Raw genomic sequence first — 71,487 nt, 5'->3', positions numbered from 1 at the left:
TTCAATTTAATTAAATATTTTGTATAAATATTAACTTACTCGCATTGTATAAATTTATTGTGCATAAAGACGCTAGCATGTATTGTTGTCCCTTTTGAAGTTTCTTTTGAGAGTCAGAGGACAAGTTGATTTGGTTTACTATTTAAATGACTATGGTTTTTAATCCATGCTATAAAACTAATAAGTTTTTTTTTAAAAAATATGGGATCTTAACCAAAACCAAAGTAGATAGTTTTGGGATCATACGTAAACAATTCTATTTTGGTCTCATCCTTCTTCACTATCAAAATTACTAATTTCACGGCTGTGATCTCGTTTAGCTAAAGCTAAAGTTAAAAAAATTTTATAAGTTGCTATTTATAGTGAGGATTGCAAATTTTAAAAGTTGCTTTTAATGGTAATATATTTTAATTCATTAGTTTTTTCACTTATGTCAATAATGAAAAATCTTAAGTTGAGTCGTGTCAAACACAAGATTTTTTCACCACTTTATTGTTTGGCTCGCAGTATTATTTTGACTCATTGGACCTTTTAATAAATTGAAAAATTGTGGAAAAAAAGTAGTTAACCAAAAGCATATAAGTTAACATATATGAATTGAAATAAAAAAATTCAATTAAAGTTAAAATTGAAAAAAAAAAACTATAATAATTAGAGCAAGTTCGCAGTTTGATTGATATATAGCAAGAAACATATTTCTCTGATACATATTAGAAAAATATATTGCTTGCATTAATATGATATATGTAGGTTATTAAATATTAATTAATCGAAGTTAATTAATTATCCCTATTTCATTAATCCCTCTCTAACCAATAGAAATTCAATAAGGCTTCTCACCAACATAGTTCCCCGGAGGATAATAGTTGCAACTAATAATCTTCCATCCTTCACCACACCTAACACTAGCACAACCTACTTCCTTGGTGTTTTTCCAAATAACCTGAGTGTAATGCCGGCATTTACCGCCAACACAAGTATTGCTTTGATAATCATAATGAGCCTTCTCATCTACCCATAATTTCACACCATCCACACCGCTGAATTTGCCGAAACCTTGCGCTAAATTCTCCCCATAAGGACAACCTACTGAATGCTCTAAGCTGCAACTTGCAACTAAAGACTTTGTATAGTGTTTGGCATATTTTACCAATGTTGTGTTCCAACAAAGCAGTGCGATCCCTAGCTCTGCGCGGGCGCAATTATGTGCGGCGAGGTAGTCTTTTGGAGAGTCGTGGGCTGCAGAGTGGTGGGCAGAGTGGTGGGCTAGAGACAGGGGAACCATGGTTAATGCCATGAAAATTAGGGCTTTTACTACCAACTTGTTGAACCCCATTTTCTAGTTGTCTATATTAAGCTATGTAGAGGCAGAAAATGAGGCTCCAATTTGCACAAATTGGATGAGTAGGTTCTGAGTATCTATAAGGAAGAAATGTAGGAAAATGTGTTCTTTGAATTAGTTGGCTTTACTCAAAATGGAACTATTTTTGTGGATTGATTAATAATTATTGGAAATAAATTTCTGAATAGAAAAAAATTCGTTAGTTAGAAAAATCAAGAAGTTCGGAAATTATCATGGAATAGTTATTGATAACCGTTTTGTCTCATTTTGTTTTTCTTAATAAAAACAACAAATGGAAAATTTGCACCACAAAAAAAAAAAAAAAAAAAAAAAAAAAAAAAAACAAATGGATAGAAAAGAATTATTTTATTTTCTTGATGCTAGGCGAGAAACTAATTTAACTAATTTAAAATTTAAAAAAAGGACTTCAATTTTTTTTTTATAGAAAAATATATGTTTCCATTAAAGTTCATCTAAGAATGCAATTCATTCCATCTTATCTAACTACCTATAAGTAAAAAGAAATATTCAACTCTCTCTTTATTCATTATATATATTCTATTTTTTCTTTTTTAAAATTTTTGAATTTGTTTTATTATTTTATGTTTTGATTTGACAATTAACTTAAGCTATTTTTAAAATCTAAAAATTAATATCTATTTCTAGTAATAGTTATGACTTAAAAATTTTAATCAACTATGTTTGTATCCATATCTATCATTTATCATATTATATATCTATATTTATATATTTTATTTTATTTATATATTAGAAACATAATTATATAATGTAACGATCATACTATACTATGTTAGCACCATGAGTTGGAATAATAATTTAACAGAAGTAATACATCTATACTGTATATAAAAGTGAAAATGAGGGAAAATAATGAGATTTTCTATTTCACCCTTAATGAAATTTAAAATGTTCTAAAATACCCTTAATGATAGCCAATTAAAAAATTACAGTTTATTAGTTGATTAGATATAATTTATAAAACTTAATTTTAAGCCAATCATGTGTGATTTCATTGTCTTCTCACTTATGTGAAAAGTGAAAGGTCTCGAGTTTGAGTCCCCTCAATTACAAGTGTTTTTACCGATTTGATTATTGTGTAGCTCACAGTATTATCTTGACTCATTAAGCATCCTAATGAATCAAAAAAATATATTTTTTAAATAAATAAATATAAATAATTCAACATTTTAAAATTTTAAGTTTTATCTTTACTAAATTTAATTTTTTTAATGAATATATATGATAATGAGATATTTGAAAATTTTTTATATTTTATTTATTAAATACTTAATTCTTTTTAGGAAATATATAAAAAAAAAGAAAGAAAATAAATTTTTTTCTTTGTATGATATGATTGGATATTTTTTAAAAAATAAATAAATTTTCAAATACTATATATATAATATTTTATTTAGGAGAGCGATAAAAAAAAAAGAAAAAAGTATATTATTTTTATTAGTGTTTTTGTTATTTATGTTCGTAAGATTTGATTGGATGTATTTTTTAAAAAGTAAATTTTCAAATAGAATTTACATAATTGGACCTTAAACAGTTGAAAATTTTAATTTAAAAAAATATATTTTATTGATATATTTATATATCTATATGCATTAAAATGTTTTTTTTTTTTTATTAGGTGAGTTACCAATTTGATTGTTGTGTAACCCACAGTATTATTTCGGCCCATCAGGCTTCCTAATGAATCGAAAAAAATAATTTTTTAAGTAAATACATATATAAAATTAAGCATTTCAAAATTTTGAATTTTATATTTACTAAATTTCATTTTAATGAATATATATAATAATGAAACATTTGAAAATTTTCTATATTTTATTTATTAAATATTTAATTCTTTTAGGATATAGATAAAAAAAGAAAGAAAATATATATTTTTTATTAATATTCTTTATATTTATGTTTGTATGATATGATTGGATATATTTTTTAAAGAATAAATTTTCAAATTGAATATATATAATATTTTATTTAGGAGAGAGATAAAAAAAGAAGAAAAAGTATATTAATATATTTGTTCTTTATAGTTTGTCATATTTGATTGTATATATTTTTGAAATACCCCGAATTTTTATTTTCGAAACTTTCGAATTTTTATTAAATCAAAAATCTCGATTTTCAACTATATGGACTATAAATACCAAACAATCTCATTTGAGCCCAAGTTTGCGAGTTGGGCCTAAGCCCAAATATATCATCGGAATTTTCGATTTGAGAACACTTAAAATTTTTGAGAAATAATACGAAACTCCAACAACTTAATCTATTCTAAATATATATAAATTAATTAAACCAAATATTGTGCTATTAATATTTTTATTATTATTGGGTAAATGGAGAAAAAGTTACGGAATCTAACTAAAGTAATTAAATAAATCGAACCGGACTCGAAAATCAAATTAATTTTTTGAAAACCACACGAATAATCTGAAAATCAAATGAAAAACCTGCAAACCGAGCAAATCGAGCCGAACCATTGAATTAGACCAAATCGGTTCGAATCGAACCGGAATGGTCTATGTGGGTCCCGTTTATATATGACACAATCCAAGAGGGGGGGTGAATTGGGTTTTCTAAAAATTTAACTTTCAAAAACAAAAATCAGAATTCTATTGCAGCGGAATTAGAAAGCATTTGTCAGAGTTAGTTATCAAGTTTAGAACTTCCTCACAAAGCTTATTGTACGATTAGAAAGACTCTGTGAAGAATAATTATTACATTTAGAACTGCTTCACAAAGCTTAAGCAATTTTAGAATAACTCTGTGAAGGACATCTATTGCGATTAGAACAACTTCACAAAGCTTAAGCAATTTTAGAAAGACTCTGTGAAGAACAGCTATTGCGATTAGAACAGCTTCACAAAGTTTATTGCTATTTTAGAAAGACTCCGTGAAGAACAGCTATTGCGATTAGAACAGCTTCACAGAGCTTAAGCAATTTTAGAAAGACTCTGTAAACAACAGTTATTGCATTTTAGAACTGGTTCACAAAGCTTTAAGCAAGATTAGAAAACTGATTATAATTCAAATTGTGAATTACACTGAATATAGAAGGACAGATTAGAACTTGGTAAAATCACAATACAGAAATCCAGAGTTCTAATGTTCCACAGAGATAAAGCTTTAAACAATAGACTCATACTCTTTTGCAAAACCCATTCTTTTTAAAAGAGGAAATGGTTTTTATATGAAAAGATGATATTCTCTTTTGAAGTTAACGTTGAGATTATTTTTGCTTTAATGAGCAATAAAGTTTCTGATGTTTTTAAACTAACGAGGCAATGCATGTGTTGCAATTAAAAGGGCTGTTAGACCACATTTAATATTCACACATGCAAGGTTTGGAGATGAAAGGTTCAGTTTAGAAAACAGTGTAACATTTATATCAGATACAGCCAGCTGTATTAGAAACAGACAGCTGTATTAAATCAGAAACTGTTTTTTAGATCAGAAAATACTTTTTGCAGAATTTCATTTAATAGCTACCAAGAATATTTACTCCAAAGATATTTTAGATAGGAAAATGTGAAGAATAAAGATTTTGGCTATATCCTCTTAATAAATTTATTCAAAAACATTTCAAAACAATTTTGAGAGATATAAAATAGATTTGTGCTTATAATATCATTTACTCTCTATCCTACAATAATTTCCTAAGACTTATTATAATACTAACCAATAGAAAATATCTTCATTAATCTTCATGGTCTTCAAATAAAAATCTTGGGATGTAGGAACTTCATTTCTTCAATAATCATTTCTGCATAAAATAATATTAGCACATACAAGAATATTAAATTTATTTGTTTTGTATAATCATCAAAATCTCAAGATAAAATTGACCCTTGAGCCAACAGTCTAGAAGCTCTAGACTCCTCCTTTCTTTTCTTCTTTTCTCCTTCTTCTTCTTCTCCCTGGGGGCAGTGGCAGACGTTCCTCTCCATCCCTTCTCCTTCCGGCGACGGCTCGACGGGAGCAAGGCGGCGACCGGTCTCCTTTTCGGCGCTGGACACAAATCCAGCTCTTCCTTGTAGCGACCGGAGCTCCAGCGGCATGGGTGCAGCTTCTGCTTACTCTCAACGGCGCAGCAACGGACTCCGGCGAAATCTAGAGATTCCGGCAATGAGAGGCTTGAAGGAGAGTCTCAGACGACTCCATTCCTCCACGTGATCACTTCCCTTCAAACAATTCCGGCGATGGAGCATGTAGGAAAAAACCGCAAGAGCAGCGACGAAAGGGGTGACTGTCGGGCTCATTTCGGCCACCTAGAAGATCGATCTCCCGAAACGAATGCCAAAAACGGACTCCTGGGGAAGAATCGAGCCAGATGGCGTGGAGTGCGTTCGGTTTTGAGCAGCCACGACTTTCCGCCACCGTGCACGGCGGCTGGTGGGTGACCGGCCGGCGACACTCCGGCGAGGCCCTGAGAGACAGAATTCTCTTCTCTCCGCGCTGATTATATAATTGTCGCTCGATTCTCAATTGCTACGCTCTAAGACTAAATTCTCAATTGTTGTATATAAGGAATTAATTAATTAATTAATGAATTTAATTGAGTAATAAAGTAAATTAAATTGAATTTGAATGAATAATCAATCAAATATAATTTTGCTAAGAATCAGTCGGTATAATGTAAATGCAAATTAGTTCTGCACATTGTTATATATATTTCATGAACATTAGTTACAACTAGAAGGTTCGGTATTGAGATAAGAATTCCTAGCTAATATTTATGTAAGCTAATTTAGGAATTTTAATAAATATTGGTAGGGGAGAGTTATAATTTAAGGCTTAGACAAGTAAATAGTTTTAGAGCAATTAATAATATCATTTAATCATGCTTGGAGGTTAGTATAATTTGTTAATTAGTTAATTTGGAACTATTAAGTGTATATATGTGAGTTTGATGGATGATACATGTAGTTTGAAGCGGATGGGTTGGTTGAATTGATTGCCCGATGGATGAGCTGTGTGAATTGATTGATCGAATAATTGATAAATAAGGTTATAGCGGACGGGATGAGTTGATTTGAGTTGCCCGACAGATGGGCTTTGATATTATATTGTTGAATTGTGGCTTAGTCAAATTTTAGGGGAGGTGCTACCGAAATTTCGATAGAACCTGGACTAGTTTTAATTAATAACATAATTAATAAGTTTATTTAGATTAATTCTATAACTTAATACATAATAAATAGAGTGCTCTATTTATTTATTTATTTTCATGGTTATTGTTTATTACTATCATTTATTTTATTGTTGTTGTTTATTGTTAATATTATTTATTTATTTATTTATTTGCATTTGAGTATGGATGTCTAATTGTGCATTGCATTACGATGTTTGACTGATCGATATGTCTGCAATTAATTGCAATGTTTGATTAATTGTGATGTGACAATGTTTTGCCATGTTTATGCGGGATTGGGATGAAGTGGGTCACCATAGATTTGTGAGGACGGACTACCGTCGGCCATGTATGGGGAGATTAGCGCCCCCGTGTGGATCTGATGATATGATATGAATGATATGAAAAACCACAGGGTGGCCTCTTGTTGTTATGGAAAAGAAAAGAGAGAATGAAAAAACAATGAGAGGACTGGTCAAGTGAGGATTAGACCGGTCGGCCAGAATGGGGGATTGGCTTCCTAGTGCACACGTCTGAGAGGATGGGCCATGTGAGAGTACGGCTCGTCGGGGGTTTCGGTGATGCCACTGACTAATTTCTACGTGATATGATTATATGAAGATGTTAATGATTGTGAGTGCTGGTGATATGCCATTTGTGTGACTGAATGCGTAAGCATATGACTAGTCGGATGACTAGATTGATATATTTACACATTTGTGTGAATGCGTGTGTTATGCAATAATTATTACTCCTTAGAAAACTCATATGTCCTGTTTGATTTTTCAAGAAGTAAGTTTTTCTTTGATTCGATTTAGGCTATGTTTCTTTGGCGCAGGGCAATAGAGAAATTTTTCTAGTTCCATAATTATTTTACTATGTAATTATATGTATAAAAAGCTATGTATACAAAACAGTTAGTGACTCTGCAGTTGTAGGATTTACATACATTTAGTCGTGTATTAACATAAACGAAATAATTCTGTGAGCCCATATAAAAAATGTGATGTATTGTAAATTGGGCCAGAGATATGGAATGTTGTAGAAGATAAACTTGAGCTGAGAAATAATAAAATCTTGAGGTTTATTTTTCATAATCATATGGGCTGAATGTTGAAATTTATACTGAGACAATAGATTCAAGTGTTTCAGGCTTACTACGGGCCTCGAGGGCCTTAAGCTTACCTGGGCCCTAGTGCCAGTCCGACCCATGGAAACGGGTCGTGACAATTTTGTAACAAATAAATTTTCGAATAGAATTTACATAATTAAACATGGGATGTTAAACAATTGAAATTTTAATTTAAAAAAAATGTAATATTTTATTGATATATTTACATATTTACATATATTGAAACTTTTTTTTTTGTTAGGTGAGTTTTGAAAGAGTTTTATTCTTAATAATAATTTTTTATTTTATTTTTTGTTACTGAATAATTTGTAACTATTATCATTTTAATTTAGTAAGAGTTTTATATATCCTTTATAATAAATAGATAGACTATTGATGGTTAAGCATTTTTAAATTTCTTAATATTTTTTCTCTTATATCTTAAATGTAACGTCCCATTTTTCTATTGAATCGAGTCGTTGCTTAGAGTCGAGTCGGGCTGATTCAAAACCCGGTTCGAGCCATTAGAGTCCAGAGTGGGGTAGAATAGGATGTAATTGAAATAAGGAAAAGAAGTGGACTTACTTGAAGGAAACAAAAAGATCAAAGTATAAGGATTAGGACTTGCTTGCACTAAAGTATAAAGTTGAGGTATTGAGTTGTACCTCTTATGAAGCATAGTTTATGTTGCTTATGAACAAATGATGTTGCTATGAAAATTCTTCTTCTCTGAACACTTTGAAAAATAACTTTTCAAGTGTGGTTTTCTAAAGTTGATTGTTTTATACATGACAATGAAGTCACCTGTATAAATTCATGAGCTATGAAGTATATTGGTTTATGACTTAAACATGAAAATAAGTTATGCATGATTAAGAGTATAAAGGTGAAATGATGTGAATGTGAAATGCATGCATAAAATGCATGAATGTGTGTACATGTGCCTATGGAAGGAGTATGTTGAGGATGAGTTGCTAGTCTTATCTAATAAGAAAACGAACTGATTCGGATTTAAGGACATTAGAATCTATTTAAGAAGAGTATTGATGTGTACATGATTGTGGTTAATGGAATCTAATATGACTATTGAGATAAGCATTTTGCTGGATAGAATACATATATACATATATTCATTGGTGTATTTACGTAAATGATCTTAATGATGAATGATTCGATGTGATTTGCTATAAGAATGAGTGATGAGTAGTTTTCATAAGAACTAATGTCATTATTTCAAGTCATTTATGAGAAGTGATTTCTATTTATGAGAACTACTTACTATTTGGTGGAGTCAAGTCTATTGTGGTGTTCATCAGCTATTTTGCAAATGTATGACTATCAGGAATAATATAAAGTACTATGGTTATAAGAAAAATATGGTGATTCTTAGGATGAAGTCAATTATTTAACTCTTGATGAGCCTAGTAGTGAAGCTGTATGAATTGTGGCACCTTGTGGGTTAATATGGTATAAGTATGAATTATATTCAACAAGATTTAGTTTTTGAGGTTCAAAGTATTTGGTGAATTCTAGATGTTATGTAAGTTTAATGAGAAATTCTATGATTCCAAGAACAAAAAAAAAAAAAAAAAAAAAAAAAAAAAGTAAACGGTTCTTAAACACCAAACGAAGATAATGATGTTATATAAATATTGGACCATGATGATTAAGTGAAATGATGAATGACATTGGACATGGAGAGATAGTTGTCCAACTATTGAATTGATGTTATACCAAGAAATTAGGTGAGTAAGAATGGATCTAGTCATGTGAGTGAATTAAGATTAAGAAAAGCATCAATTAAAGAGGTGAAGGAATATGAATTAGGATGATTTAACTGAGATGATAGTCATTCAGAGTTTTGTGACAAATTAGGAATCATGGTTATTAAGATTCGACGGAAATAAAGTAATGATGCATCAGAGTATATACAAGATCGGACTTACTATACTTTGAGCGTTCAGGAATATGTACAAATTGTGGTTCGTGTTGATCTCACTATGTTTATATAAGAATCAATTCTAAGCCAAAATGATCAAGATTTTATAAGTGATCATTTTTCAGACAGAAAAGATTGGTTAAATGCTAATAGAAGTATTTATAAGTCATGGATGCTTTATGGCTTTATGTGAGCTATCTATGATTTAAAAAAAACAAAAAGGTGGAATTGCTATCACTTTGTGAATTCTATTTGGATGGAACTACCAAATCATTATGGATAAATGGTCAAGTTGAGATAATCTATATGGCACATTGCATGATTTGCATAACTTTGTGATTGTGTATAATTACTTTCATGTATTGACATTTGGAACTTTGGTTTCATTTTGTTTTGTTCTTGAGTGGAACTTGCAAGTATGCATGTATGACTATATGTATATATGCATGACAGTGGATGAGAAGAAGTACCATGATAAAAGTAAGTACCATGACGACATAAAGTTATTCATACAGTTATGAACATAAACTATGTGATCTCAGGATATGTTTCTATAATCTCATCATGCTTTATGAGAATTTACTTTATGCAAATCTTTGAATAGGCTATTGCAATGAAATGCCTTGATATGTATATGAGATGATGATATGATATGTATATGATATGTCTATGATATGCTGATATGTTTAGAATGGGCAGTATATAGGTCTTTGGATTGAGTGCTGATATGGACTAGATATATTAGCTAGTATGGATGTTCATTTGGGAGAATCATGTGGAGAACATAAGGCTAGTAAGTGCTAGCCGATGAACGAAGAATCAAATTGAGTTGGAAACTATTATGAGAGTTGTAAGTGTTTAATGTAAGTGAATTCCGAGGACGAAATTCTTTAAGGGGGGTAGAACTGTAACGTCCCATTTTTCTATTGAATCGAGTCGTTGCTTAGAGTCGAGTCGGGCTGATTCAAAACCCGGTTCGAGCCATTAGAGTCCAGAGTGGGGTAGAATGGGATGTAATTGAAATAAGGAAAAGAAGTGGACTTACTTGAAGGAAACAAAAAGATCAAAGTATAAGGATTAGGACTTGCTTGCACTAAAGTATAAAGTTGAGGTATTGAGTTGTACCATTTTGACACTTGAGGTACCATTTGGTAATTTTCACATAAAAATCATTGATATTCTAAAGACTACCTGTGAGTTCCATTTCATTGTCATTTCTTCATCCTTATCTTCCTCTTCTTCCTCTACTTTCCTCTTCCACTTTCCTTTCTCCATCACTTTTAATGGTAGTGAAGATTTTAATGGGATTCAAACATTAATTCAACTTCTATTCTATCCAAGTAAGTAAACCTTCTTGAATTTCATACTTGAATCATTTGGTGATATTTTTAGATGATTCATAAGAATTCTCATGTATAGGAGAGGTGAGCTCAAAGGTAAAAAGGAAGCTAAGAAGAAGATTCCAAGCTTGTTAAGTGAAGGTGTGCTATCTCTTTTAGTTTAATTCATTTCCTTGCATGAGAATTTGTGTGTTGTGTTGATAATGAGAAGATATGTTGCTTAATGTTGAGTGAGATGACTGAAAATGGTGAAAAAGCATGAGATGAAATGAAGAAATGAAGTAGATATTGAGTTCATGCTGAAACAAGTTTTGCTGGAAAAGTTACCAGTAACTTCACCTTGATTTTTACCCCATTTAATGATGGAATTAGGAAGTGTCATAGAAGAGTTATTTGTTCCTCTATGTGTTAGCTTTACATGGGTTTTTTGAATCACCCAAATCGGAGTTATATATTGAGAGATATGGCCAAAAGAGTACAGACTGCGCAGGCTGGAAAACACGTCGCGCGCTCGCGAATTTCATTTGCGCGCTCGCGACTTGGCCTGTAAACTCACTGACTCTTTTTTGGTGCTTTGCGCGCTCGTGACTTTCGTTTGCGCGCTCGCGACTTATGTTTTTATGCTCTTTTGACTTCATTTTCAATGCAATTGTATTCCTTTGCTCAACTTATATGCCTCCAATCATTTTAAAACAAAAAGACAACATTAGAACATGCATCAAAACAACATGCAAGCATGCAAATGATGTGAAATGAGGTAAACACAACTTGTAATTGTATTCTATGCAATTGTGAAATGATGTGAAATGGTGTATGAAGTTATGAATTCTATGCAATTGTATTCCTTTTCTCAACTTGTATGTCTTCAACCATTTTAAAGCAAAAAGACAACATGAACACATGTATAAACACAAAATGCAAGCATGCAAATTACGACACAGTTACTATGCTTTTGTTTTATCTATTGTCATTCCATTAATATGCTCCATTGAGGTTAGGTAGAAACCATGTAGATAAGGCTATGTCGCGACATAGAATAGCAGATCTGCGCCCCATACAGTTTGGTACTCCGGCTACAGGCCGTTGAGTGGATATGATTATATAGGCCATAGCAGCCAAGCATACAGTTTCATCCAGTTTCATACAGTTTTTCTTATCACTTCGGTTTCACTATAACCTTATGGAGCCATACAGATATCTTGACATAACATTGCATGAATCATACAGTATACTAAACAGCAAGAAAGATCATCAAGGTAAAATGAAAGTATCATGATATGTGTGCTTACATTCCATATGTGAGTACATGTTTATTTCTACATATGTGTGTGCTTATATGTTTCTTTCTTCATTGTGATATTCACTGAGTTTAATCAAAGTTACAGAATTCATACAGCATAAAGAACATCAGGTAAGATCATGAAAGTATAATGCTATATATGCGTACAAGTTTAGTTATTGAATCTTTAAGGAGCCATACAGTCATGAGATGTTATTAATCATAACTTATATGATGTGACTAAAAGTGCATAAGTCATACAGCATAAGGAATAGCAAGTAAGACAATGAACATATACTGTTATGTATTCTTACATGTTTATTGATCTCATCCATACAACACAATGAACAGCAGGTAAGATCATGCTAGTATCATAATGTGTGATTACAGGTTCATGTAAAGGAGTTATGAGATAATTAGAACTAAATTATTGATGTTTATGAATTAGAAGTTTATTCGTGGCTATAAAGAGACATTTATGTTGTAATTTACTGATTCTATGATGATCAATGCTTTATGAAATTTGTATTTTAAGTTAGTTGCCATCACACTTTGTTAAGTATGTGAATTATGAGCACCACTGAGTTTTATACTCAGCGCGTCGATTTTTATCACGCGTAGGTTGAAGATCGTGGTTGTTACTTGAAGACGTGAAGAGTACTATCAAAGCAGAAGTGACTAATTTGGTCATAGTAGATTGAGAGTTGTATAATTAAGAATTATGGCATGTATTAAGATTTATGGCATGTATAATTATTACATTTGTTAGAGCTTATGTGATTGGAAATATAATTGAAGCATGTAATTATTATGGTGTAAGTATTTGGAGGAAATGATTGAATATGAAATATTTTACTATAGTTGGTATGATTAGGTCCTGAAGACTTGATATAGATCCTGAATGCAATTAACTGCTGGGTATGAAATGCTATTTCGGATTTATACAATTATGAAAAGATATATAAAGTGTTATTATGTTCTGATGATTATTTGGAGATATTGAGAGTGTTTTGTATTCATGTTTAGCATATAGGATGACATAAGCATGACAGGACATAAGTTCAACCAAATTGTAGCGTCTCGGCTCGGTTCATTCGGGTTAACGCGTGAACCGGGAAGGGATGTTACATTAAATCTGTTTGACTTAAAAGAAAATAGTGTTTAGGAAACTAGAAAAAAAAAAAAAAAAAAAAAAAAAAAAACTAGAACTATATATTTCTGTTTGGGTCACTTTTCGGGGTTTCAAGAATTTGTATGTATGTGCATATATTCTTTTCTATAATACACTGAGTAAGTAATACAGCCACTATAGTAAAAGTGATTTCCATTATCAATTCAGATCATCTTCTCCTTTATTTTCTTTTACCTAGCAGTAAAAATAATTTATTACTATTCTTCATTATAGTTGTATATATATATATATTAATTAGGAGTTAAAAGCAGGGGATTACTATTTTCTTTTTGAGCACCTATTAGGGTTCTAAAAATCTACATTTTATAAATTATGGCCTAAAGAATTAGGTTTAAGGATTGAATTGAATTTTATTCTAAGATCACTTCATTATATAAAAATAGAATTAAGTACATAATATATAGCATTGCAAGTAGTTTGTACGATAAAGTATAATACAAATTGACCACTTGTATTTATTTTACTTTAAACAAAACTTATGATTTAATATTATATAGATAAAAAATGAGTATACTATGAGCATAGTCAACATGCAACGCACGTCATCAAAATTAGTATTATTAAAAGGAATTCTGGTAAAACAGATCGGGTTAAAAAAATCGGGTTTTTTTTGTATTGACTACCAATATGATCACAAGACTTGCCATGTTCTAATAGCTAAAGCATCACTTTCTTTCATTGCATTAGTGATTCTTTCATAAAAAGTAACTCCTTCACCAAAAGGCCGCGATACAAATAACAAAGACAAATAATTGACTTCATGTCTCCGTAGCACAACCGTTGATGATGGATATCCACTAGGTGGCACCGCAGTGATCAGCTATAATGGGTTTTTCTAAAGTGACTTGTCATGCCAGATTTAATACTATAGCAAGAGATGCAACGGAAACATTACAACAGTGTAATTTATAGCTTTAATACCAACAAGTTTGGGTATTTCTAGTATCCACTGGGCAACATCATAAGGACCAATTGTATTTCTTTTCATGTATAACCTTTTCAACGTGCTAACAGGTGTGATTCAAGGCTATGGTTAGAGAATGAGTTCAGTGGATAGGGAAATCGGAGGCAGTCTCCATACTAGCGAGGAGGCAGTCAACCGGAGGAATGGTAGGAGAATGGAAAGAAATGAATTGAAATGTTTTAGTTGTTGTATTGCTTTGTCAGGGAGCAAAAAGTGGTAGAGCAACCTTTTTCGGCTAGTCTATTAGAGAGATGGAGAAATGGAGTCACGAGGTCAATGACAAAACATTCTTACACTTATCATAATCAATCACATTATAATTAATCACTTCTCAGATTTTCTTAATGCATATAAATAAATACCCAAAAAAAACCCCATAAAACCATAATGTACTGATCAGACGCTCCTCAAAACATCAATCAATAATGCCACAGCATAATCAGCGACATCTCCAGAAAAGGTCGAATTTGTATGCGATTCCTCAGCGGCTACACTCAGTGAGGTCAATGTAATCTACTCCGGCAACTACAATCTCAAGCGAAGGTAGAAGAGTGAGAATGTCGAAGGTAACTGGGCTAGGACCAACAATGTCAGAGGCAACAAGGCTGGGACCAACAGCGAGAATGCTGGGACCAACAATGTCAGAGGTAGCAAGGCTGGGACCAACAAGGAAAATATCGGAGGTGACAGGGGTACGATGCAGAATGCCGATGAGAGCATGGCAAAGTAGTTGGCTAGTCGAAGTGAGTGCACAAGCCGGAACTGAAACTGAAGGCCAAGTTATTGAGGACTGATGAGATCGTATTGTTTTTGCTCCAAAATAAACGGTTCAATTGCTTTACTAGCATTATATTGGTTTTTGAGAGTCACACGTTTTCACCTTTAAGAACATGGAGCGATTTGGGTTGAATAGAGATAGTTATTATATAATTTGGATACAAAGGTCACATTTGACATTTTAATTGCCAAGGGACAAGTCTAGAGACTAAATTAGACTTTATTCTAAAATTGAACAACAAACAAAACAGTATCAATAGTACTAAAGAGAGTTATTAAAAATGGAAAAAATAAATTAATTTGTAATTTATTTCATAAGTTAGCATTTTTGTCATTAAAAGAAAAAAAAAGGAACAAGAAAATGATGGGAATTAACTAAATGCTACATTTCAATGTTCTTTAAATGCAAGTATTAATTTTACTCCAATATCTCAATTATAGCTTTGCAACTGGATAATATATTTGTCACGATCAGTTGGACAAAAGAAATGGATCTCATGAAGCTCATAGTTAATAAAAACATTTTATTGATGAATTATACCTTGTACTATACCTTGTACAGATGCAGACTACCACATTAAACTGAAACTTCTTGTCCCAATTTCAGACTTTAAGTTTCAGTTTTATTGAATATGTTGTGCAAGGAAGAAATGAGTTAATCATTTCTTGAGTAAACTTGATCTGATTGTGTTTATATTACTGCCAAGAAAAGGTTGGACAAGAATTTTGCAACTTCAATTAGTATTTAAGTTTTCAGATTATAAATCCTGTTCCTCTCACTTTTAGTACTTATAACAAAGAACTGTTGTAGTATTTGTTTTTTTTAGTACTAGTTTATTATCTTGTCCTCATGGAAAAATTTTGGCTCTCTTGTAGAAACAACTGTTAAACAAATTGAAGATGCATTTAAGGATTTCACAGCCAGGGAGGATATTGCCATAGTGTTGATTAGTCAATATGTAAGTTATTCTCACCTCACTCAATTCAAGCGGCATCTTTTAACGTGTTTTTCTGTTGTTTTTAGCTGCTGGTATCACATGTAAACGAACGTTTTGAAACCTTGCATTTATAGTCAGCTGCTACATGATATCTCATGTATTTGTCATGATAAATAAAATTAATTAGTAGTTGCCATTGTCCTTCAAAATGTCTGTGGTGTGTTGTAGTTATGATGCTTGGAGAGAATATTGTTTCTAGTGCTTGTTCAGTTCGAAGTGTATGCTTTGAAGACTTAGCAATTTATGTGTTCTCATGTGTTTGACTGTCTGATGCTCATTGGTCTTGGACACACTGAACAGCCGTCCACCCATGCTGTGGAATACACAATACAATAGGATATGCAATACAGTATTGGTGGTTTGCACGTAAATGAGCTTGGTTGAACAACTGTTTATCTTGGTTCCTAGGATCCTTGTCTCTCTATTAGTTGGTTTGGGTTGCTTATTTCTGATAACTTTTGCTACTGCTAAACTCTCTAATTAAAAACCATTTATAGCATGAGACTTTCTATTTGGTTAATCATTGGACTTGCATTATTTTGAGTTAGACTGCTCTTCCCTTCACTAGATAGATTTTGGTCTTTGATATGCACCATACATGTAAAATTTCATTTCGACTGTATTTCAAATCAAGTAGATCCTCCAAAGATTTTCTCTCAAGCTGTCTCTGAATGTTGATAAGTATACTAGAAATAAGCTTAGGGTTGGTTTTTAAAGATGATATATGAATTGCTTGTGGCAATAGCCTTGGAAAGCATTCATTTCCCATTTATGATGCATGAAAGTTTATGTCCAAGACCATGTCAGGAGTGTTGGATTTAGATCTGTTCTGTTCACAGCAGTTCAGATCAACTATATTATAAGATCAAGTTGATCAATCCAAACAATTTTATTTCCTAAATCATGTCTTTTCTTTCCGTTATACGAGTAAAGGATACTAGAAATGAATGCAGAGTTTAAGTTTCATCATTGTCCTTTTATTGTAGTTTGCTCTCTGGTATTAGTTAGTGATTAACTGCCTTCTGATTATCAGGTTGCGAATATGATAAGGTTTTTGGTAGATAGCCACAACAAGCCAATTGCAGCAATTCTGGAAATACCTTCAAAAGATCATCCTTACGATCCTGCACAAGATTCAGTTCTTTCACGAGTGAAGCACCTCTTTTCAGCTGAATCAGTATCTACTAGGTACTAAGAAAGTATGGAAGTTTGATGGTTATTTATATGTACTATGGCGAGCTAACTGCAGAAGAAGCTGTGAAGCTATGATTGAGGAGAAATCTTTTTATGATTATAATTCTAACACGTGCTACAGGCAAAATGTGTTGAAATCGAAACCATTCAATCAAAAACTAAAAACTAAATCCAAACCGTAAACCATTCAATTAAAAACTGAATTGAAATCGAATCCTTAAAAATCGAATCAGCTCATTGATTTGTAGAAAGAGAAATGAAACAATAGTAATCTGTTGATGGAAAATTAGGTTGAACTAACCTGCTAATGAGTGAGGAACATCAAATAGTACAGTAATAGCAGACCTAGATGAGGAAGAAGAGTCAGGAGGCAGAGCATAAGTAGTAGGAGCAAGTACTGAAGGTGGTGTTGGAGTTGATGTTATAATTGTGAGCTTAATTGTAGGCTTAGGAAATGGATCAAGATAGTGAGCTGTTGACTAGAGTTATCAAAACGAAGAGATTTGGGTGAACAATTTGTCATCAAACAAAGAGTGCATTGATGCAAAGTAAAAGAAAAATGGCCCGCATTTTTTTTATCAGGTGTCCCAAATTCAATGGCCCAACTAATTCTGATTCACACCGAGCATGTACAATAAGGAGAGGAAAGTACTCCCTTCCGAATATTTAAATAGATTTCATACCTAAAACTCAAACTTGAAACCTCTAATTAAGGAAAAAATTATCATTGTCATTCTATCTCACCGTTCGAAGGTTAAGATGGTCAATCCTTTTTTTTTCTATACCAGTATCTAAGAGCCAGGACATTTATGAGAATTAAAAAAATAAATTAAATTATATAAATCGCCATTAACAATGGAGTGTGCAAACACGCCATTCGATTTTGAATCGAACTGAACCACATGCCCAAGGCTCACCCCAAGACGACGTTAACGCCCATAACAGAGCTCGTGCAGCCGTTGGGCTTGGTCCTGTGACTTGGGATAATAAAGTGGCAACTTATGCAAAAAATTATACAAATCAACGCATCAGTGACTGTAGCCTCGTGCATTCGAACGGGCCTTATAGAGAGAACATAGCGTGGGGTAGCGGTGATCTTTCAGTCACCGAAGCTATAAAACTATGGGTTGATGAAAAGCCATTATACAATTATAACTCTAATAGTTGTGCTGCTGGGAAGATGTGTGGGCATTACACTCAGGTGGTTTGGCGTAAGTCAGTTCGCATAGGATGTGAGGAGGTGAGGTGCAATAATGGAGGAACCTTCATTACTTGCAACTATGATCCTCCTGGCAACTACATTGGGGAGCATCCTTATTAAGTTGAAGTATTACCTCAAAATTTAACTTTTTATGTATAAGCTATATATTATATATAATGAAATAAGAAAAGTATAAAGGGTTGAGATTTCCGCTGGAACGTCTTAGTTAAGTTTCAATATTGGGAATTAATTTGATAAGTTTAAAAAAAAAAATACTTGACTAATGTTCGTCTATGTATGTAAAGGGGGCAAAAAAAAAAGTTGTCTTACAATTTGCTACATTACCATTAACTCATCTAATTATAATAATTAATTAGATGGTTTACTAAATTATCTTTCAAAACCACCAAAAAAGCTCTTTTTGCTTCTTACACGTGTGGCGACCGATGAGCAATGATCGATTATTTCTTCTTTTCCTTTTCTATATTGTTTTTTTTTTTCAACACATATTTTGGGATTTTATTCACATATTTACTTTTGAGTTATTATTGTCACTATTATAATGATTTTATCTATGCCATTTTGTTATTTGGACAATTATACAAAAAAAAAAAAAAAAGAAAAAATTTTGAAGGTGATTAGATTGGACTTGTAAAAGTCATGGAGTCAAACAATAGTCATAAATAGTCACCAAATAGAGCAAGCGATCACCTATAACATTTATATTATGGTTTAAAACCAAATATATATAATATAATATTAAATAAGATATATAATGTGTATATTAACTATGATAATATATACATATAATATAATAGGCAATACTATGTGATGGATACTAAATAAGGTATATATTAAATATGTTAACTATCTTTAAAGATTTTAATTTTATCGGATGAAATTTTAGAAGATGAATAATTCGATTGCAAGATATGGATTTTTCGGTTAGAGGAAAGGGAAACAGTGAGTTTTTGGTTCATTGGGCTAAGCTAACATAAGGTAAATCAGTTGGTTCTATACCAAATCACTTCACTCCTTCTTACTGTTTAATTTTTAAACTAAGGTGCCAATATATTTAATTTTTTTTAAAATGGGATATATAAAGGTCGTTTTAAGATGATTTTACAACAAATCGCATAATTGGGGGTATTTTTGTAATTTAAGTCCTACCCAATAGGGTATTTGGTAGAATATGAGGATTGGGGATGCGATAGGGTTTAGGTTGGTATCGCACTATTCGACCCAAACCCTACAATTGACATCCCTATTTGGATTTTTTTTTTTTCTAAACCTTTATACCTTCCATTTTTTTTTTATTTCAAACACCCATATATCTCTCTCCTTTCCAAACAATTCAAAAATAATTTTTTTTTTTCCCATTTTGTTTGGATTCCAAAAAGAAATTCCTAGTCAACTCGCAAGCCTGTTCATTATAGTAAACAAGTCTATGACCTTGAACTCAAATTCAAATGTAATCAAACACGCCACAGGACTACATTATTTTCCACAATGAAGCTCGAATGGCTGTCGGTTCAGGAAATTTAACTTGGAACAGTACATTATTAGCAATCCATTCACTAAACCATGCTTGTCAACGCATTAGTGATTGCAGTGCGATAAAGTCTGGCATGGAGATGCGGTGAGCTAACCGCAGATGAAGCTGTTAAACTATGGATTGATGAGAAATCTTTTCATAATTATAATTCTAACACGTACCACAGGAAAATATGTAGTCACTATACTCAAGTGGTTTGGCGAAATTCAGCTCGTGTAGGATGTGCTAGGGTTAGGTGTAACTTCGGAGGAACTTTGGTTACTTGCATGTATGATCCAGTTATGTTCTTCGGGGAGCGACCTTATTAAATTAAATTCTATTAATGGTTATTATACTAAGTTTGTTTTGTTGTATGCAGTAATTTTGATGATGGAATAAAATCAAGGTTGAATATTTAATTTTAAAATTGACCAATTTTAAGACGCAAAAATAATGAGTTGAATATTAATTTAAATTATGGTGTAATTGTAACTAGTTGATAAGTTCAAAGTGTCCAGAGTATAAATTTCAACTATTCAAAAAGTTCGGGGTGAAATTACAAGTTTGGCCTTTGATTTGATATCCTAATAGACATCTTTTTGGTAACTTAATTGAGATTATCAATTGAAGAGTAATGGCTAATTGGCTATAGCAAATCTTCTAATGAAGATTTTTAGGGTTACTTCTCAATAGTTAAAGTATTGTACTAATGGCTTAACCCAAAAAATTGTATTAATGTTTTGGCTTGTGGCTTGCACTACCAAAGCTTAATTAGTCTATTTAAAGACCAATAGGGTTACTTGCATTAATTAATTCACTTTTGCTATATAAGTATTCACGGTGTGGTTAACTTTTTATCAATGATATTAGAACCAAAGTACACATATTTGAAGGAAACATTAGTGGTAAATTCTTAAAAAAAAGAGAGAGAAGATATTAAAATTTAACTCATAAATAAAATTATAAGAATATAATTAAATCAATTATTTGTGTAGCAAATATAATATATTTATAAAAATAATAATTATTTAAATAAAATAGATATTTTCAAAAATTATCCAACTATGTTTATCCTGCTTTTTTTTTTAATTCATTAGAGGCTTTCTATAAGTTGAAATAATATTCTTAACCCAAATTTAAATTTAAAATTTAAAATTTTAAAATTTAAAATTTTATAGGCGAATTTTATAATTTAAAATTTAAAATCGCTAAAAACTCTATCTAAATATCATTCTTAACCCAAATTTAAATTAACCTCACCTTCATAAATGGGCAATAAAAATATCACATCTTGATGGAAACTAAACAAAAAGAAAAAGACAACACCAATGAAGCAGACATTAGCGGTAAACACTCCGTAAAGAAATATCTAGTTTGTGATGGATAGGTTGCCGTGAGCGGTGATTGTAGATAGAGACCAAACAGTAGGCAACTTTCTAGATGCATTACATGTTTCCACAAAGAAATATATTTGCGTCGGGTGTTGACTACAAACGAATTATTTTTTCTAGTTTTGCTTAAATCTTTTTCTACACTGCGCTTCCCATAATTCTTCTTGCTTAATTTTGTTAATAACCAATGTCACTCCATTTGCAGATGTTGATAGAAAGCCACCATACTTACACGTGAAATTCGAAAAAGACTTATTTACATCGCGTATATGATATACCAAAACTAATTAAAATTTTTTTTTTTTTTTAGTTGAAACGAGGGTGTTTATGACCAAAGACTTATCTATACCGAGAAATACTTACCTACACCGGATATAGTCATGTCTTATCTATAATTCAATACTATTAATTTCTTTTCCGTGCATTTCCCTAGCTATTTCGCCACCTATTTATTCTAATTTGATCAAAGGTAGATTAATTATTTATAGACCTGTTAGATACTTCGTGCCCATAATTCACTTAAATTAATACACATGTAGTTTACACACCATATCGGTAATTTTTTTTATCTTTTAAATTAATCGAGAGGGAAATTCGAGACTCAATCTATGTTTCAAGAATAAACCAAACCAATGAAAAAAAATGACATTATTATTATCTAAGTTTTTAATTCCAAAAAGACAAACATCTCCTTTTCCACTAATATCCGCTCTTATCTACATTGGTGTGTAAGGATTTAAAGTAAGGTTAATAAATTGTAGTAGAACAATAATGAAAGCAATAAAGAAAACAAAGATAATGCAACAAAAATGGCAAACCATGTTCGATTATGGTCTGTAAAAAATTTTTAATTTCTCAAAATAAAACTTTTGAATCATCAAAATGCGTTGCACTCTCATCCACTGAGGTGCAATATATAGCCATTACAGAAGCTAGCAAAGAACTCTTGTAGATGAAGAAATTCCTACAAGAATTGGGTATAGAACAAGAGAAGTACATTCTGCTATGTGATAGTCAAAGCGCGATACATCTCACCAAGAATTCGACCTTTCATTCAAGGTCAAAGCATATTGATGTGAGGTATCATTAGATACGTGATGTGCTAGAGATGAAGTTATTTCAGATTGAAAAGATTCACACTCATAATAATGGCGCTGATATGATGACTAAAGCTTTACCTACGGAGAAGCTTGTCACTTGCAGAAAGATAGCCGATATGGTTAACGTCCCCACTTGAGTGCGCAGGAGGAGATTTGTTGTGGCAGTGCCCACTCAGTGGGACCCACATTTGAAAATAAATAAAAAAAAAGGAAGAGAAGAAGAAAACATGGTGGGTCCCTCCAACGTGTGGGACCCACACAGCTTGAAAATAAAAGAAGAGAAGAAAAATTTTTCGGTGGATGCGATTTGTTTTTCGGTGGACGCGTGATTAATGCGTCCACCTCTCCTATAAATAGGAGATGATTCAGTTCATGGGCCCTAACAAATGGTATCAGAGCTGAAGGTTCCAATAAATCCAGCCAGGCAGATAACGGTACCGGATCCGTGGATATATTGTGAAAATAAATATACCACGACGACGAGAAAATTACGACAAGTCCATTGGTGCAGTCCGTTAGAAATGACGTTGCAGAATCGAACTAGAGATGAATAGTAAAATAGTAACTCAAATTTGGTGGTCAACAGTACTATTGCTGAGCTCGTCACTGTAAACCGTTACAGTACTATTCACGTATACAGTTACTATTTACGTATACAGTACTATTTTACGTATACTGTTACTATTCACGTATACGATCACTATTCACATATATTACTATTTACGTATACGGTTTCTATTGGTGATAATATTCTGCACAAGTAAAAAATGGACGATAGAACAATAGGCACAATGGTTAGACTCAACTCATCAAACTATGCAGTATGGAAGATATTAATGGAAGATCTTCTATGCTGCAAAGATCTCTTTGAAACGATTGAGTTGAAAGGGGTCAGGCCAACTTCAATAAATGAGACCGATTGAAAGTCAACTAACAGAAAAGCAGTCGCAACTATCAAGCAGTCTATTGAAATGAGCGCATAAATCATATCGCTCATGAGAAAGATACCTATTCAATTTGGAAGAAGTTAGAGGACATGTACGAAAGGAAGAATGCCCAGAACAAAGCTTTTTTAATCAGAAAGCTTGTAAATCTAAAGTACAGAGATGGTGAAAGTGCTTCAGATCACTTGGGAAAATTTCAAGAAATTTTGAACCAACTGACGACGTCGAAAATAGTGTTAGACGACCAGTGCAGTCACTATTCTTATTGAGTTCCTTGCCAGACAGTTGGGAGATGCTAATTGTCACGCTCAGTAATGTGTCAGAGGGGAATCTAACCTTAACCACAGTTAAGGAAAGTATTCTAAATGAAGAAACCAGACGTAAGGAGAATGGTACGAGTAGCAACTCAGATGCACTTGTTACAGTTACAGAAAGGAGGGGGAGAAGCAAAACCAGATACCCCCAAAATTCAAACAAATGTGACAATTCGCAAAGAAGATCCAAGTCAAGAAAAGGTGTCACTTGCTATCATTGTGGCAAGCCCGATCACATACAAAGGCACTGCAGAAAGTGGAAGAAGGAACGAGCCAAAGAAAATGATGAGGAAAAGAAAGACGATACGGAGGTAGCTTCAGTAGCTATTGATGTTGACGCAATTGGTGATGGTGGTGTGCTGATTTCTCATGCTGGTCTCAGTGAGTGTTCCACAAGTCAACAATATCTTTGGATTATTGACTCTGCTTGTTCATATCATATTTCTTCAAAGAAGGAATATTTTTCATCACTTACCCTCAGAGATTACGGCCATGTCAAGACTTTGAATGGCACATATATGAAAAATTGCGACATTGGAATAGTATGCATCAAAACCAATGCTAGTTATGATCCCTGGTTGGAAGATGTGAGATACACTCCTACGACAAACTTCAATCTTATCTCAGTTCATTGTCTTGATGAATTGGGTTATGCAAATCTGTTTGTCAACAGAACTTGGAAGCTTTCCAAAGGTAACTTGATGTTCGGTAAAGGAAGAAAATTCAACACCCTCTACTACACCGAGGCCAAAGTTTACACAGGAGTGGTGAATGCAGTTGAAGATTCATATGCTGAGTTGTGGCACAAACGACTTGGTCATTTGAGTGAGAAAGGAATGGAGAGTCTCACTAAGAAGAAAATGCTATCTTTGAAAGGTTTGCCTCTGAAAATATGCATTGATTCTTTGTCTGGTAAACAACATAGAGTTTCCTGTCAAAGATCCCCTTCTCCTTCTAGAAAGCCTGGTATTCTAGAATTGATACACACTGATGTTTGCTCAATGGGTGACAAATATTTGAGTGGTTGCTCATATTATGTTAGCTTTATTGATGACCATTCTAGAAAGGTGTGGGCTTTACAAGAAAGTCAAAAGACCAAGTGCTGGATATGTTTAAAGTCTTTCATGTCAGTGTTGAAAGACGAACGGGAAGAAAGTTGAAATATGTTAGAGTTGATAATGGTGGTGAGTACAGAGGACCATTTGAGAAGTATTGCTCAGAACACGACATCAGACTTCAGAAGACAGTTCCCAAAACTCTACAACAGAAGGGAGTTGCAGAGAGAATGAACAGAACCATTGTTGAAAGGGTTAGATGTATGCTCTCTCATGCCAAACTTCCGAAAACCTTTTAAGCTGAAGCAATGAGTACTGCAGTTTACTTGACCAACCTTTCACCTTCAACCTCCCTCAACAGAGATGTACCAGAAAAGGTGTGGTCCGGAAAAAATATTTCTTACGATCATCTTAGAATATTTGGCTGCAGGGCTTTTGTTCATATTCCAAAAGATGAAAGATCCAAGCTTGATTTAAAGTCAAAACAGTGTATCTTCTTGGGTTATGGAAATGATGATTTTGGGTACAGATTATGGGATCCAGTTGAAAAGAAGCTCATCAGAAGTAGAGATGTAGTATTCCTGGAAGACCAAACCATTGAAGACTTTGAGAAAAATGAAAAGCCAAAGTCTGTCAACGAGTTTCCTGTTAGTCTTGATGCAGAACCTCGTGTAGAACCATCAAATGATGAAGAAGACGATGGTGAACCTATTTAGAATGATGCTAAACCAGGTCCTACAGAAGAACTGCCTCAATTAAGAAGATCTGCGAGAGGTAGGATACCTTCCCAGAGATATTCTCCTAATGAGTATGACTTATTGACTCAAGGGGGAGAACCAGAGAACTACTAGGAGGCAATGGAAGATTATAAAAAGAATGAGTGGTGGAAAGTCATGCAAGATGAGATGGAGTCCTTGCATGAGAACCGGACTTATGTGTTGGTGAAACTGCCTCAAGGTAAGAAGGCACTGAAAAACAAATGGGTGTTCAGGTTGAAGACTGAACAGAACAACTCACAGCCAAGGTACAAGGCGAGACTGGTTGTGAAGGGATTCGGTCAGAAGAAATGAGTTGACTTTGAAGAAATTTTCTCACCCGTAGTCAAGATGTCTTCTATCAGAGTTGTGCTCGGTTTAGCAGCTAGCTTGAATTTGGAGATCGAGAAACTTGATGTAAAGATCGCTTTCCTCCATGATGACTTAGAGGAGGAAATTTATATGGAGCAGCCAGAAGGGTTCAGAGTCAAAGGCAAAGAACACTTGGTGTGTAAATTGTAGAAGAGCTTGTATGGCCTCAAACAAGCTCCCAGACAGTGGTACAAAAAGTTTGACTCTTTCATGGTAAATCACGGGTATGAGAAAACGACTTTTGATCATTGTGTATTTGTGAAAAAGGCCGTAGAAGGCTACTTTATTATTCTCTTGTTATATGTGGATGATATGCTTATTGTGGGCCAAGATGCTAAGAAAATTGAGAGCTTGAAAAAGAAGCTTGGAAAATCCTTTGCCATGAAGGATTTGGGATCGACAAAACAGATTCTCGGAATGAAGATCTCCAGAGACAGGAAAAAGAGAAAGTTGTGGCTATCTCAAGAGAAGTACATCGAGAAAGTTCTCAGCAGATTCAATATGAGCAATGCGAAACCAGTTTGTACTCCACTTGCAGGTCATTTCAAATTAAGTCTTAGTCAATGTCCTTCAAGTGAGAAAGAAAAAGAAGAACTGAAGAAGATTCCTTATGCATCTGCCGTTGGCAGCTTGATGTACGCTATGGTATGCACAAGACCGGATATTGCTCATGCTGTTGGTGTTGTTAGCCGATTTCTTTCAAATCCAGGTAAAGAACACTGGAATGTAGGTATCTTAAGGGCACTTTCAAAATCTGCTTATGTTTTGGTGATAATAGACCTGTGTTAGATGGTTACACAGATGCAGATATGGGTGGTGATGTTGATTCGCACAAATCAACTTTTGGATATCTGATGACCTTTGCAGGAGCAGCAGTTTCTTAGCAATCGAAATTGCAAAAATGCGTTACACTCTCATCCACTGAGGCCGAATATATCGCCATTACAGAAGCTAGCAAAGAACTCTTGTAGATGAAGAAATTCCTACAAGAATTGGGGATAGAACAAGAGAAGTACATTCTACTATGTGATAGTCAAAGCGCGATACATCTCAGCAAGAATTCGACCTTTCATTCAAGGTCAAAGCACATTGATGTGAGGTATCATTGGATACGTGATGCGCTGGAGATGAAGTTATTTCAGATTGAAAAGATTCACACTGATAATAATGGCGCTGATATGATGACTAAAGCTTTACCTACGAAGAAGCTTGTCACTTGCAGAAAGATAGCCGGTATGGTTAACGTCCCCACTTGAGTGTGCAGGAGGAGATTTTTAGAGAGTTCTTCAAGTTTTAGAAATTGTTCTAAAACTGTGTAGAGGAAAATAGTGAGGATAATTGGGGTGTTTTTGAAAAATACTTTTGAGCGCCACTATTTTGTATTACTCTGTTTGTGTACCTACTATTTTTAGTGGAAGAAATATTGAAAATTGGTCCCGTGGATGTAACTCTAAACAGTTCAGGATGAACCATGTAAATTCTGTATCGCAATTCTATTTTTCGCTGTCGTAATTATTCTCATAATTTTGTTGTTGGGCCCTAACACTTTTTATCAATGATATGAGAACCAAAGTACACATCTATGAAGGAAATATTAGTGGTAAATTCTTAAAGCACCCTTAGATGTCTAGATTTAATTAATCTCACTCAATAGGATGGGAGTGTTATATAAAAAAAAGAAAAAAAAAAGAGAGAGAGAGAGAGAGAGAAGATATTAAAATTTAACTCATAAATAATATTGTAAGAATATAATTAAATCAATTATTTGAGTAGAAAATATAATATATTTATAAAAATAATAATTATTTAAATAAAATAGATATTTTCAAAAATTATCAAACTATCTTTATCCTGCTTTTTTTTTTTAATTCATTAGAGGCTTTCTATAGACTGAAATAACACTGCATGCTATACAACATAAGATGCTTGACTCACCAAATTGGTGAAAACAATTGTAATTGAGAGAACTCAAACTCGAAATCTCCCACTCTTCACATAAGTGAAAAGACCAACCAGACCACCACCTGATTGGTGTTTATCCTATTTATTTATCTCATAACCTTAGTGAATAGTTAATTGTTACTGAGAAATTGACTTCCTTTATTACTATTTGTTACTTAATTTTCTTTTCAATGAAAAGACAACCATAATCTTCATTAAATACTGTAACTCTATGCAGATAATTGTCACTATTATACTTATTGAGTGTTTAAGTTTAATGTAAATAAATCTTTCCCTTTTATCTTATATGCTTAATGGTTTGGCTAGTGGTTAATACACTAGCAAAGCTTAGTCTAGTTATAGATCAATGGGGTTAGTATTTTTTTTTTCTTTTGATCAGCAACAAAAAAATTTTTTTTTATTAAAATTAAAAATAAAATGAAAAGTTTAGCATTTTCAAAAATCTACTCCAAACCGGTGGGGGTATCATGTTTTATACAAGTAACTGGATTCAAAGTCTAGAGTGCTAACCACTACACCGTAGAACCTTTCAATGGGATTACTATTTACCACCCAAAAAGTTGATAATTCTAATTTTGTAACCTATGTAGCACAGAAACGAGAATGCAAAAATATAAAAAAAAAAGAGGAAAAAACATTTAAAATATAAGTTTACAGTAATAAAAAAAGAGATTTTATACAAGAAAATAAAAGGCAGGAATGTCATGTAGCGGAAAGTTTCTCTACATCATAGCTTGGGACAATAGGAGTATTAATATTCAAACCACATTGGATTAATTAATTCACTTTGTCATACACATTATATAAATCTTTAAAGTTTAATTTAAATATTTTATCCAAATTAATGTGGAAGAAAAAGAGAACTATCATATCAATTGAAATGAATTATATTTTTAGGCGAATTTTATGGTTTAAAATTTAAAATCACTAAAGACTCTACCTAAATATCATTCTTAATCTAAATTTAAATTAACCTCACCTACGTAAATGGACAATAAAAATATCACATCTTGATGGAAACTAAACAAAAAGAAAAAGAAAACACCAATGAAGCAGACATTAGCGGTAAATACTCCGTAAAGAAATATCTAGTTTGTGATGGATAGGCTGCCGTGACTGGTGATTGATAGAGACCATACAGTAGGCAACTTTCTAGATGCATTAAATGTTTCCACGAAGAAATATATTTGCGTCGGGTGTTGACTACAAACGAATTATTTTTTCTAGTTTTGCTTAAATCTTTTTCTACACTGCGCTTCCCATAATTCTTCTTGCTTAATTTTGTTAATAACCAATGTCACTCCATTTTCAGATGTTGATAGAAAGCCACCATACTTACACGTGAAATTCGGAAAAGACTTATTTACATTGTGTATATAATACACCAAAACTAGTTAATTTTTTTTTTTTTTTTGTGAAAACGAGTGTATTTATGATTAAAGACTTACCTATACTGAGAAATACTACTCTATAATTCAATATTATTAATTTCTTTTCCGTGCATTTCCCTGGCTATTTCACCACCTATTTATTCTAATTTGATCAAAGGTAGATTAATTATTTATACTTGGACTAAAGGTAGATAAAAAATTTTCATTTGTTATCTAGAAGCCATAATTGAATTTTAATCAATTGGATAAAAATCAAATCCATTTATCAATCGGTCTAATCTTTAAAAATTAGATACAACTAGTGAATTACTCAACTGACTCTTACCGATTGGACTAGTTCAATCAAATTGACTAGGAAAAAAAAAACAGTCAAGTATAGTTTTCAGTCTAATTGAAAATCAAAATATTGAGTTAGATTAGGGTTTCAAACTAATAACCTTTTAATATGTTTGATATATATGAAAAGAGAGCATTGATATATATAGGTCTTAACAATAAAAAAAACATTTAGATTCTTATTCATTTTTTCCTGCAAAGTGAATAGATAAACTTTCCTTCTCCCTACATTCAGTTTGTTGTTTTTATTGACTGGGAAAAAAACTTAGGTTTAGATTAGTGATCAAATGTATGACTTCTTTCAATTCAATTACGTGAAAACGTGAAGGAATGCTAGCTATCAGGGTCAAGGATAAGCTAGCTATCAAGGTCAAGGATAAGCCTAGTTGCCAGATGGATAAGGCAAGGATATCAGAAATTATAAATGTATTTGGTTTATACATGGGTGTCCCTAACTCATCGGACTAAACCTAATCATGCTCATGCCTCGTCAAGCCCCATAAAAGTGAAGCAATATTCACCTCTTGCTTTCTACTGACGCCGCCTCAGGCCCCATAAAAGTGAAGCAATACCCGACATCTTGCTTAAAAAATCTTAGTCATTTTCATTCAAACCAATCCATATTGATAATTTCTTTTATCTTTTTAATTAATCGAGAGGGAAATTCGAGACTCAATCTTTTTTTCAAAAATAGATCAAATCAATGAAAAAAATGATATTATTATTATTTAAATTTTTAACTCCAAAAAGACAAACATCTCCTTTTCCACTAATATCCGCTCTTATCTACATTTTGAGAATTACTAAGATGTGATCTTAAAATAAATCACTCGGAAAAAAATCAACATGCAGAAGCTGAGGTAAGAGGATGAGGATAGAAGATATTTTTTTGGATTATTAATTTTTCTTATTTTTTGGAATTAAAAAATTAATTAATGACATTTATTCCTCTGGTCTATGTAGGGCCATAGATGGAATGTAGATAAGTATTTTTCTTTTTTAATTAATTGAAAGCAAAATGGAATATATATAATAATGTAATGCACAACAATTGCACTACTTGTCGATCATTGGTGAATTGGAAATATCTTTACTCATTTGTTTGACTTTGCATTTCTTTCTTTTTGGAAGTTTCTATATTTTACTATTTCACATTCCAGATTATGTGATATCATCCATTTATAAAATATAATTTGAACCATAATTAATTTTAATTGCTTTACGATTAAGAACAAGTAATTTTAGCCACATCACAAACACAACTTTGTTAATTAATTTTTAAATTTTGATTTAATTTTCATGTCAAACCTAAGTGGGTTATTTTTATTTATGCATTTTCAGAAAATATAGATGATTTTTCTTTAAAAGAAAATCAAACATCTAATTGTAATTAATAAATTTAATGTATTAAATTTGGATCTAATTTTGAAGTCAAAACTCATATGGGTTATTTCTATTTATGAATTTTCAGATAATATACATGATTTTTCTTTAAAAAAATAAAAATTAAATAGATAGTTGTCAATCCGGTATGATTTTGTTAGTCTTCTCGATTACATGAGGAGTGGAGGTTTTGAGTTCGAGTATTCTCCACCACGAGTTTTTACTAAATTTGATTAGTCAATAGAAGAGCTACTTCTATTGTATAGACTGCAATGTTATTTCGGTCATTTTGGCCTCCCAGTGAATAAATAAAAAAAAAAAAAATCAAACATCTAATTGTAATTACAAGAAAATTACCCTCTTACCTTTCAACCCTTCATTGATTAGATACAATTTCTTCTTGCTTATGCCACTAATTTTAGTTCCGTGTCCATGCTAAGCAAAGTGACATCATAAGCACTGACTTTTCAATTAATTCCTCTACCCATTACAAGTTTTTTCCAATTTGAAGTCATCATCCATATCTAATTTTCCAATACCATATGCCTATAAATTCCAATCTAACATGTTAACAATTTTCATCAATTGCCTAAACTCTTATTTTCCATCACAAACCAAAAACGATGTTGTCCAAAATTTTATTGCCCCTCATTTGTCTAATGAGTGTAACCTTAATTATTCCCTTACATGCCCAAGACTCACCTCAAGACTACGTTAATGCCCATAACACAGCTCGAGCGGCCGTGGGAGTTGGTCCGGTGACTTGGGATAACACGGTGGCGGCCTATGCACGAAATTACGCTAATCGACACATTGGCGACTGTAGACTTGTACATTCAGGCGGACCTTATGGCGAGAACCTAGCGGGGAGCAGCGGTTACCTTTCAGGAACCGCGGCTGTGAAATTGTGGGTTGATGAAAAGGCATTTTACAACTATAACTCTAATACTTGTGCTGCCGGAAAGGTGTGTGGGCATTACACTCAGGTGGTTTGGCGTAAGTCAGTTCGCATAGGATGTGCTAAGGTGAAGTGCAACAATGGAGGAACTTTCATTACCTGCAACTATGACCCTCCTGGCAACTACGTTGGACAGCGTCCTTATTAGATTGAAGTATTACCTCAAAGTTTTAACTTTTTATGAATAAATTATATATCATATAATGAAATAAGAAACATTGTAAAGGGTTGAGATTTCCTATGGAATGTCTCAATTAAGTTGCAATGTAGAGAATTAATATTGCAAGTTGAAAAACTACTTGTAGTTCATCTATCTATCTATATATATATATATATATATATATATATATATATATATATATATAAAAGGAAAACAAAATGTTATCTTTACTCTTCTTTTTTTTTTTTTTTTTTTTGGCTATTAGATATTATGCTAACAAAAAATTAACGAACAAATTCATTAAGTGTTTAATTTGTGGGATTAGCAACGGTTGAGTAGGATATTTTAACATATTAAATAGGAATTATTGCAAATAAATCAAATAAAATTCAGTGCTTCTATAGTCAAATTTTAAAATTTAGTACCATGTAATATATAGTGTTGCACATGCGTGTTCCTCATTATAGGAATTATGTTTCTCATTAAAAAATTTTAAAGAAAGAGCTTGAACTCAAGATCTCTCACTCCTCACATAAATAAAAAAACTAACCAAACCACCGCCTGGTTGGTATAATCTTATTTTCTTTATTCAATTTAATTGGATATTTTGTATAAATAGTAACTTACATGCATTGTATAAATTTATTGTGCATAAAGACACTATCTTGTACTGTTGTCCCTTTTGAAATTTCTTTTGAGTTTCAGAGGACAAGTTAATTTGGTTTAATATTTAAATGACTATGTTTTTTATTCCATGCTATAAAACTAAAAAGTTTATATATATATATATATATATATATATATATATATATATATATATTTGGGATCTTAACCAAAACCATAGTAGATAGTTTTGGGACCAAACATAAACAATTCTATTTTGGTGTCATCCTTCTTTACAATCAAAATTAGCAGTTTCACAGCTGTGATCTCGTTTAGCTAAAGCTAAAGTTAGAAAAATTTTATAAGTTGCTATTAACAGTGAGGATTGCAAATTTTAAAAGTTACTTTTAATGGTAATATATTTTGACTCATTAGTTTTCTTACTTATGTCATAAATGAAATATTTCAAATTGAGTCATGTCAACCACAAGATTTTTTCACCAATTTATTATGTGGCTCGCAATATTATTTTGACTCATTTGACCTTTCAATAAATTGAAAAATTGTGGAAAAAAATAGTTAACCAAAAGCATATAAGTTAACGCATATGAATTAAATTAAAAAATTCAATTAAAGTTAAAGTTAAAAAAAAAAAAACTATAATAATTAAAGCAAGTTCGCAGTTTCATTGATATATAGCAAGAAAAATATTTCTCTGATACATATTACAAACATATATTGCTTGCATTAATATGATATATGCAGCTTAATTGGTTTTGTAATTATTAAATATTACTTAATCGAAGCTAATTAATTAGCCCTATTTCAATATTAATCCCTCTCTAACCAATAGAAATTCAATAAGGCTTCTCACCAACACAGTTCCCTGGAGGATAATAGTTGCAACTAATAATGTTCCATCCTTCACCACACCTAACACTAGCACAGCCTACTTCCTTGGTGTTTTTCCAAATAACTTGAGTGTAATGCCAGCATTCACCGCCAACACAAGTATTGCTTTGATAATCATAATGAGCTTTCTCATCTACCCATAATTTCACCCCATCCACACCGCTAAATTTGCCGAAACCTTGCGCTAAATTCTCCCCATAAGGACAACCTACCGAATGCTCTAAGCTGCAACTTGCAACTAAAGACTTTGTGCAGTGTTTTGCATATTTTACCAGTGTTGTGTTCCAACAAAGCGGTGCGATCCCTAGCTCTGCGCGGGCGCAATTATGTGCAGCCAGGTAGTCTTCTGGAGAGTCGTGGGCTGCAGAGTCGTGGGCTAGAGAGAGGGGAACCATGGTTAATGCCATGAAAATTAGGGCTATTACTACCAACTTGTTGAACCCCATTTTCTAGTTGTCTATATTAAGCTATGTAGAGGCAGAAAATGAGGCTGCAATTAGCACAAATTGGATGAGTAGGTTCTGAGTATTTATAAGGAAGAAATGTAGGAAATTAAATGTGTTCTTTGAATTAGTTGGCTTTACTCAAAATGGTTAATAATTATTGGACATAAACTTCTGAATGAAAAACAATTAGTTTGTTAGAAAAAGAAGTTTACGGAAATTATCATGGTATAGTTATTTGACAACCGTTTTGTCCCATTTTGTTTTTCTTAATGAAAACAACAAATGGAAAATTTGTACCACAAAAAAAAAAAAAAAAAAAAAAAATACAAACAAATGGATAGAAAGAATTATTTAATTTCTTGATGCTAGGTGAGAAAATAATTTAACTAATTTAAAATTTAAAAAAGGACTTCAAATTTTTTTTTTATAGAAAAATATATGTCTCCATTAAAGTTCATCTAAGAATGCAATTCATTCCATCTTGTCTAACTACCTATGAGTAAAAAGAAATATTCAACCCTCTCTTTATTCATTATACATATTCTATTTTTTCTTTTTTAAAATTTTTGAATTTTTTTATTATTTCATGTTTTGATTTGACAATTAACTTAAGCTATTTTTAAAATCTAAAAATCAATATTTATTTCTAGTAATAGTTATGACTTAAAAATTTTAATCATCTATATTTGTATCCATATCTATCATGTATCATATTATATTTTTATATTTATATATTTTATTTTATTTATATATTAAATAAATATAAATGTAACGATAATACTATACTATGTTAGCAACATGAGTTGGAATAGACAACATAAATAATACATTATACTATATATAAAAGTGGAAATGAGGGGGAATAATGAAATTTTCTATAACACCCTTAATGAAATTTAAAATGTTCTAAAATACCCTTAATAATGGCCAATTAAAAAATTATAGTTTATTAGTTGATTGGACATAATTTATAAAATTTAATTTTAAGCCAATCATGTGCGGTTTCATTGTCTTCTCACTTATGTGAAGAGTGAGAGGTCTCGAGTTCGAGTCCTCTCGTTTACAAGTGTTTTCATCAATTTGATTATTGTAGCCCACAGTATTATTTTGGCTCATTAAGCATCCTAATGAATCAAAAAAATTATTTTTTAAATAAATACATATAAATAATTAAACATTTTAAAATTTTAAGTTTTATCTTTACTAAATTTAATTTTTTAATCAATATATATGATAATGAGATATTTGAAAATTTTTTTATATTTTATTTATTAAATACTTAATTCTTTTTAGGAAATATATAAAAAAAGAAAGAAAATAATTTTTTTTTCTTTGCATGATATGATTGGATATTTTTTAAAAAATAAATAAATTTTCAAATAGAATATATATAATATTTTATTTAGGAAAGAGATAAAAAAAAGCAGAAAAAAGTATATTATTTTTATTAGTGTTTTTGTTATTTATGTTTGTAAGATTCGATTGGATGTATTTTTTAAAAAGTAAAAATTTTCAAATAGAATTTACATAGTTGGACCTGTGATGGTAAACGGTTGAAAATTTTAATTTTAAAAAATAATATTTTATTGATATATTTATATATCTATATGCATTAAAATATATATTTTTTTTTGCTAGTTGAGTTACTAATTTGATTATTGTGTAACTCGCAGTATTATTTCGGCCCATCAAGCCTCTTAATGAATCGAAAAAAATAATTTTTTAAATAAATACACATATATAATTAAGCATTTCAAAATTTTAAGTTTTATATTTACTAAATTTATTTTTAATGAATATATATGACAATGAGACATTTGAAAATTTTTTATATTTTATTTATTAAATATTTAATTCTTTTAGGATATAGATAAAAAAAGAAAGAAATTATATATATTTTTTATTAATATTCTTTTTCTTTATGTTTGTATGATATGATTGGATATATTTTTTAAAAAATAAATTTTCAAATAGAATATATATATTATTTTATTTAGGAGAGAGATAAAAGAAGAAGAAAAAAGTATATTAATATTTTTGTTCTTTATAGTTTGTCATATTTGATTGTATATATTTTGTAACAAATAAATTTTCAAATAGAATTTACATAATTAAACAAGGAATGGTAAACAATTGAAATTTTAATTTTAAAAAAAATGTAATATTTTATTGATATATTTATATATTTATATATATTGAAACTTTTTTTTTTTGTTAGGTGAGTTTTGAAAGAGTTTTATTTTTAATAATAATTTTTTATTTTATTTTTTGTTACTGAATAATTTGTAACTATTATCATTTTAATTTAGTAAGAGATTTATATCTCCTTTACAATAAATAGATGGCCTATTGATGGTTAAGCATTTTTAATTTTCTTAATATTTTTCTCTTATATCCTAAATCTATTTGACTTAAAAGAAAATAATGTTTAGGAAACTGGAAAAAAAAAAAAAAAAAACTATAACTATATATTTTTGTTTGGGTCACTTTTTTGGGTTTCAAGAATTTGTATGTATGTGCATATATTCCTCTTTCTAAGACATTGAGCAAGTAATACAGCCATTATAGTACAAGTAATTTCTATTATCAATTTAGATCATCTTCTCATTTATTTTCTTTTACCTAGCAGTAAAAATAATTTATTATTATTCTTCATTATAGTTATATATATATTGATTCGGAGTTAAGAGTAGAGGGTTGGAGATTGAATAATAACAAGGCTAGGACCAACAGCGAGAATGCTGGGACCAACAATGTCAAAGGTAGCAAGGCTGGGACCAACAACGAAAATATCAGAGGTGACAATGCTGCAACCCAGAATGCCGATGAGAGCATGGCAAAGTAGTTGGCTAGTCGAAGTGAGTGCACAAGCCAGAACTGAAGGTGAAGTTATTGAGGACTGATGAGATCGTATTGTTTTTGCTCCAAAATAAACAGTTCAATTGCTTACTACCATTATATTGGTTTTTGCGAGTCACACGTTTTCACCTTTAAGAACATGGAGCGATTTGGGTTGAATAGAGATAGTTATTATATAATTTGGGCACAATGGTCAAATCTGACATTTTAATTGGCAAGGGACAAGTCTAGAGACTAAATTTGACTTTATTCTAAAATTGAACAACAAACAAAACATTATCAATAGTACTAAAGAGAGTTATTAAAAATGGAAAAAATAAATTAATTTGTAATTTATTTCATAAGGTAGCATTTTTGTCATTAAAAGAAAAAAAAAAAAAGAGCAAGAAAATGATGGGAATTAACTAATTGCTACATTTCAATGTTCTCTAAATGCAAATATTAATTTTACTCCAATATCTCAATTATAAAACTGAACAAAATGCATATAACATGAAGATAAAATAAATTAGGTGCAACAAGAAGCTTGTGACTTTGATTTTTCATCGTGATTGATTCGTCTAAAGTTATTCAAGAATAGGTTAAACTTAGAAAAAAAAAAAACAATTATTATGTAATTCAACTTATATATATTATATTAGGAAATATGAATTCAATAAGTACGTGGCCCTCAATATTTCCTATAGGATCATAATTACAGGTAACAAACCACTACCCATTCTTGCATTTAGCACTGCCACAACCAAGATGAACTGAGCTACGCCAAACAACCTGAGTATAGTGCAAGTTATTTTTGGTAGTATATATATGTTTTCTTTTATGAAACAAGTCAAATTCATATTTCTATCGGTCGTTAATCTTGCATACAGAAATTACCACATCTCTTTCTCTTTCTTTTTCTTTTTGCTTTTTCCAGGGGAAGAGATGACTATGTCTCCTTGATATCAAAATTGACGAACAATTTCATTAAGCGTTTAATTTGTGGAATTAGCAAGGGTTGAGTAGGATATTTTAACATATTAAATAGGAATTATTGCAAATAAATCAAATAAAATTCAATGCTTCTATAGTCAAATTTTAAAATTTAGTAACATTTAGTATATAGTTTTGCACATGCATGTTCCACATTGTAGGAATTATGTTTCTCATTAAAAATTTTTAACGAGAGAACTCGAACTTAAGATCTCTCACTCCTCAAATAAGTATGAAGACCAACCAAACCACCACTTGATTGATATAATCTCATTTTATTTATTTAATTTAATTAGGTATTATGTATAAATATTAACTTACTTGCATTCTATAAATTTATTGTGCATAAAGACACTATCTTGTATTATTGTCCCTTTTGAAGTCAGGACAAGTTAATTTGGTTTAATATTTAAATGACTATGTTTTTTAATCCATTTTATAAAACTAAAAATTTAAAAAAAAAAATGGGATCTTAACCAAAACCATAGTAGATAGTTTGGGATCATACATAAACAATTCTATTTTGGTTTCATCCTTCTTTAAAATCAAAATTAGCAGTTTCACAACTGTGATCTAGTTTAGCTAAAGCTAAGGTTAGAAAAATTTTATAAGTTGCTATTGTAATATCCTCAACTTTGTAGTTCCTGCTATTCTAGCTTTTTCGATGAATTTGGTTATCCGAATGAAAGGAAAACTTAGAATAATGGGAAATACTATATATTGAGGATGTGAATATTAATTAAATGGTAATTAATGTGATTACAAATCAATTTGAAAGATTAAAGGAAATCAAAAATGAGTTAAAGAGGAATGACTTCTTGGTAAAGCACGATTTTACCCGAAAAGCCCGAAAAACGGTAATTTCAGTATGACCTTTCTTAAGTGGGGTTTAGAATATTAAATACACTTGGTTGATACCTACTAGGACTAAAGTGAAGTGATTAAAAAGATTAGAGTGCCAAAGGATGAAGGGAAAACAAAAGGGAGGATTATAGTGCAATTTTCATTTAAAGGACATGGAAGGAATTTTTTATAATGTTTATTATATATTATTATGAAGAGGTGGAGATAACCACGCCATTTTCCATCCATTTTTGCAGCCCAAGTCAGTCAAGAAGAGAGAGGAGAGTTTTGATTAAAAACCAAGCAAAAAGGAGGTGAAAATCAAGAATTTTCAAGTAATTTTTAAGAAAATGTTAGTTATCTTCACTTCCTCCTTCTTTTCTGTGGATTAATTTTTAAATTCCATGAACTTTGAAGTGAGGTGCTTGCTTGTTCATTCTGATTTGGTGAAGATGAAGTGATTAGAATTGAGTTTAAGGTGATTTAAGATGATTGAAAGTAGTTATGCATGAATTCAAAGTTTAATTTGCATAATTCACCAAGATGGATGATTTTGAGTTTGCACTTGATATGCCATGACCTAGGGATTCTGATATATCGTATATTATGATGTTATGTAAGTAATAGAAGAGTTGAATTGCATGAATTTATGCTGGAAGTGAGTTGAGAATGCTTAAGCAAACATATCATTGTTGGACCTATTACAGTTGGGTTGTCTGAACTTCAGCTTTTGTAATTGACCTATTTGACTAAGCAAATGAACTTCAAAATTCATGAAATTTTATATGGAGATAGGCTGAGATGTTGGGTACGTCATGTTAAAAGGGAAAGACCATTGGATAAAAGGAAATGGAGTTATAATTAAATCCATGTAGGCTGCTTAGCATGAGAAAAACTGAAATTCAGATTCTATAATTATGTCATTTGACAATGAAAATGAGCTTTAAAAATTATGAAATTTTACAGGGCAGTACCCTAAGATGTTGGGAACATGCTGTAAAAATTTCAGGGCAAATGAATATGAGGAAATTCAGATATAGCCAACGGAATGCAAGCTGCTCATATGCTAAAATTCTGTATTTCATAAACATTGAATGAATTTAGCATGCCATTGACTTCTATTGTTTTAATTGTTAGTAGTATGTTTCTAGGATTTGGTTAAGTGTTGGATATGAAGTGTTTCATGCTTAAACTAAGGTCATATGACACTTGGACAAGCATAGTGAAAAGGAAAGAAAAAAATCATGATACTACATTCTAATGCTTAATTTGCATTCCTATAGAAGTGCATGTGTGTATATTGTGTAGTATGAAGTTAATATAAGTATTAATCTCATGCTACAGCTTCTGAGAGAAAGGGAGTTGAGGAGAGGGTGGTTGCTAGAGGAAAAAGGCTAGGGGAGCCTTCTAGCTCAGGTTAGTGTACTATTCCTTTTCTACTTTTGTTTAAACAAAATGAAATTGATTTTGCAAAACATTTTTCAATGGATTTGCTTTATGAATTATAACTATAACAAAAAAAAAATATTAGTGATTTCATAAGTGTTTAAAGAAGAAAAAGATTATTTTGAAAGCATACGACCTAATGACATATGTAAATGAATTTTATGATTCTTATACCTTGAAAGAGGAGGATGTTGGCCAATTGATACCTGTAGTATGAGGGGTGGCCGTGACTGATGATTTTAGTAGTGTTTGCGAAATGAAATGTTGCCCACAGTGATTTTAATATTATTACATGAATGGAATGGTTTAAAAGTCTTACAGCTGATATAGACACGGTTATTACCCCGAATATCACTTCATTTGTTGAAGTTGATATTACGATCGATTGAACATGAATATCATCACTAGATGATATATGATTGATATGAAATTCTCCCTCCATGTTGAGCTTGTAGATTGCTCCCTCTTCTGTTGAAATCATATCACAGATTGAGGTTGTAGATAGCAGGTCTAGATGTGCACATTAGACACTGATGGCCCTCGGAATTGATTCTATAAAAGCTGTAAAGACTACATTATGAATTTATGATTTAAATGGTATTGTTTTTTTTTTCTTATTTCCTTTAACATGGTGGGTTTATGACTTATGATTCACTATTTCATATAAAGAGTTTGATTTGATAAATTTGTGTCTATTTTATAATAGTACACCACTAAGCAAAATACTTAGCGATAGTTGCTTTTGTGCTATCGCAAGAAAAGGCAAGGAAAAAGAACTAGGAGAGGATCATTTTTATTTGATATAGATAATATGCTACTGATATAGCTATTGTATATTTGACTTCTTTTGGAATATGTACGATGTATTAAACATTAATAGAACATCTATGTATATTTGAGCAGATACATGTAAATTATGATTGTATGAATTTCTATTATGTATCTAAGGTTTGAAAAGGATTTTAGTATGTAATTAAACCATCCATGGGCTTATGGGTTATGGAACCATTTTATGTTTTTGCTAATATAATTGATGTTTAAGAAATCATATTGAGCTTAATGGAAGTTATGTTTCATATGTTTAGTAAATTACGGAAAAAAGACATTTCTTTATAACAGATGAAAGAACTAAAAGGAGTTTTACATTTAATAATTAAATCTACTTTTCTACAAGATATAAATGAATGATTCAACAGTATTAAGTCCCTTGTAGTATACTTAGTAAGCATTTATAAGACTTTAAGTGCTTATTAAGTATATTACGGGCGACATGTCATGTCTTACAGTAAGGTAAAGTATGACAGCTATTAACAATGAGGATTGCAAATTTTAAAAGTTGCTTTTAATGGTAAAATATTTTAACTCGTTATTTTTGTCACTTATGTCAGGAATGAAATATCTCACGTTGAGTCCTGTCAGCCACAACATTTTTTCACCAATATTAAAGTTAAAATTGAAAAAAAAAAGTATAATAATTAAAGCAAGTTCGCAGTTTCATTGATATATAGCAAGAAAAATATTTCTCTGATACATATTAGAAAAATATATTGCTTGCATTAATATGATATATGCAGCTTATTAAATATTAATTAATCGAAGCTAATTAAATAGCCCTATTTCATTAATCCCTCTCTAACCAATAGAAATTCAATTAGGCTTCTCACCAACATAGTTCCCTGGAGGATAATAGTTGCAACTAATAATGTTCCATCCTTCACCACACCTAACACTAGCACAACCTACTTCCTTGGTGTTTTTCCAAATAACTTGAGTGTAATGCCTGCATTCACCGCCAACACAAGTATTGCTATGATAATCATAATGAGCCTTCTCATCTACCCATAATTTCACACCATCCACACCGCTAAATTTGCCGAAACCTTGTGCTAAATTCTCCCCATAAGGACAACCTACCAAATGCTCTAAGCTGCAACTTGCAACTAAAGACTTTGTGTAGTGTTTGGCATATTTTACCAATGTTGTGTTCCAACAAAGCGGTGCGATCCCTAGCTCTGCGCGGGCGCAATTATGTGCGGCGAGGTAGTCTTTTGGCGAGTGGTGGGCTGCAGAGTGGTGGGCTGCAGAGTGGTGTGCAGAGTGGTGGGCAGAGTGGTGGGCTGCAGAGTGGTGGGCTAGAGAGAGGGGAACCATGGTTAATGCCATGAAAACTAGGGCTATTACTGCTAACTTGTTGAACCCCATTTTCTAGTTGTCTATATTAAGCTATGTAGAGGCAGAAAATGAGGCTCCAATTAGCACAAATTGGATGAGTAGGTTTTGAGTATTTATACGGAAGAAATGTAGGAAATTAAATGTGTTCTTTGAATTAGTTGGCTTTACTAAAAAATGGAACTATTTTTGTGGATTGATTAATAATTATTGGAAATAAATTTCTGAATGGAAAACAATTAGTTAGTTAGAAAAATCAAGAAGATCGGAAATTATCATGGAATAGTTATTGATAACCGTTTTGTCCCGTTTTGTTTTTCTTAATGAAAACAACAAATAGAAAATTTGTACCCAAAAAAAAAAAAAAACAAACAAATGGATAGAAAAGAATTATTTTAATTTCTTGATGCTAGGTGAGAAACTAATTTAAAATTGAAAAAAGGACTTCAAATTTTTTTTTATAGAAAAATATATGTCTCAATTAAAGTTCATCTAAGAATGCAATTCATTCCATCTTGTCCAACTACCTATCAGTAAAAAGAAATATTCAACTCTCTCTTTATTAATTATATATATTCTTTTTTTTCTTTTTTAAAAATTTTGAATTATTTTTTATTATTTTATTTTTTGATTTGACAATTAGCTTACGCTATTTTTAAAATCTAAAAATTAATATTTATTTCTAGTAATAGTTATGACTTTAAAATTTTAATCATCTATATTTGTATCCATATCTATCATATATCATATTATATATCTATATTTATATATATTATTTTATTTATATATTAAAGAAATAATTATGTAATGTAACGATCATACTATACTATGTTAGCACCATGAGTCGGAATAATAATTTAACAGAAATAATACATCTATACTATATATAAAAGTGAAAATTAGAGGGAATAATGAGATTTTCTATATCACCCATAATGAAATTTAAAATGTTCTAAAATACTTTTAAGAATGACTAATTAAAAAATTACAGTTCATTAGTTGATTGGATATAATTTATAAAAAATAACTTTAAGCCAATCATGTGTAGTTTGATTCTCTTCTCAACAATTTGATTATTGTGTAAGTCATGGTGTTATTTTGGCCCATCACGCCTCCTAATGAATAAAAAAATATTTTTAAGTAAATACATATAAATAATTAAATATTGCAAAATCTTAAGCTTTATTTTTATTAAATTTATTTTCAATAAATATATATATGATAATGAGATATTTAAAAAAAATTTATATTTTATTTAGTAAATATTTAATTCTTTTTAGGAAATATATAAAAAAAGAAAGAAAATATTTTTTTTGTATGATATGATTGGATATTTTTTTTAAAAAAAAAAATTTCAAATAGAATATATATAATATTTTATTTAGGAGAGAGATAAAAAAAAAGAAAAAAAGTATATTATTTTTATTAATATTTTTGTTCTTTATGTTTGTAAGATTTGATTGGATATACTTTTTAAAAAGTAAATTTTCAAATAGAATTTACATAATTAGACATGTGATGGTAAACAATTGACAATTTTACTTTAAAAATATAATATTTTATTGATATATTTATATATCTATATACATTTAAACTTTTTTTTTTTGTTAGGTGAGTCACCAATTTGATTGTTTGTAGCTGCAGAGTTATTTCGGTCCATCAGGCATACTAATGAATCGAAAAAATAATTTTTTAAATAAATACATATATATAATTAAGCATTGCAAAATTTTAAGTTTTATATTTACTAAATTTATTTTTAATGAATATATATGATAATGAGAAATTTGAAAATTTTTTTATATTTTATTTATTAAATATTTAATTCTTTTAGGATATAGATAAAAAAAGAAAGAAAAAATATATTTTTTATTAATATTCTTTTTCTTTATGTTTGTATGATATGATTGGATATATTTTTTAAAAAATAAATTTTTAAATAGAATATATATAATATTTTATTTAAGAGAGAGATAAAAAACGAATATCAATATTTTTGTTCTTTATAGTTTGTCATATTTGATTGCATATATTTTGTAACAAATAAATTTTCAAATAAAATTACATAATAAAACACGTGATGGTAAACAATTAAAATTTTAATTTTAAAAAATATAATTGTGTACCCCTCCCCAAAATATCACCAGCATATGAATGCATGTGACTAAAGGAAGAAATGCACGTGAGTGTGTGAGTCGCCACCTTGTTTAATTATTTTAGGGTAAACTAGGAAAAAACCCTAAGTGACTCCATTTTTAATTAACCTAGTTACTAGATTAATTATCCCAATGTTTAAGGCACAGTCTGCGAACCCGAGGTGGATCCCGAGACTATGTCATGCTGATGAACTAACCGATGGATGAATGCTTTGCAAGGTGAATGATGGATTAATGAAATGTTTGTGTGATTTTGACTTGCCGCCCGGGGTGAAATCCCGAACGTGCCTACGTACTTCCGTTTGAATGGAAGATCAAAGTCAACGTAGTTCGATAGGCCTCTTTTAGAGGGCTTTGAATGGTATGCTTAATGCATGGGTGTGTGTATGCTTTGTGCACGTTGTTAAGGCATTTTGCCAAAAATATCAATTTTAAGCGATTTGTCGCTAAAATGGTTGATTTTACGGTTTTAAACCGAAAATGATTGATTTTAAGGCATTTTGCCAAAAATGTCGATTTTAAGCGATTTGTCGCTAAAATGGTTGATTTTACGGTTTTAAACCGAAAATGATTGATTTTAAGGCATTTTGCCAAAAATGTCGATTTTAAGTGATTTGTCGCTAAAATGGTTGATTTTACGGTTTTAAACCGAAAATGATTGATTTTAAGGCATTTTGCCAAAAATGTCGATTTTAAGCGATTTGTCGCTAAAATGGTTGATTTTACGGTTTTAAACCGAAAATGATTGATTTTAAGGCATTTTGCCAAAAATGTCGATTTTAAGCGATTTGTCGCTAAAATGGTTGATTTTATGACTTTAACCCGAAAATGATTGATTTTGAGGCATTTTGCCAAAAATGTCGATTTTAAGCGATTTGTCGCTAAAATGGTTGATTTTATGACTTTTAGTCGAAAGTGTTGATTTTAAGGCGTTTCGCCAAAATGGTTCAATTTTACGACTTTTGGCCGTAAAAAGTTTGATTTTTGATTAAGCGGAATTTTAGTTGACGTGCATGCTTTTTATGCAGTTATAGAATGATTGAGAGTAGAAGAGAAGCATGCATGAAGTGCTAAAATTAAATAGGCGGAATTTTATTTACGTACCTGATTTAATCGTCGGCCACTTCTTAACTCCAGATTAAGCTCCTCGTTTAGGTATATTAATTAATTTTTAATTTTTGTTTAATTTTAGTGACCAAATATCACAATAAAAGTGCAATAAAAATTAAATTAAAATGCAAAAAAGCGGTAAAGAAGACGCAAGGAGCGTGAGAGAGAGAGGGTTTCGTCCGTCAATACAGACAAGAGGTGTCAAAAACAGCCTGAAAATGGCCTATTTATAGGCCATTTTCGGGTCCCGGGCGGTGGCTGCCGCCGTGCATGGCGGTAGCCACCGCCAGAAAATCTGGGCGGTAGCTGCCGCCCAGGCTCGGCGGTAGCTACCGCCCTGTCGGTGGGGCGACAGGCCCCGCCCGCGCAGGGCGAGAGGCCCCGCGTGTGCTGGCGGCAGGCCTCGCCCAGGGCGCGAGGGGGGGCCAGGCCCTGTGCGCGGGGCGACAGGCCTCGCTCGCGCGGGGCGAGAGGCCTCGCCCGCGCGGGGCGAGAGGCCTCGCCCTCGCGCGGCGCGGGAGGCCTCGCCCGCGCGGGGCGAGAGGCCTCGCCCTCGCGCGGTGCGGGAGGTCTCGCCCGCGCGGGGCGAGAGTCCTCGCCCGCACGCGGCGCGGGAGGCCTCGCCCGCGCGAGGCGAGAGGTTTCGCCCGCGCGGGGCGAGGGGTCTCGCTCGCGCGCGGCGCGAGGGGCCTCGCCCGCGCGCGGTGTGAGGGGCCTCGCCCGCGCTGGGCGAGGGTCCCCGCCCACGCTGGGCGAGGGTTCTCGCCCGCGCTGGGCGCCAGGCCCCGCCCGCGCTGGGCGAGGGCTGTCGCCCGCGCTTGGTGGGGGCTGGCGCCGCCGTGGCCGGTGCGGCCACCGTGTGTCGCTTCGGGAGCTGTTTTGGGAGTTTCGGACCTCCGAAAAATATTCCGGGACCTGTTCCGCGATCCTCGTAAAATTCCGGACGTTTCAAGTACCATATTGATATATTTTCGGTGAACTTCCGAAATGGCCTCTGGTCCGGCCGGGCTGTTTGCAGTCCGGAAAAATTTACTGTAGCAAATGCACTGTAGCACAATTAAATTTGCTGTAGCAAATTCATTGTAGCACAGTCAAATTTACTGTAGCGAAGTCAACCAATAGGCTTTTTGAGCCTCAAAATTTGAGTATTCACAATAATATTTTATTGATATATTTATATATTTATATATATTGAAACTTTTTTTTTTTTGTTAGGTGAGTTTTCAAAGAGTTTTATTCTTAATAATAATTTTTTATTTTCTTTTTTGTTACTGAATAATTTGTAACTATTATCATTTTAATTTAGTAAGAGATTTATATCTCCCTTACAATAAATAGATGCCTATTGATAGTTAAGCATTTTTAATTTTTTTAATATTTTTTTCTCTTATATTCTAAATCTGTTTGACTTAAAAGAAAATAGTGTTTATGAAACTGGAGGAAAAAAAAAAAAGAAAAAAAAACTAGAACTATACATTTCTGTTTAGGTTACTTTTGGGGTTTCAAGAATTTGTATGTATTGTGCATATATTCCTTTCTCTAATACACTGAGTAAGTAATACTGCTAGCTGTAGTAAAAATGATTTCCATTATCAATTCAGATCATCTTCTCATTTATTTTCTCTTACCTAGCAGTAAAAATAATTTATTATTATTCTTCATTATAGTTGTATATAGATATTAATTTGTGGTTGAGGGCAGGGGGTCGGAGATTGAGTAATGACTTAATTTTTTTTTTTTTTTTTGAGCACCTATTAGGGTTTTAAAAAATCTGCATTTTATAAATTATGGCCTAAAGAATTAGGTTTAAGAATTGGGTTGAACTTTATTCTAAGATCATTTCATTATATAAAAATAGAATTAAATACATAATAAGTAGTATTACAAGTAGTTTATACGGTAAAGTATAATACAAATTAACCACTTGTATTTATTTTAATCTAAACAAAAACTTATGATTTAATATTATACAGATAAAAAATGAGTATACAACAAGCATAGTCAACATGTAACACATGTCGTCTAAAAGACTAAAAGTGAGTTCTAGTAAAACAGGTCCGGTTAAAAAAAATCGGGTTTTTTTGTATTGACTACCAATATAATCACAAAACTTCCCTTCTGTTTCTTGCCATGTTCTTTTTTTTGACATTTTTTCTTGCCATGTTCTAATAGCTAAAGCATCACTTTCTTTCATTTTATTAGTGATTCTTTCGTAAAAAGTAATTCCTTCACCAAAGGCCGCGATACAAATAACAAAGACAAAGAATGGACTTCATGTCTGCGTAGCACAACCATTGATGATGGATATCCACTAGGTGGCACCGCCAGTGATCGACTGTAATGGGTTTTTCTAAAGTGACTTGCCATGCCGGATTTAATACTATAGCAAGAGATGCAACGGAAACATTACAACAGTGTAATTTATAACTTTAATATCAATAAGTTTGGGCATTTCCGGTATCCACTGGTCAACAAGGGCAACATCATAAGAACCAATTTAGGTTTCTTTTCATGTATAACCTTTTCAACCTACTAACAGGTGCGGTCCAAGGCTATGGTTAGAGAATGAGTTCAGTGGATAGGGATATCGGAGGTGGTCTCCATACTGGCGAGGAGGCAGTCAACTGAAGGGATGGGGAAGAATGGAAAGAAATGAATTGAAATGTTTCAGTTGTTGTATTGCTTTGTTAGGGAGCAAAAAGTGGTAGAGCAACCTTTTTTCTGCTAGTCTATTAGAGAGATGGAGAAATGGAGTCATGTGGTCAATAACATATCATGGAAAAATTATTATACGAAAACATTCTTATACTTATCATAATCAATCACATTATAATCAATCACATCTCAGATTTTCTTATTTCATATAAATAAATACTTAAAAAAAATACCCATAAAACCATAATGTACTGATCAGACCCTCTTCAAAACATCAATCAATAATGCCACAGCATAACCAGCGACATCTTAGGAAAAGGTGGAATTGGTGTGCGATTCCTCAGTGGCTACACTGAGTGAGGTCTATGTAATCTACTCCAGCAACTACAATCTAAAGCAAAGATAGAAAAGCGAGAATGTTGGAGGTAATTGGTCCCAAGCAAGAATGTTGGAGGTAATTTGGCTGGGACCAACAATGTCGGAGGTAACAAGGCTAGGACCAACAACGAGAATGTTGGGACCAACAATGTCAGAGATAGCAAGGCTGGGACCAACAAGGAGAATGTCGAAGGTAACAGGGCCGCGACTTAGAATGCCGATGAGAGCATGGCAAAGTAGTTGGCTAGTCGAAGTTAGTGCACAAGCCGGAGCTGAAGGCAAGTTTTTGAGGACTGATGAGATCGTATTGTTTTTGCTCCAAAATAAACGTCTCAATTGCTTTACTAGCATTATATTGGTTTTTGAGTCGCACGTTTTGACCTTTGAACACAAAGGTCAAATCGGACCTTTTAATTGCTAAGGAACAAGTCCAAAGACTAAATTAGGGTTTATTCCAAAATTGAACAACAAACAAAACAGTATCAATAGTACTAAAGAGAGTTATTAAAAATGGAAAAAATAAATTAATTTGTAATTTATTTCCTAAGTTAGCATTTTTGTCATTAAAAGAAAAAAAAAAGAGCAAGAAAATGATGGGAATTAACTAATTGCTACATTTCAATGTTCTTTAAATGCAAGTATTAATTTTACTCCAATATCTCAATTATATCTGCTTTCAATCCTATTCTTAATATATAGCTGAACAAAATGCATAAAACATGAAGATAAAATAAATTAGGTGCAACAAGAAGCTTGTGACTTTAATTTTTCATCGTGATTGATTCATCTAAAGTTATTCAAGAATAGGTTAAAATTAGAAGGAAAAAAAACAATTATTATGTAATTCAACTTATATGTATTATATTAGGAAATATGAATTCAATAAGGACGTTGGCCCTCAATATTTCCTACAGGATCATAATTACAAGTAACAAACCACCACCCATTCTTGCATTTCGCCCTACCACAACCAAGATGAACTGAGCTACGCCAAACAACCTGAGTATAGTGCAAGCACTCATCACCAACACAAGAATTGGATTTATGATCATAATTAGCCTTCTCAGTAACCCACATCGCCACCGCATCGACGCCGTTTAGATTACCATAACCTTCTGCAATGTTCTCCCCATAGGGTCCATATGAATGCTCGAATTCGCAATTTTCAACTCTTGAATTTGCATATTCTTGAGCATAAGCAGCCACTGTTCTGTTCCAAGTGATTGGAGGAACTCTTACTTGTGCACGAACTGCATTATGTGCATCTACATAATCTTGAGGAGAATTTTGTGCTAGGGAGAGCTCAACTAAAACTGTAAATCCTACTAAAACTGTGGCTAATGATAATAGCTTGCTTGACATTATTTTTTCAAGTTAAGGAAACGAAAAATTTCTAGAGAGAGAGAGAGAGAGAGAGAGAGAGAGAGAGAGTTTAATTGTTCTTGATTAAAATGGGCATAGAATGTTGGGTTTTTATAGAAAAGTTAAGCAAATAAAGACAATTAATGTATTATTTTATTAACCAATCTTACTTCATGGTGAAGAAAAGGAATAGATAAAAGAAAACAGAAGTCCAGTATTACAGGCATGTATTCCGGAAGTTCACGGGACAAAAGCATTTCCTGTACAAAAATGTAAAGAATAATTCGGTTAGATTCTGTGTTTAGTTTTGTGTATTTGTCAGGTTTTCAGCAAGTAATTAAGACTTTAAGAGACGAGTAAGACTAATTAATTAAAGAAAGTCATGCTTTTAATAGTGAAATCATGTGAACGCACAAGTATAGCTGCCGATAAAACGAAGACAAATTATTAGAAACAACATATAAAAATAATAACTCAAATGGAAAAATTCAGCGGCAAAAAGCAATCGTGTGGTTGATCAGTATAACTAGGTCATGGGTTCGATTCTCTACAATACAAATTCTAATTTATTACAATATCTCGTGTAAACATAAAATAAATAATATATTAATAATACACTAGTGTTTTTATGATTTTGTATTCTTGGTTTTCTAATTTTGATTCTTTCCCCTAATAATAATAAATTAAAGTAGAGGAGCAAGATGTCAAGTTAGTTCAAGTTATAAATATGAACAATTTTCAATAGCTAATAAATATTTTTTATTATTTGTAAAGAAAATTAATAAGATATTTTTTAGCCTATTTAACTTTTATATATAAATTCAGAATCCATTTTGAATAAGCTGTTAGAACTAATGTTAGACGTTTTAGCTTTCAGTTTTCAGCTTTCAGCAGGTTGGTGATTTAGAAATTAGAATTACATTTACTCCATTTAAAAATTCCAATTATAATTCTAAAATTTTCGTATAGAAGTAGTTGCTAACTATTTTCATTGTTAAATTTTGTACAAGATTAGGGCTGCTTCTAATATACATGAAAATTAACTCATTATGAAAAACTGAAAATTATATCAGTATGAAACAGCATGCAAAATTATGTCATAGTTTAGCTAGTTAATTATGTTAATGCAGAGCTGAATATAGAACAGGAGAATCTGCAGCGTTTTATAGGCTGTGCAAAACTCTGACAGGGATACAGTCTTGTCGAGCACAAGAAAGGATGGACCATTCTGATTGATTGAGCTTCTCATCTCTATATCATTATAATATAAGTTTAAACATCTAACGGTTGCACTATGAGATAAATTTTTGAGCAATAAAATTAATTTTGATCGGTCGATTCCCAGATGCCGTGTAGAGACATTTCCCTTGATGGATTATGAAGATATGCACAACCCATTTATTAAGGTTTCCATATCTATGTTAATTATATATGCAAAATAGTATTCTTTTAAGAATGAATATATAATACTATGGCTAAATATTAATTTTGTGTCTCTTTACTTTTTTTTTGCCATTAATTTTGTCATGTTGTGTTTCAATTTTCAAAATATAAATAAAAAAGATTTGATATCATTAGCAGGAGAATCTCAAAGAACCTACACTCAATTATGGAAAAAGAATATTGAGTGTGCATCAGTTTCTGACCTTAATACCGTCTAGATGCATTATGAACAAGTCATTCCAAGTATCTGTCATTCCAGGCAAGCACCAGTGCATGCAATCATCATGTCTCTTCCCACCTGCTGTAGATGGATGGGCATCTCCCCTGAACTCGCTCAAGTGGGTTATATCCAAGATATGGAAATTAGATCCATTGAGAGCTTGGAATAGATGCTGGTTCACCAGGCGTGATTCTACATTTGTCCCATTATTCTCCAGAGAAAAGAGACCTTCAACCTATAAGAGAAATTATAAATTTTTGACCTGGCACCAGTGCAGCGGAAAAATGAAGCACAAGACAAGCATCTATGCAGGCTACTCAAGAATGCACTCACGCAAGTTTTGCTTGCTTGAAAATGGAATAGAATGGAAATGCCTGTGTAGATCCGAAGAATCCTACTCCAAGTTTATTTCTTAAATGATAATTAAATAGTATGTAATTATATTAAGAACCATACTTAAAAATTAATTTCAGCTCAAGATAAAATGAAGTTATTCAAATATAAAATAGCAAAAGATTATGAATTCCTTTTAAACCAAATAAAAAAAATAGAATCTTATTCCAGGAATTGAATTGTATTTCTAATTCCGAAGTGAACCAAATATGGTATAAAGTTCAACAAATTATGATGTTCAAACTTATAATTCTAGATGTTATTCACCTGCTCAGACGAGAAAGGTCGTACTCGTGGACAGGAACCACCCTGGTCCCAATCACCGCCTTCAAAATGTCTAGGTGACTGTGTACGGAAGAACTCGATCCCACCGGGACGTATTCTTTTCTCAACAAACAGTATCTAGAGTGAAGGAAAATCAATCTTAGAAAAATAAAGATATACATTAAATCATGCAGAAGTAAAAGGCTGTGCAAGTTCAGCTGGCTATGTCTCTGGACGTGATATACTCATTAGGAAGTAAGGTATAAAGGAAGTAAAACTCCCTCTTGTATTACAGCACAGCATTGGAATCACATAACATTTAATTAACGTAGATATGGATGGGTTTAAGCATTCAAATACAGTTGATTCTTTCCACTGATTAATGTTGGTCACCATTTCATCGGTTTTGTTTCACAATCGAGCAGGCATACTCATGTTTTAATCGAATGTTGCTCTGATTTCCAAAACAGTACAAGTACCAATAAACCGAAAGAGAAAAGTAATTTCCCTTCTTATAGCATTAGGTGCTTCTTGAAGGTACTCCTGGAAGTGTATATTTTATAGTATAGTAATATAATTAAATCCAGTCAAAAAAGAGAAGAAGCTATTATAAATTCTACACAGTGAATTTCTTTATTTTTCAAATTCCTATGAACACTGCAAGCAGAGAACGTAAACAACTAAATGATGGGAAATTACGCAAAATTTCCTATAAACCCAGATTAGTGAGAATGCCAAATAAAAGCGGAATAATAACACACACAAATTTGATAACGGAGTTCGGCCAATTCTGCCTACGTCTCCGGTGCTGCTGCATATCTTTTACTAACAGGAGAAAAATTATACAAAGTGTTTACAACACTTATAACCCACAACTCATAAATTCACTCAAGAAAATTACTCTCAATTTTCTCTCACCAAAGCTTTCTCTCTGAACCTAGCTAATGGATTTCTCTCTGAATGAGTTGATGCGAAAAAACACTTATGGAAGTGCTCTATTTATAGATCCAGAATTTTGGTGGTTGGCCAACCATTGCCTTACTTTCTTTGGTTGTTGGCCAACCATGCATACCGAATTCTGACTGACAAAGTTCTTTGGTTGGTGGCCAACCATGCGTACCATGCATGCCAATCTGACTAACAATCTCCCACTTGAAGACTGATTTCAATCTGTCTTCACAATTTGATCAATACAGCAGCTTTTCGTTTTGTTACTTTAGCAGGCCAACTGAAGCTGAACACAACTTCAGCTTATCGATAGTCACTATCTTTGTTAACATATCTGCCGGATTCTTACTTCCTTGGATCTTCTCCAGTATTAACACATCATCTTCTAATAGAGATCTGATGAAGTGATAACGAAGTCCAATATGCTTGGTTCTGGAATGAAATGCTGAATTCTTTGCCAAGTGTATCCCACTTTGACTATCACTGTGTAAAACATTCTTCTCCTGTTTGAATCCCAACTCAGTTAACAAACCTTGAAGCCATATCATCTCTTTACTAGCTTCAGTCATTGCTACATACTCAGCCTCTGTAGTGGATAAAGTGACGATCTTCTGCACCTGTGACATCCAACTAACAGCTGTAGATCCGATAGTGAATATATAACCGGTAGTGCTTCTTCGGTGATCGACTTCACCTCCAAAGTCTGCATCCACATAACCTTGTACTCTTAACTCTCCCTTATCAAAGTACAAACACTTTTCTGTGGTGCCTCGCAAATACCTCAAAATCCACTTGACTGCTTCCCAATGAGTTTTTCCTGGGTTGGACATAAACCTGCTAACAACTCCCACTGCATAGCCAATGTCTGGTCTCGTACACACCATCGCATACATCAAACTCCCAATAGCTGAGGCATAAGGGACCTTAGCCATGAAGTCTTTCTCTTCCTCCATCTGAGGAGATTGATCCTTGGATAAGCGAAAGTGACTTGCCAAGGGTGTGCTGACTGGCTTGGCGTCACCCATATTGAATCTTTGCAAAACACGGTTGATGTATTCTGCCTGAGATAATTGCAAAATTCCTCTTTGCCTATCTCTCGTGATTTGCATTCCAAGAATCTTCTTAGCTGGACCCAAGTCCTTCATATCAAACTCTTTTGACAATTGCTGCTTCAATCTTCTGATATCATCCATATTTGAACCTGCTACTAACATATCATCAACATAAAGCAGTAAAATGATATAATTGGACTTGTATCTTTTGAAGAAGCAACAGTGGTCGGCATTGCACTTCTGGAAGCCTTCATTGTGCATGAAACTGTCGAACTTTTTGTACCACTGTCTTGGAGCTTGTTTCAGTCCATACAAACTTTTCTTAAGTTTGCACACCATGTTCTTCTTTTTATTTTCTGAAAAACCTTCTGGTTGTTGCATGTATATCTCTTCATCTAAGTCTCCGTGAAGAAATGCAGTCTTTACATCCAATTGTTCAAGATAAAGATCTTCAATGGCAACAATACTCAATACTGATCTGATAGTATTGAGCTTCACAACAGGAGAAAAAATGTCGGTGTAGTCAATTCCTTCCTTCTGTTGGAATCCTTTGACAACTAGTCGGGCTTTATATCTTTTGGAACCATCATGCTCCTCTTTCACCCGGTACACCCATTTGTTGTGAAGAGCCTTCTTCCCCACGGGTAACTCAACTAGTTCCCATGTCTGGTTGGAGATCAAAGATTGCATCTCATCTTTCATGGCAAGTTCCCACTTGCTAGCATCTCCAGTCTGACAAGCTTCATCGTAGCATTCAGGCTCCCCTCCATCTGTCAACAACAAATAGTTCATGTATCTCTTGTTAGGCACATGAGGCCGAGAGGACCTTCTTAATGCAGGAGCTGGAGTAAGAGATTGTGGTATGTCGAACTGCGGCATACTACTTTGTCCAACGGTTTCCTCTGGTTGAGGATTTGCCACTATTGGTTCCGTTACAGGTCCATCTGAGACATCATCTGCATCTATAAATACTGGCTCACTCTGCTCTGAGTTGCTAGCCTCCCTTTTATGCATGTCTTTGTACATCAAATTTTCATTAAAAATCACATCTCTGCTGCGGATCACCTTTTTGTTTTCGTTATCCCAAATGCGGTAGCCAAACTCATCTCCACCATAGCCGATGAAAGTGCATTTCTTAGATTTGGGATCAAGCTTATTCCTGCCTTGATCACTAATATGCACATATGCTACACAACCGAAAACTTTTAGATGTGAGAGTTTTACTTCTTTTCCACTCCATACCTCTTCTGGTATTTTGTGCTCCAATGGTACCGATGGACCTCGGTTGATCAAGTAAGCTGCTGTGTTGACTGCTTCTGCCCAGAACTGCTTTGGTAAGCCTGATTGTACACGTAAGCTTCTGGCTCTTTCTGTCAACGTTCGATTCATACGCTCAGCTACACCATTGTGTTGAGGCGTGCCTGGCACGGTTCTCTCCATCTTGATTCCATGCTCATAGCAGAACTTCTTGAATCTGGTGTCTTCATATTCACCACCATTGTCGGTTCTGAGCTTTTTGATCTTCAATCCTGTCTCATTTTCAACCATAGCTTTCCAAATTTTGAAAGCATCAAATACTTCTGACTTATATTTTAGAAAGTAAACCCATACCTTCCGAGAGTGATCATCAATAAAAGTCACAAAGTAGTGTTTCCCACCAATGGATGAGACAGTAGTTGGTCCCCACACATCGGAGTGAACGAGCTCAAGTTTCTCCTTCTTTGGGGTTCTTCTATTTGTCTGAAAGCTGACTCTTTTCTGCTTTCCAAATATGCAGTCTTCACACATGTCAATTTCAATTGACTGAAGACCTGGTAGTTTTCCCTGTGAATGTAGAACCTTCATTCCCTTTATACTCATATGGCCAAGCCTCTGATGCCATAGATTGGAAATTTCACTGTCTACTGCAACAGCAATGGAATAGCTTGCTCCTCCTGTGCTGTAAAGAGTACCACTCTTATTGCCACGAACAACCATCATTGCACCCTTTGTAATCTTCCAATTATCGCCGTGGAAGGTTATTGTGTAACCGTCACTGGCCAACTGACCTACTGAGATTAAGTTCTTTCTCAGGTCAGGAATATGTCTGACATCCTTCAACTCCCATGTAGACCCGTTCAACTTAATCTTCACAACTCCTTTACCAACAATATTACATGGTTGGTCATTACCAAGGTATACTTTTCCAAAGTTTCCGGGGGTATACCTTTCAAGGAGTTCTTTTTGTGAAGTTGCATGAAATGACGCACCGGAGTCTAAAACCCAAGACTCCTGCTTGCTTTCCAAAGAGCATATAAGTGCATCATCTTCTCCTGAGGTGGATGCAACATTTGCCTCTAACTTCCCCTCCTGGTGCTTAGGTGCATTCTTGCACTGATTTTGGTAGTGACCAGTTTTTCCACAATTCCAACATTCGATGGTCTTTGTTCTATTGAAATTACTAGGATTCCTGGATTTGGACCTCCTGTCCTTTGACTTGCCTCGGTAGTTCGATCTACCGCGTCCATTCCCTCTGGTTGAATTTCTTCCTCTCGATTCTGTATGCAAGACTAAAGAAGTTGAAGGTTCACCTAACTCTCTCCGTCGGATCTCTTCACTGAGAACTAGGTCACGAACATCGTCAAATTTTAACTTCTTGCTTCCGGATGAGCTACTCACAGCTGTGACAGTAGCATTCCAACTCTCTGGTAGGGAAGACAAAAGTATTAATGCTCGTACCTCTTCATCAAATTCAATTTCAACTGAACTCAATTGGGTTGTCACTGTATTGAGTTCATTGAGATGTTGGGCCGCCGATGCGCTTTCCGTCATTCGTAGATTGAATAACCGCCTCATCAAGTGAACTTTGTTTGCGGCCGATGGCTTTTCGTACATATTGGAAAGAGCCACCATAAGACCCGCCGTGGTCTTTTCTTTTGCTATATTGAAGGCAACATTACGGGAGAGGGTTAAACGAATAACCCCGAGTGCTTGTCTGTCTAGAAGATTCCAATCTTCTTCCTTCATATCCTCTGGCTTCGTTCCGCAGAGAGGTTTGAAAAGACCTTTCTGATACAGATAATCCTCTATCTGCATTTTCCAAAAGCCAAAATCTGCACCGTCGAATTTTTCAATTTTCGACTTTCCTTCATCTGCAGCCATTGTTCCCACTCAAGTCTGACTCCGCCTTGATTGTGAGTATACGTGAATAGTAGCTGTGAATAGTAACAGTACACATAAATAGTAACTATACACGTGAATAGTAATCGTACACGTGAATAATACTATACGTGAATAGTAATCGTACACGTGAATAGTACTATGTTTGAATAGTGCTGGGCTGAATAGTCACGGGTTCAGCAACAGTAATGCCAACAGTACTGTTCACCACCATCTTTGAGTTACTGTTTTACTATTCACCACTAAGTCGATTCTGCAGCGACTTTCCGAGCGGACAACACCGATAGACTCGTCGTAATTTTCTCGTCGTCGTGGTATATTTATTTTTGAAATATATCCACGAATCTGGTACCGCTATCTGACCGGCTGGCCCTACCGAAACCTTCGGCTCTGATACCAGTTGATGGGAAATTACGCAAAATTTCCTATAAACCCAGATTAGTGAGAATGCCAAATAAAAGCGGAATAATAACACACACAAATTTGATAACGGAGTTCGGCCAATTCTGCCTACGTCTCCGGTGCTGCTGCATATCTTTTACTAACAGGAGAAAAATTATACAAAGTGTTTACAACACTTATAACCCACAACTCATAAATTCACTCAAGAAAATTACTCTCAATTTTCTCTCACCAAAGCTTTCTCTCTGAACCTAGCTAATGGATTTCTCTCTGAATGAGTTGATGCGAAAAAACACTTATGGAAGTGCTCTATTTATAGATCCAGAATTTTGGTGGTTGGCCAACCATTGCCTTACTTTCTTTGGTTGTTGGCCAACCATGCATACCGAATTCTGACTGACAAAGTTCTTTGGTTGGTGGCCAACCATGCGTACCATGCATGCCAATCTGACTAACACTAAACACAATAATACAACATATAACACATTGCTTTACTCATTATGAGAATGTGCAAACAATAAAATTTGAAAGTTCTCGAACAACATACCATGCTTTTCAAAACCTTGTCCAGGCCAACATCAGGAGGTATAGGTGGGATAACAGGTTGGCCCTTCTCAAAGAAAAGCAAGGGTGAATTTACAGGATCAAATTTTGAAGGAGCCCACCACATATTAATAAGAAGCAAAAAATCATAAAAAAACTGTCGGTGAAAAGAGTATCTGTAGCTGATAAAAGTAACAAGAGAGAAGGAAACTATGAAAAGAACATTGACAGTGATTGAATGAAGAATAGAGTCAACCAGTTATGGACAATTATGCATCACACTTTATTTAAATTAACAGCATTAATCCACTCCAGATTATTACAAAAAGAGAGAAAAAAAAAATGACTAAACGAAATTACCAATGTCCTGTGTTGAAGATCAGAATATCATGGAAGTTGGGAGCATCTGCCCATGTGCCGTCTGGAATGTCCACATCAACTCTATAACCCTCTTTATATCCAAGAGATTCCAACTCTCCACCATTAGCATTAGCAGACCATCTGCATTGAGCAGGTGCAAAACAAGCCTAAATCAATCCAAAATTTCAAATTTAAAAAGGAAATGTTCTAAATAAATTTAAGCTGAATCAGCAATATAACCAAGAAACAAAACAGAACAGCATATTTTTTCACGGCAACATATAAAATAGTTGTTGTGTGAATCAGATCAACCAAACGAACAAGATATGAAGCAAATGACATAGCACGTTAACTTTAGGTAATCTACTAGTATCTGCCATATCTCATGATCCATGACGCCCCTATTACATGGTTCTCATGGATGTCCTTCATATATCCTTACTGCCATATTCAGCCTTTTTTTACTACAAATCGGGAGGGTAATTCTCCTAGTACAAATCCTAAAAGCTTTCATACACAACGACTATATAAAAGTCCTAATTTTTTAACTTAAGGCTTGGTTTCAAGTTAGATGACTATCCTTGAGGAGTTATTAGAAGGAAATTGAAATGGTCAAATGAACAAATGAAGCAGAAGCAGGGGAACTACAATCTAGGCAATCAGTATCACATTGAAAGACTGAAAAACATGATAACATACACACTAACAATAAACAGTATATATTGGAGCCAAGGCATATTTTGAATTTTGGCCATGTTCTAAAGCTGACATCTAATTCACCTGTGTACTGGTTGTGTACTGAGTTCCTTATTTTACTATTTGGGTTCTCTTTTTTTTTTTTTTTTTTTTTTTTTTTTTTTTTTTTTTTTCGAAAGTAATTTGATTTCTGTTGCACATTATGGACCCCTTTTCATCCGCTTAACTTTGCAACTGGATAGTATATTTGTTACAATCAGTTGGACAAAAGAAATGGATCTCATGAAGCTCATAGTTAATAAAACATTTTATTGAAGTCTTAGCAATTTATGTGTTCTCATGTGTTTGACTGTCTGATGCTCATTGGTCTTGGACACACTGAACAGCAGTCCACCCATGCTGTGGAATACACAATACAATAGGATATGCAATCCACTATTGGGGGTTTGCACATAAATGAGCTTGGTTGAACAACTGATTTATCTTGGTTCCTAGGATCCTTGTCTCTCTATTAGTTGGTTTGGGTTGCTTATTTCTGATAACTTTTGCTACTGCTAAACTCTCTAATTAAAAACCATTTATAGCATGAGACTTTCTCTTTGGTTAATCATTGGACTTGCATTATTTTGAGTTAGACTGCTCTTCCCTTCACTAGATAGATTTTGGGCTTTGATATGCACCATACATGTAACATTTCATTTCGACTGTATTTCAAATCAAGTAGATCCTCCAAAGATTTTCTCTCAAGCTGTCTCTGAATGTTGATAAGTATACTAGAAATAAGCATAGGGTTTTTAAAGATGATATATGAATTGCTTGTGGCAATAGCCTTGGAAAGCATTCATTTCCCATTTATGATGCATGAAAGTTTATGTCCAAGACCATGTCAGGAGTGTTGGATTTAGATCTGTTCTGTTCACAGCAGTTCAGATCAACTATATTATAAGATCAAGTTGATCAATCCAAACAATTTTATTTCCTAAATCATGTCTTTTCTTTCCGTTATACGAGTAAAGGATACTAGAAATGAATGCAGAGTTTAAGTTTCATCATTGTCCTTTTTATTGTAGTTTGCTCTCTGGTATTAGTTAGTGATTAACTGCCTTCTGATTATCAGATTGCAAATATGATAAGGTTTTTGGTAGATAGCTACAACAAGCCAATTCCAGCACTTCTGGAAATACCTTCAAAAGATCATCCTTACGATCCTGCACAAGATTCAGTTCTTTCACGAGTGAAGCACCTCTTCTCAGCTGAATCAGTATCCACTAGCTACTAAGAAAGTATGGAAGTTTGATGGTAATTTATATGTACTATGGCGAGCTAACTGCAGAAGAAGCTGTGAAGCTATGATTGAGGAGAAATCTTTTTATGATTATAATTCTAACACGCGCTACAGGCAAAATGTGTAATCATTACACTCAGGTGGTCTGGTGAAATTCAGGTCGTGTAGGTTGCGCTAGGGTTAGGTGTACCTCCGGAGGAACTTTGGTTACTTGCATGTATGATCCAGCTGGCAATGTTCCTGGGAAGCGACCTTATTAAATTAATTTTTATTATACTAAGGTTGTGTTTATTGTCTGTAGTAATTTTATACAAGAAAATAATTAAACAAGTGAAAAATGCACCGTAGCTGAAAGGTTCTGTAAATTATAGCTTGGGACAATAGGAGTATTAATATTCAAACCAAATTGCATTAATTAATTCACTTTGTCATACACGCTATATAAATTTTTAAGGTATCATTTAAATTTCTTATTCAGTTATACGAGAATGAAACTAACTTCGAAGAAAAAAAGAACTATTGTATCAGCTGAAGTGAACTATATTTTCAGGCGAACTTTATCTGTAATTGTAATATCAGTAGTTTAAAACTTAAAATCACTAAAAGACTCTATATAAAACCATTCTTAATTCAAATTTGAATTAGTCTCATCCATATAAACGATATCGTGATGGAAACTAAAGAAAAAAGAAAACAGCCATGAAGCAGACATTTGTGGTAAATACTTGGTTAAGAAATATCTAGTTTGTGATGAATAGGTTGCCTGTGACTGGTGATAATAATGTTGCACTTTGGGCAGTCCATGCTTTGAGCGGAATCTCTTTTCTTTAAGCCTGAAAATAGGTCAAGGAACCAAGAATTATTAGGACAATTCTTGGTTAACATATGTGATGATCTTTTGGTTTTAAAATTGACCCGAAATGGACCAATGAAAATCGAATTAAAGAAATGCAGGTAATCAGAATTGAACCAACCACAGATACAAGAAAATAATTAAACCAACAGGTAAAAGAAAGATTCGGTTAGGCACTATAAAAAACTAAATCCAAACCGTAAACCATTCAATTACCCTTATTAAAAACTGAATTGAAATCGAATCCTTAAAAATGGAATCAGCTCATTGATTTGTAGAAAGAGAAATGAAACAATAGTAATCTGTTAAGGAAGAAGAGTCAGGAGGCAGAGCATAAGTAGTAGGAGCAAGTACTGAAGGCGGTGTTGGAGTTGATGTTATAATTGTGAGCTTAATTGTAGGCTTAGGAAATGGATCAAGATAGTGAGCTGTTGACTAGAGTTATCAAACGAAGAGATTTGGGTGAACAATTTGTCATCAAACAAAGAGTGTATTGACGAGACCTAGTTACAACTTAAAAACATAGATGCAACTTAAAAAGAAAAATGGCCGGCATTTTTTTTTTTTATCAGGTGTCCGAAATTCATTGGCCCAACTAATTCTGATTCACACCGAGCATGTACAATAAGGAGAGGAAAGCACTCCCTCTCGAATATTTAAATAGACTTCATACCTAAAATTCAAATTTGAAACCTCTAATTAAGGAAAAACTGATCACTGTCATCCTATCTCACCGTTCAAAAGTTAAGATGGTCGACCCTTTTTTTTTCTATGGCAGTATTTGAAAGCCAGGACATTTATGAGAATTAAAAAAATAAATTAAATTATATAAATCACCATTAACAATGGAGTGTGCAAACACGCCATTTGATTTTGAATCGAACCGAACCACATGCCCAAGGCTCACCCCAAGACGACGTTAACGCCCATAACAGAGGTCGTGCAGCCGTTGGGCTAGGTCCTGTGACTTGGGATAATAAAGTGTCTACTTATGCAAAAAATTATGCAAATCAACGCATCGGTGACTGTAGCCTCGTGCATTCGAACCGGCCTTATAGAGGGAACATAGCGTGGGGCAGCAGTGATCTTTCAGTCACCGAAGCTATAAAACTATGGGTTGATGAAAAGCCATTATACAATTATAATTCTAATAGTTGTGCTGCTAGGAAGATGTGTGGGCATTACACTCAGGTGGTTTGTCGTAAGTCAGTTCGCATAGGATGTGAGGAGGTGAGGTGCAATAATGGAGGAACTTTCATTACTTGCAACTATGATCCTCCTGGCAACTACATCGGGGAGCATCCTTATTAAGTTGAAGTATTGCCTCAAAATTTAACTTTTTATGTATAAGCTATATATTATATATAATGAAATAAGAAAAGTATAAAGGGTTGAGATTTCCGCTGGAACGTCTTAGTTAAGTTTCAATATTGGGAATTAATTTGATAAGTTTAAAAAAAAAAATACTTGGCTAATGTTCGCCTGCGCATGTAAAGGGGGCAAAAAAAAAGTTATCTTACAATTTGCTACATTACCATTAACTCATCTAATTATAATAATTAATTAAATAAGTTACGATGGTTTACTAAATTATCTTTCAAAACCACCTAAAAGCTCTTTTTGCTTCTTCCACGTGTGGCGACCCATGAGCTATGATCGATTATTTCTTCTTTTCCTTTTCTATATTGTTTTTTTTTCTTTTCAACACATATTTTGGGATTTTGTTCACATATTTACTTTTGAGTTATTATTGTCACTATTATAGTAATTTTATCTATGGCATTTTGTTATTTGGACAATTATATAAAAAAAAAAAAAAAAAAAGATAGAAGGAAAAATTTTGAAGGTGATTAGATTGGACTTGTAAAAGTCATGGAGTCAAACAATGGTCATAAAGTCACCAAATAGAGCAAGCGATCACCAAATAGAGCAAGCGATCGCCTATAACATTTATATCATGGTTTGAAACCAAATATATATAATATTATATTAAATAAGATATATAATGTATATATTAACTATGATAATATATACATATAATATAATAGGCAATACTATTTGATGGATACTAAATAAGGTATTTATTAAATATTTTAACATTATTATCTTTAAGGATTTTAATTTTATCGGATGAAATTTTAGAAGATGAATAATTCGATTGCAAGACATGGATTTTTCGATTAGAGGAAAGGGAAACAGTGAGTTTTTGGTTCATTGGGCTAGGCTAACATAAGGTAAATCGGTGGATCCTATACCAAATCACTTCACTCCTTCTTACTGTTTAATTTTTAAACTAAGGTGTCAATATATTTAATTTTTTTTAAATGGGATGTATAAAGGTCGTTTTAAGATGATTTTACAACAAGTCGCATAGTTGAGGGTATTTTTATAATTTAAGTCCTACCCAACAGGGTATTTGGTAGAATATGAGGATTGGGGATGTGATAGGGTTTAGGTTGGTATTGCACTATTCGACCCAAACCCTACCATTGACATCCCTATTTGGATTTTTTACTAAACCTTTATACCTATTTCCTTTTTTTTACTAAACCTTTATACTTATCTCTCTCCTTTCCAAAGAATTCAAAAATAATTTTTTTTTCCCCATTTTGTTTGGATTCCAAAAAGAAATTCCTAGTCAACTCGCAAGCCTGTTCATTATAGTAAACAAGTCTATGATCTTGAACTCAAATTCAAATGTAATGAATCAAAGTTTTTCAATTAAAAATTGTAAATAGGCCGAGCTCAAAATTGAGCTCTTTTTAAAAGGAGCATAGTCCACTATAAGCTCAAACTTGGCTCTTTTTAAACAAATCAAACACGCCACAGGACTACATTATTTTCCACAATGAAGCTCGAATGGCTGTCGGTTCAGGAAATTTAACTTGGAACAGTACATTATTAGCAATCCATTCACTAAACCATGCTTGTCAACGCATTAGTGATTGCAGTGCGATAAAGTCTGGCATGGAGCTGTGGTGAGATAACGGCAGATGAAGCTGTGAAACTATGGATTGATGAGAAATCTTTTTATGATTATATTGCTAACACGTACTACGGGAAAATATGTAGTCACTATACTCAAGTGGTTTGGCGAAATTCAGCTCGTGTAGGATGTGCTAGGGTTAGGTGTAACTTCGGAGGAACTTTGGTTACTTACATGTATGATCCGGCCAGTTATGTTCTTCGGGGAGCGACCTTATTAAATTAAATTCTATTAATGGTTATTATACTAAGCTTGTTTTGTTGTATGCAGTAATTTTGATGATGGAATAATATTTAGTTCACATGTACGTATTAATAATTAAAGAAACTATATGTGGGAGTAAAAATCTCGAGTTCGACTCTTTCAAATAGTTGCAATTTTACCCTGAACTTTTTCAAATAGTTGTAATTTTACTCTAAATCTACATTTATACTCTGACCACCCTGAACTTATCACCTACTTGCAATTACACCCTAATTTGCTATTGCACTCTAAAAATGAATTACAACACCCTGAATTTATCAATTTGTTTTAAGTGCACCCTAAAAGTAAACTAAGATTGAAATTTTGATTAAAGTAATGTAAAAAAAAAAATGAACTCCATAACCAAGTATTTAAACAATAAATAATAAAATCAAACTCAAGTATGCATATGATAAATAAATAAAATCAAGCTTGAATATTTGATTTTAAAATTGAACCAATTTAAGATGCAAAAATAATGAGTTGAATATTAATTTAAATTAGGTTGTAATTGTAACTAGTTGATAAGTTCAAAGTATCCAGAGTATAAATGTCGATTTATAGTGAAATTTCAACTACTCGAAAAGTTCGGGATGAAATTACAGGTTTGGCCTTTGATTTGATATCCATATAGACATCTTTTTGGTAACTTAATTGAGATTATCAATTGAAGATTAAAGACTAATTGGCTATAGCAAATCTTCTAATGAAGAATTTTTAGGGTTACTTCTCAATAGTCAAAGTATTGTATCAATGGCTTAACCCAAAAAATTGTATTAATGGTTTGGCTAGTGGCTTGCACTACCAAAGCTTAATTAGTCTATTTAAAGACCAATAGGGTTACTTACTACCCACCTAGTTCATCAGTTTCTAATCTTGTGACAAAAAGGTTGTTAATATTCAAATCAAATTGCATTAATTAATTCACTTTTGCTATATATACTATAAGTATTCACGGTGTGGTTAACTTTTTATCGATGATATTAGAACCAAAGTACACATCTATGAAGGAAACATTAGTGGTAAATTCTTAAAGCACCCTTAGAGTGCTTATTAAAATTTAACTCATAAATAATATTGTAAGAATGTAATTAAATCAATTATTTGTGTAGAAAATATAATATTTATAAAAATAATAATTATTTAAATAAAATAGATATTTTCAAAAATTATCCAACTATGTTTATCCTGCTTTTTTTTTTTTTTTAATTCATTAGAGACTTTCTATAAGTTGAAATAACACTGCATATTACACAACATATAATGTTTGCCTCACTAAATTGATGAAAATAATTGTAATCGAGAAAACTCAAACTCGAGACCTGTCATTCTTCACATAAGTGAAAAGACCAATCAGACCACCACCTGACATAACGTTTATCCTATTTATTTATCTCATACGTTTACTGAATAGTTAATTGTTACTGAGAAATTGACTTCCTTTATTACTGTTTTGTTACTTAATTTTCTTTTCAATGAAAAGACAACCATAATCTTTATTAAATACTGTAACTCTATGTAGATCAATTGTCACTATTATACTTATTGGGTGTTTAAGTTTAGTGTAAATAAATCTTTCCCTTTCATCTTATATGCTTAATGGTTTGGCTAGTGGTTAATGTACTTGCAAAGCTTAGTCTTGCTAAAGATCAATGGGGTTACTATTTTTTTTCTTTTGATCAGCAACAAAAAAAATTTTTTATTAGAATTAAAAATAAAATGAAAAGTTTAGCATTTTCAAAAATCTACTCCAAACCAATAGGGATATTACGTTTTATACAAGTTGATAATTCTAATTTTGTAACCTATGTAGCACGGAAACGAGAATGCAAAAATATAAAAATAAGAGGAAAAAACATTTTAAATATAAGTTTACCAAAAAAAAAAAAAAAAAAAAAGAGATTTTATACAAGAAAATGAAAGGCGGGAATGTCGTATAGCGGAAAGTTCCTCTACATCACAGCTTGGGGCAATATGAGTATTAATATTCAAACCAAATTGGATTAATTAATTCACTTTGTCATACACATTATATAAATCTTTAAAGTTTATTTTAAATATTTTATTCAAATTAACATGGAAGAAAAAGAGAACTATCATATCAGCTGAAGTGAATTATATTTTTAGGCGAATTTTATGGTTTAAAATTTAAAATCGCTAAAGACTCTACCTAAATATCATTCTTAACCCAAATTTAAATTAACCTCACCTTCATAAATGGGCTATAAAAATATCACATCTTGATGGAAACTAAACAAAAAGAAAACACCAATGAAGCACTCCTTAAAGAAAACACCAATGAAGTGGTAAACACTCCGTAAAGAAATAACTAGTTTGTGATGGATAGGTTGCCGTGACTGGTGATTGTAGATAGATACCAAACAGTAGGCAACTTTTTAGATGCATTACAAACGAATTATTTTTTCTAGTTTTGCTTAAATCTTTTTCTACATTTTCTTAATTCTTCTTGCTTAATTTTCTTAATAACCAATGTCACTCCATTTTCAGATGTTGATAGAAAGCCACCATACTTACACATGAAATTCGGAAAAGACTTACCTTCATCGCGTATACGATACACCAAAACTAATTAAAAATTTTTTTTTCTTTTAGTTGAAACGAGGGTGTTTATGATCAAAGACTTACCTACACCGAAAAAGACTTACCTACACCGAGTATAGTCATGTCTTATCTATGATTCAATATTATTAATTTCTTTTCCATGCATTTCCCCAACTATTTCGCCACCTATTTATTCTAATTTGATCAAAGGTAGATTAATTATTTATACTTGGACTAAAGAAACACAAACGATAAAGATTTTTCATTTGTTATCTAGAAGCCATAATTGAATTTTAATCAATTAGATAAAAATCAAATCCATTTATCAATCGATCTAACCTTTAAAAATTAGATACAACTAGTGAATTACTCAACTTTTAAAAATTAGATACAACTAGTGAATTACTCAACTGACTCTTACCGATTGGACTAGTTCAATCAAATTGACTTGGAAAAAAAAAAATAAAACAGTCAAGTATAGTTTCAGTCTAATTGAAAATCAAAATATTGAGTTAGATTAGGGTTTCAAACTAATAACCTTTTAATGTGTTTGATATATATGAAAAGAGAGTATTGATATATATAGGTCTTGACAATAAAAAAACATTTAGATCCTTATTCATTTTTTCCTGCAAAGTGAATAGATAAACTTTCCTTCTCCCTATTTTCAGTTTGTTGTTTTTATTGACTGGGAAATAAACTTTGGTTTAAATTAATGATCAAATGTATGACTTCCTTCAATTCAATTACGTGAAAACATGAAGGAATACTAGCTATCAAGGTCAAGGATAAGCCTAGTCGCCAGATGGATAAGGCAAGGATATCAAGAATTACAAATATATTTAGTTTATACATGGGTGTCCCTAACTCATCGGACTAAACCTAATCATGCTCACGCTGCATTAGGCCCCATAAGAGTGAAGCAATACTCGACCTCTTGCTTTCTACTTACGCCGTGTCAGGCCCCATAAAAGTGAAGCAATATCCAGTATCTTGCTTTAGAAACTTTAGTCATTTCTATTCAGAGCAATCTATATTGATAATTTCTTTTATCTTTTTAATTAATCGAGAGGGAAATTTGAGACTCAATCTATGTTTCAAGAATAGACCAAACCAATGAAAAAAATGACATTATTATTATTTAAATTTTTAATTCCAAAAAGACAAACATCTCCTTTTCCACTAATATCCGCTCTTATCTGCATTGGTGTGTAAGGATTTATAGTAAGGTTAATAAATTGTAGTAGAACAATAATGAAAGCAATAAAGAAAAACAAAGGTAATGCAACAAAACTGGCAAACCATGTTCGATTATGGCCTGTAAAAAATTTTTAATTTCTCAAAATAAAACTTTTGAATCCTCAATTAGAAAAATGAGTCTTTTTGCAGATTTGGCAAATACCCAGACGCAAAATGAAGAGAGTCTGAAGAAACTAAACTGAAACAACACGAAAAAAAAAAAAAAAAGAGAATACACATTTTGAGATTTACCAAGATGTCATTTTAAAATAAACCATGCAGAGCTGAGGCAAGAGGAGGAAGATAGAAGATATTTTTTTGGATTATTAATTTTTCTTATTTTTGGGAATTAAAAAAATAATTAATGACATTTATTCCTCTGGTCTATGTAGGGCCATATATGGAATCTAGATAAGTATTTTTCTTTTTTAATTAATTGAAAGCAAAATGGAATATATATAATAATGTAATGCACAACAATTGCACTACTTGTCGATCATTGGTGAATTGGAAATATCTTTACTCCTTTTTGTAAGTTTCTATATTTTACTATTTCACATCCCAGATTATGTGATATCATCCATTTATAAAATATAATTTGAACCATTATTAATTTTAATTGCTTTACCATTAAGAACAAGTAATGTTAGCCACATCATAAACAAATAATATCATCCATTTTTTTAATTAATTTTTAAATTTTGATTTAATTTTCATTTCAAACCTAATGAGTTATTTTTATTTATGAATTTTCAGAAAATATAGATGATTTTTCTTTAAAAGAAAATCAAATATCTAATTGTAATTAATAAATTTAATGTATTAAATTTGGATCTAATTTTGAAGTCAAACCTCATATGGGTTATTTCTCTTTATGAATTTTCAGAAAATATACATGATTTTTCTTTTAAAAAAATAAAAATTAAATAGATAGTTGTCAATCCGGTATGGTTTTGTTAGTCTTCTCGATTACATGAAGAGTAGATGTTTTGACTTTGAATATTCTCCACTGTGAATTTTTACTAAATTTGATTAGTCAATGAGAGGGTTACTTATGTTGTATATACTGAAATGTTATTTCGTTACTTTTAACCTCTCTATGAATAAAAAAAAATAAAATCAAACATCTAATTGTAATTACAAGAAAATCACCCTCTTACCTTTCAACCCTTCATTGGTTAGATAAAATTTCTTCTTGCTTATGCTACTAATTTTAGGTCCGTGTCCATGCTATGTAAAGTGACACCATAAGGACTTACTTTTCTCAATTAATTCCTCTACCCATTACAAGTTTTTTCCAATTTGAAGTCATCATCCATTTGTAATTTTCCAATACCATATGCCTATAAATTCCAATCTAACATGTTACCAATTTTCATCAATTGCCTAACCTCTTATTTCCATCACAAACCAAAAACGATGTTGTCCAAAATTTTATCACCCCTCATTTGTCTAATGAGTGTAGCCTTAATTATTCCCTTACATGCCCAAGACTCACCTCAAGACTACGTTAATGCCCACAACACAGCTCGAGCGGCCGTGGGAGTTGGTCCGGTGACCTGGAATAACACGGTGGCGGCCTATGCACAAAATTACTCTAATCAACACATTGGCGACTGTAGACTTGTACATTCAGGCGGACCTTATGGCGAGAATCTAGCGGGGAGCAGCGGTGACCTTTCAGGAACCACGGCTGTGAAACTGTGGGTTGGTGAAAAGGCGTTTTACAACTATAACTCTAATACTTGTGCTGCCGGAAAGGTGTGTGGGCATTACACTCAGGTGGTTTGGCGTAACTCAGTTCGCATAGGATGTGCTAAGGTGAAATGCAACAACGGAGGAACTTTCATCACTTGCAACTATGACCCTCCTGGCAACTACAATGGACAGCGTCCTTATTAGATTGAAGTATTACCTTAAAGTTTTAACTTTTTATGAATAAATTATATATCATATAATGAAATAAGAAACATTGTAAAGGGTTGAGATTTCCTATGCAGTGTCTCAATTAAGTTGCAATGTAGAGAATTAATATTACAAGTTGAAAAACTACTTGTAGTTCATCTATATATATATGTAAAAGGAAAACAAAATGTTATCTTTACTCTTCTTTTTTTTTTTTTTTTTTTTTGGCTATTAGAAATTATGCTAACAAAAAATTAACCGTCCAATATATAAATTATTTCAATCCCAACAGAAACGGAATCACCGATCCTAAAAAAGAAAAAGGAATTTGTGGCGCAAGTTATTTTCCGTAGTATACATATGCTTTCTTTTATGAAACAAGTCAAATTCATATTACTATCAGTGTTTATCTTGCATATAGAAATTCCCACATCTCTTTCTTTTTCTTTTTGCTTTTTCTAGGGAAGAGATGACTATTGTCTCCTTCATATCGAAATTGACGAACAAATTCATTAAGCATTTAATTTGTGGAATTAGTAGGATATTTTAACATATTAAATAGGAACTATTGCAAATAAATCAAATAAAATTCAGTGCTTCTATAGTCAAATTTTAAAATTTAGTACCATGTATGATATAGTATTGCACATATATGTTCCTCATTATAGGAATGATGTTTTTCGTTAAAAAATTTTAACAAGAGAGTTCGAACTCGAGATCTCTCACTCTTCACATAAATAAAAAGACCAACCAAATCACCACCAAATTAATATAATCTTATTTTCTTTTTTCAATTTAATTTTATATTTTGTATAAATATTAACTTACATGCATTGGATAAATTTATTGTGCATAAAGACACTA

At 32.5% G+C, this 71,487-nt stretch overlaps 7 protein-coding genes and 3 pseudogenes across 8 annotated transcripts; 4 read left to right on the top strand and 6 right to left on the bottom strand.

The window, feature by feature from the left end:
• Window positions 1-666: 666 nt before the first annotated feature.
• Window positions 667-1,373, bottom strand: LOC105635973 (pathogenesis-related protein 1). Its single transcript, XM_012219125.3, has one exon. The coding sequence runs from the start codon at window positions 1,334-1,336 to the stop codon at window positions 824-826; it is 513 nt and encodes a 170-aa protein (XP_012074515.2). The 5' UTR covers window positions 1,337-1,373; the 3' UTR covers window positions 667-823.
• An 11,545-nt stretch (window positions 1,374-12,918) lies between these two features.
• Window positions 12,919-18,624, top strand: LOC149495370 (basic form of pathogenesis-related protein 1-like). Of its 2 annotated transcripts, none has more exons than XM_089722967.1 (2): window positions 12,919-12,941; window positions 18,204-18,624. In XM_089722967.1, the coding sequence occupies exons 1-2, from the start codon at window positions 12,919-12,921 to the stop codon at window positions 18,622-18,624; spliced, it is 444 nt and encodes a 147-aa protein (XP_089579093.1). The 2 variants fall into 2 exon arrangements, with proteins under 2 accessions (XP_089579093.1, XP_089579092.1); XM_089722966.1 differs by lacking the exon at window positions 12,919-12,941 and adding an exon at window positions 16,827-16,894 and having other exon boundaries at window positions 18,207-18,624.
• Window positions 18,625-31,620: 12,996 nt separating this feature from the next.
• On the top strand, window positions 31,621-32,294 carry LOC149495369 (pathogenesis-related protein 1 pseudogene; annotated as a pseudogene).
• Window positions 32,295-33,608: 1,314 nt separating this feature from the next.
• LOC105635976 (pathogenesis-related protein 1) lies at window positions 33,609-34,151 on the bottom strand. The gene has a single exon (XM_012219129.3). It carries the CDS (start codon window positions 34,118-34,120, stop codon window positions 33,620-33,622), a length of 501 nt encoding a protein of 166 aa, XP_012074519.2. The 5' UTR covers window positions 34,121-34,151; the 3' UTR covers window positions 33,609-33,619.
• Window positions 34,152-41,727: 7,576 nt separating this feature from the next.
• On the bottom strand, window positions 41,728-42,497 carry LOC149495368 (pathogenesis-related protein 1 pseudogene; annotated as a pseudogene).
• A 4,717-nt stretch (window positions 42,498-47,214) lies between these two features.
• LOC149495367 (anthocyanidin 3-O-glucoside 2'''-O-xylosyltransferase-like) lies at window positions 47,215-49,059 on the bottom strand (annotated as a pseudogene).
• A 415-nt stretch (window positions 49,060-49,474) lies between these two features.
• LOC105635977 (basic form of pathogenesis-related protein 1-like) lies at window positions 49,475-50,139 on the bottom strand. Its single transcript, XM_012219130.4, has one exon. The coding sequence runs from the start codon at window positions 50,068-50,070 to the stop codon at window positions 49,588-49,590; it is 483 nt and encodes a 160-aa protein (XP_012074520.3). The 5' UTR covers window positions 50,071-50,139; the 3' UTR covers window positions 49,475-49,587.
• A 1,565-nt stretch (window positions 50,140-51,704) lies between these two features.
• On the bottom strand, window positions 51,705-59,196 carry LOC149495366 (protein trichome birefringence-like 13). Its single transcript, XM_089723149.1, has 5 exons — window positions 59,108-59,196; window positions 58,855-58,995; window positions 58,499-58,619; window positions 52,394-52,528; window positions 51,705-51,968 (listed from the first exon to the last, which is right to left on the bottom strand). Exons 1-5 carry the CDS (start codon window positions 59,194-59,196, stop codon window positions 51,705-51,707), a joined length of 750 nt encoding a protein of 249 aa, XP_089579275.1.
• A 1,154-nt stretch (window positions 59,197-60,350) lies between these two features.
• LOC149495365 (basic form of pathogenesis-related protein 1-like) lies at window positions 60,351-62,999 on the top strand. Its single transcript, XM_089722194.1, has 2 exons — window positions 60,351-60,418; window positions 62,582-62,999. The coding sequence occupies exons 1-2, from the start codon at window positions 60,351-60,353 to the stop codon at window positions 62,997-62,999; spliced, it is 486 nt and encodes a 161-aa protein (XP_089578320.1).
• A 7,116-nt stretch (window positions 63,000-70,115) lies between these two features.
• On the top strand, window positions 70,116-70,822 carry LOC105634520 (pathogenesis-related protein 1). Its single transcript, XM_037635185.2, has one exon. The coding sequence runs from the start codon at window positions 70,138-70,140 to the stop codon at window positions 70,618-70,620; it is 483 nt and encodes a 160-aa protein (XP_037491113.1). The 5' UTR covers window positions 70,116-70,137; the 3' UTR covers window positions 70,621-70,822.
• Window positions 70,823-71,487: the final 665 nt, after the last annotated feature.

This window comes from Jatropha curcas, chromosome 6 (assembly GCF_041381405.1).
Source record: "Jatropha curcas cultivar XTBG-Jc1 chromosome 6, XTBG_Jcur_1.0, whole genome shotgun sequence".
NCBI lineage: Eukaryota > Viridiplantae > Streptophyta > Magnoliopsida > Malpighiales > Euphorbiaceae > Jatropha > Jatropha curcas.
Note: the sequence above shows the minus strand (reverse complement) of the source record. Positions and strands in the feature narration are given on the sequence as shown.

What these genes read in the sequence shown, in the direction of transcription:
- LOC149495370 (XM_089722966.1), top strand. Translation starts at nt 16,827, where the DNA reads ATGATATATGAATTGCTTGTGGCAATAGCCTTGGAAAGCATTCATTTC. An exon ending in CCATTTATGATGCATGAAAG is followed by an intron (nt 16,895 to 18,206) that starts TTTATGTCCAAG and finishes AACTGAACCACA; the next exon opens with TGCCCAAGGCTCACCCCAAG.
- LOC105634520 (XM_037635185.2), top strand. Translation starts at nt 70,138, where the DNA reads ATGTTGTCCAAAATTTTATCACCCCTCATTTGTCTAATGAGTGTAGCC.
- LOC149495366 (XM_089723149.1), bottom strand. Translation starts at nt 59,196, where the DNA reads ATGTCATTTGCTTCATATCTTGTTCGTTTGGTTGATCTGATTCACACA. An exon ending in GTGAAAAAATATGCTGTTCT is followed by an intron (nt 58,996 to 59,107) that starts GTTTTGTTTCTT and finishes TGCTCAATGCAG; the next exon opens with ATGGTCTGCTAATGCTAATG. An exon ending in ACAAGGTTTTGAAAAGCATG is followed by an intron (nt 52,529 to 58,498) that starts GTATGTTGTTCG and finishes CCTTCACTCTAG; the next exon opens with ATACTGTTTGTTGAGAAAAG.
- LOC105635976 (XM_012219129.3), bottom strand. Translation starts at nt 34,120, where the DNA reads ATGGGGTTCAACAAGTTGGTAGTAATAGCCCTAATTTTCATGGCATTA.
- LOC105635973 (XM_012219125.3), bottom strand. Translation starts at nt 1,336, where the DNA reads ATGGGGTTCAACAAGTTGGTAGTAAAAGCCCTAATTTTCATGGCATTA.
- LOC149495365 (XM_089722194.1), top strand. Translation starts at nt 60,351, where the DNA reads ATGATATATGAATTGCTTGTGGCAATAGCCTTGGAAAGCATTCATTTC. An exon ending in CCATTTATGATGCATGAAAG is followed by an intron (nt 60,419 to 62,581) that starts TTTATGTCCAAG and finishes AACCGAACCACA; the next exon opens with TGCCCAAGGCTCACCCCAAG.
- LOC105635977 (XM_012219130.4), bottom strand. Translation starts at nt 50,070, where the DNA reads ATGTCAAGCAAGCTATTATCATTAGCCACAGTTTTAGTAGGATTTACA.